This window comes from Oncorhynchus mykiss, chromosome 16 (assembly GCF_013265735.2).
Source record: "Oncorhynchus mykiss isolate Arlee chromosome 16, USDA_OmykA_1.1, whole genome shotgun sequence".
NCBI classification, from domain to species: Eukaryota; Metazoa; Chordata; class Actinopteri; order Salmoniformes; family Salmonidae; genus Oncorhynchus; species Oncorhynchus mykiss.
This window is the reverse complement of record NC_048580.1, coordinates 56,305,680-56,377,768: the sequence shown is the minus strand read 5'-3', so window position 1 is coordinate 56,377,768 and position 72,089 is coordinate 56,305,680. Positions and strand designations below refer to the sequence as shown.

Below are 72,089 nucleotides of genomic sequence, written 5' to 3'. Positions count from 1 at the left end.
GCCGCCAGTGCCGCCCGTCTGCCAGGGGCCGCCAGTGCCGCCAGTCAGCCAGGGGCCGCCAGTGCCGCCAGTCAGCCAGGGGCCGCCAGTGCCGCCAGTCAGCCAGGGGCCGCCAGTGCCGCCAGTCAGCCAGGGGCCGCCAGTGCCGTCAGTCAGCACAGCGCCAGCGCCGCCAGTCAACCAGGGGCCGCCAGAGCTGCCAGTCTGCAAGGAGCTACCAGTCTGCAAGGAGCCGCCAGAGCTGCCTGTCTGCAGGATGCCGCCAAAGCTGCTAGTCTGCAAGGAGCCGCCAGAGCTGCTAGTCTGCAAGGAGCCGCCAGAGCTGCCAGTTAGCATGGAGCAGCCAGGGCCGCCAGTCAGCATGGAGCAGCCAGGGCCGCCAGTCAGCATGGAGCAGCCAGGGCCGCCAGTCAGCATGGAGCAGCCAGTGCTGCCAGTCAGCATGGAGCAGCCAGATCTGCCAGTCGACCAGACTCTTCCAGATCTGCCAGTCGACCAGACTCTTCCAGATCTGCCAGTCGACCAGACTCTTCCAGATCTGCCAGTCGACCAGACTCTTCCAGATCTGCCAGTCGACCAGACTCTTCCAGATCTGCCAGTCGACCAGACTCTTCCAGATCTGCCAGTCGACCAGACTCTTCCAGATCTGCCAGTCGACCAGACTCTTCCAGATCTGCCAGTCGACCAGACTCTTCCAGATCTGCCAGTCGACCAGACTCTTCCAGATCTGCCAGTCGACCAGACTCTTCCAGATCTGCCAGTCGGCCAGGATCTGCCAGAACCGCCAGCCGGCCAGGATCTGCCGGATCTAACTACCTGCCTGAGCTTCCTCTCAGTGCTGTGCTACCCATCAGTCCCGAGCTACTTCTGTCCCGAGCTGCCCCTCTGTCTCGAGCTGACCCTCTGTCCCGAGCTGTCATTAAGAAGGGTCACCTATCTAGGGACGCTAAGGAGGTGGACTAAAACTGTTATGGAGTGGGGTCCACGTCCAGCGCCAGAGCCGCCACCGCGGACAGATGCCCACCCACACCCTCCCCCATAGGTTTAAGTTGTGCGTCCGGAGTCCGCACCTTGGAGGGGGGGTACTGTCACGTTCTGACCATCGTTCGTGTGTGTTTTCCTTGTTTTAGTGTTGGTCAGGACGTGAACTGGGTGGGCATTCTATGTTGGATGTCTTGTTTGTCTATTTCTATGTCCGGCCTGATATGGTTCTCAATCAGAGGCAGGTGTTAGTCATTGTCTCTGATTGGGAACCATATTTAGGTAGCCTGGGTTTCACTGTGTGTTTGTGGGTGATTGTCCTTAGTGTTAGTTTGCACCAGTTTAGGCTGTTTCGGTTTTCATTACGTTTATTATTTTGCACTGTTTGTATTTGGATTCATGTTGCTATAGTCACAATAAACATGGATCGCAATCTACACGCCGCATTTTGGTCCGACTCTCCTTCACACCTAGAAGACCGTTACACTCGTTATTGTTATGTACATTTCTTGTGTTACATTTTGATTGATTAGATTTTTTTTTTTTTACTATAGTTTATTTAGTAAATATTTTATTAACTGTATTTCTTGAACTGCAATGTTGGTTAAGGGCCTGTAAGTAAACATTTCACGGTTAGGTCTACATGGTTGGATTTGTCGCAAGTGACAAATCAAATTTGATTTGATTTACAGTGCCTTAGACCACCCTGGCACTCTGGAGGCTACTAGGTCCAGATTCATCAATTTTCTGATGTGTTTTCTTGCTTGATCATATGACATATAAAATGATCCTTGAAATAGAAGCCAGGTGTGTATGATGATGATTTATACTAATGATGGCCTGAGGCCGAAATGTTGGTGTTTGGTTTTCACCTTTCATTTATGAACTTTCTTAATTTTTTGGGCACCGTGATGTTTAAATAAACAAGCCTTAGTTTTATTATTATTATTTTTTTTTCAACAGTGTGCGGGTCTCCATGTCTTCCAGTACACAATGTTACCATACAATGTTGCACATGATATACAGTTCCATAGCACCCTTTCCATTGCTCCAGTCATTCAGACAGCTGCTCTCAGCCAGGATACAGAACAGAATAACAGTGACTATGGCTACGCAACAAGGATGAAAGTTGAAACAGTCTTAAGTCTCTATGTACATTCTAATTATAGTTACATTCAGTTCAAATTCAAATAACTTTAATTTCCTGGAAGGGAACTTCATGTGTTGTGATGAATGGTACATACAAGACACATAACAACATAGAACACAAAAACGTGTATGCTACAGTATAAAGGAATATAAGCATTCTATGCAATCCCATTGTATATACACATATATACAAATAAACATTTCATGAATGAATGAGTTTGATGGATGTTGGCACAAAACTAGAAGCTGAGCTCTATACCTGTGCCCGGAGGGTTGGGGTTACACTGGTCATTTAGTGTGTGTGTTTTGACAAAGGCTTTTTGTTCCTCCTTCTTTCTCACTCGATTTTTACAAATGTCAATGAGGGGTTCCTGGCTTGCTCCGATGACCTTCCCACCGATTATTATTATCCTGTTTAATGGGTTCTGACTTGTGCTCCCTAGAGCACCAAATCACCCCACAATATTAAAGACAGATGGATTATATAAAGCATGTATAAAATGCTTGGAGGATTGATTGGTGTACATCAAACTTCCTCATTTTCTTTAGAAAGAACAGGCGTTGATGACATTTTTGTTGACACAGCTTGTTGTAAATTATGGTTTCTAGGTATTTGTAGTCCTCCACTCACTCAATGATCTGTCCATTAATCTCCAGGCTGGGATGGTAGACTGGTCTCTTCTGAAGTCAATGACCAAGTCTGTGATTTTGGTTGCATTGAGGTCCAGGTAGTTCTGCCTATGCTACAGTGGAAACCGGTCAATTTCAGCCTGAGTTGCCTGCTGTGTCCATAATTACTGTGTCATCGGAATACTTAATGCACATCATCTCTGGGTCTGAGCTCCTACAGTCTTCTGTGTACAGGGTGAATAAAACAGGCGAGATGAAAGAGCCTTGTGGTGAGAGATGGTTCTGGACGAGCTGCAATGACCATTGAATCTGACTAAGTGTTCTCTATTTGTCAGGAAGGAGAGGACCCAGAGAATCAGATGTGGATTGAAATTCATGTTCTGGAGCTTTGACCCATTAAGTGAGACTTGACTGTATTAAAGGCACTAAAGAAATCCACAAATACCACCCTGACTTATTGTACAGTATATCTTGGGCTTCTCCGGGTGGGTATTGTATGTTTGCATGTAGTTCATACAGTTTGTTGCGCGGGGATTGGACATTGGCCAGCATGATAGAGGGTAAAGGCCGGCATGCCTGCTTACTGGCTAATCTCTTGAGCCTCTGCCTCACTCCTCCTCTCCTCCCTTGCTTCCTCCTAGGCTGTCCAAGCCAAACATGGTCACAGGACATACCATATAGACCACAATTTAAGGAGATGGGGAAGATGGGGAAGAGTACGGGGGTCTGATTGGTCCAGTAGAGATTCATAGTGATACAGGATCCCCAGACATATGTTACATCCTCAAGGCCACACTGTCCCATCTGGTCAATCAATCTATTTTTCTCTCTCTTCTCTTCCACTCATCCGCCCATCTCTCTCTCTTTCCCTCTTTTTCTCTCTCTACCCTCTCAGAACCAGAAGACACATTTTGGTTGTTCGCTGTAACATATGGACAATAAAGTTGTATTGAATTCTATTCTATTAGACCATACATTCATATAGCATCCTGTAACATCGCCTTTTCCTTTGTCCACATCCTTCTAAAGATGTCAGCATGCTTCAGCTCAGGTGGTGGCTAGATGAAGTTGGCTAGGCGAACCGAACGAGTGTGCTTGCTTAGTCCCTTAAAAGACCGCTTGAAAAACGAGAAAGAAGCGGCAATAGTACTGTGTCCATTTTTAGATGCTGTAGCCAGTATACACTTCCTAAAAATAGTCAGAATTAATCTAAGATAACTCAAGAAACGTTTTTGTCAAGATCTTAGTTGCACAATTTAACATCTAACTAAGATGTTCGGCGCAGTATTTCTCAATGAAAACATTTGCATGAAAATTAGTCATCTCTCGTTGAATGACAACAAAGGCTTTATTAAAGAATCCTTACAGTTGACCAATCATGAATAAAGGGGTGTAGACTTGGCTCCAAAAATTTTGTCTCGAACAGCCAAAAATACCCTACCGAAGCCCAATTCAAACAAAAACGTCACAAAATGTCATCATGATACATGCATAAACTCTTCCGAATTGTTTTAGATAGGAAATGTGATGGAAATGTTATGTTGGTGCTTTTCTATTTACCAATTTCTATGTCCTATGTTTGTGCTTTTCTAATAACCGTTTTCTGTGTTTATGTAAGTGACTGATTGAACGAACCCTCACTATCAGTATCTGCAATTTGGCAGTACGCCCAGACCCTTGTTTTGAGAATGATATCTCGGTTTCAAGGTAACAGCTTAGAGAGAAGAAGCCTTGTGAGGTATTGTTCTGTCACATGCGTGACCCAGTATTGGTCGGTCACATGAATGAAGCCAATGTTAATGATGAATGAATTATGAATAAGCCAAAGCATGCAAATATGACTTGTGTGCAGTACATAAGAGAACTAACGGGACTGCTGCGTTAGAGCTCCTGACAGACGTTCACTATGGTGCATCAAGTTTGTTGGAACCTCTCTAGCGTGCTGACAATAAACAATGATTCATTTAAGATTGACATTGAGTGTCCCTGTGTAAGAATTTCCACAACAATTTGATCTCACTGCAGAGTTACAGGTCAGGGAGTTAGAGGGATCAAATCAAATCAAAGTTTATTTGTCACGTGCGCTGAATACAACAGGAGTAGACCTTACAGTGAAATGCTTACTTACAGGCTCTAACCAATAGTGCAAAAAAGGTATTAGGTGAACAATAGGTAGGTAAAGAAATAAAACAACAGTAGAAAGACAGGCTATATACAGTAGCGAGGCTATAAAAGTAGCGAGGCTACATACAGACACCGGTTAGTCAGGCTGATTGAGGTAGTATGTACATGTAGATGTGGTTAAAGTGACTATGCATATATGATGAACAGAGAGTAGCAGTAGTGTGAAAGAGGGGTTGGCGGGTGGTGGGTGGGACACAATGCAGATGGCCCGGTTAGCCAATGTGCAGGAGCACTTGTTGGTCGGCCCAATTGAGGTAGTATGTACATGAATGTATAGTTAAAGTAACTATGCATATATGATAAACAGAGTAGCAGCAGCGTAAAAAGAGGGTTTGGAGGGGGGGAACAATGCAAATAGTCCAGGTAGCCATTTGATTAACTGTTCAGGAGTCTTATTGCTTGGGGCTAAAAACTGTTGAGAAGTCTTTTTGTCAAAAACAAAGGAAGATGATAGGGGAGTATAATTACAAATCTGTATGAAGAATCAGAAAGTAATAACAACCTTGTCACAACATCCAGTCGAAACTATCAACTGCCATTTCTTTCATGCTTTTTCTCTCAGAGTGCGACATGGGTCCACGTGGAGTGAGCATGGAGAGAGATCCCGTCCAAACTTGCTAACGTCATGATAATAAACTTGTTTTATTAATATCAACATGTTTGAAATGCTTTATCCATGAACTGTAGCATCAAAGGCAATAACTGAAAGCTAAACATTTCCTCTTTATGATTACATTTGTGTATGGAATTTTATTTAATCATTACCTAATTTGCATAATGCAACCCTCTCAACCACGTCTTGGTTTAATTATGCAAATTCCGTGACTGCAAGACATTGTCACGTCCTGACCATAGAAAGCCTTTATTTTCTATGGTAGAGTAGGTCAGGGTGTGACTAGGGGTTTAGTCTAGTTTATATTTTCTATGTCGGGGTTCTAGTTTGTTTTTTCTATGTTGGTGTTTTAGTATGATTCCCAATTAGAGGCAGCTGGCTATCCTTGTCTCTAATTGGGGATCGTACTTAAGTAGCATTTTTTCCACCTGTGTATTATTGTAACGGTTTTCCTGTTGTGAAGGAGAAGCGGACCAAAATGCGGCGTGGTGGTTACTCATGTTTAATGAAAAAAACAATAAACACGAACACTACAAAACAATAAACGTGGAAAACCAAAAAACAGTCCTATCTGGTGCAAACACAGAGACAGGAACAATCACACAGTGAAACCCAGGCTACCTAAGTATGATTCTCAATCAGAAACAACTAATGACACCTGCCTCTGATTGAGAACCATACAAGGCCGAAACATAGAAATACCCAATCATAGAAAAACAAACATAGACTGCCCACCCAACTCACACCCTGACTAAATAAATACAAAACAAAGGAAATAAAGGTCAGAACGTGACAGTACCCCCCCCCCCCCCAAAGGTGCGGACTCCGGCCGCAAAACCTTGACCTATAGAGGAGGGTCTGGGTGGGCGTCTGTCCGCGGTGGCGGCTCTGGCGCGGGACGCGGACCCCACTTCACTATTGTCTTAGTCCGCCTCATTGTCCGCCTCCGTGGCTCTCTAGCCCTGGCAACCCCTCTCCATGACCCCACTGGACAGAGGGGCAGCTGCTCGGGACAGAGGTGCAGATGCTCGGGACAGAGGGGACGGGTGACGGGTGGCTCAGGCGGCGCTGGGCAGACGGGATGCTCAGGCGACGCTGGGCAGATGGGTGGCTCAGGCGACGCTGGGCAGACGGGTGGCTCAGGCGACGCTGGAGAGGAAGGAGCACCTGTAGGGATGAGACGGAGAGACAGCCTGGTGCTCTGGAGCACCGAGCCTGCCCAACCTTACCTGGTTGAATGGTCCCGGTCGCCCTGCCAGTGCGGCGAGGTGGAATAGCCCGCACTGGGCTATGCAGGCGAACCGGGGACACCGTGCGCAAGGCTGGTGCCATGTAAGCCGGCCCAAGGAGACGCACTGGAGACCAGATGCGTAGAGCCGGCTTCATGGCACTTGGCTCGATGCCCACTCTAGCCCGGCCGATACGCGGAGCTGGAATGTACCGCACCGGGCTGTGCACCCGCACTGGGGACACCGTGCGCTCCACCGCATAACACGGTGCCTGCCCGGTCTCTCTCGCCCCCCGGTAAGCACAGGAAGTTGGCGCAGGTCTCCTACCTGGCTTCGCCACACTTCCTGTGTGCCCCCCCCCCAATACATTTTTGGGGCTGACTTTCGGGCCTCCATCCGCTCTGCCGTGCTAGCTCCTCATAATGCCGCCTCTCTGCTTTTGCTGCCTCCAGCTCGGCTTTGGGGCGGCAATATTCCCCTGGCTCTGCCCAGGGTCCTTTCCCGTCTAGAATCTCCTCCCAAGTCCATTTCTCCAAGTAGTGCAGCCTCTCCCACTGCTGCTGCTCCTGTTGCTGCTGCTCTGTTCCTTCTCCTGCTGCTGCTTTTGCCGTTGCCCGTTACCATGCCGCTTGGTCCTGTTGTGGTGGGTGATTCTGTAACGGTTTTCCTGTTGTGAAGGAGAAGCGGACCAAAATGCGGCGCGGTGGTTACTCATGTTTAATGAAAAAAATGATAAACACGAACACTACAAAACAATAAATGTGGAAAACCAAAAAACAGTCCTATCTGGTGCAAACACAGAGACAGGAACAATCACCCACAAACACACAGTGTATGATTCTCAATCAGAGACAACTAATGACACCTGCCTCTGATTGAGAACCATACTAGGCCGAAACATAGAAATACCCAAATCATAGAAAAACAAACATAGACTGCCCACCCAACTCACGCCCTGACCATACTAAATAAATACAAAACAAAGGAAATAAAGGTCAGAACGTGACAGTTATGGGATATTGTTTTGAGTTAGTGCACGTAGCATCTCTGTAGTCACGGTTCGTTGTTAGTTTATTGTTTATTAGTTTTTTTGTCTTTGCTAAGTTTCACTTTCTAATAAATAATATGGAACTCAACATCCGCTGCGCCTTGGTCCGACATTTATTCCAATGAACGTGACAGGCATGCTGGATGTGATTTATTCTGTTGCTTATTGGTCGTGCCCAGCCTAATGAGTGACTGATGGAATAGCATTTTCTTGTGATGCAGCATGTAGATACACAACCACAACTTTGTTTACCACTTTGGCGTCTTGATGCCCACAGTATACAACCCTTCATGGAAGATTACGCATACTATGTTACTTGTATATTAAATCTCTCTTAATGCACTGCCTGCTTTATTCCATACATGTTCGCTCCTTGAGTATACAAGTGTGGTTCACTTACTCTCTCTCTATCACACACACACACACACACACACACACACACACACACACACACACACACACACACACACACACACACACACACACACACACACACACACACACACACACACACACACACACATAGACAGTGGGGTCTGATAAGTAGGGTATCCCAGTGGGTGATCATGTCACTGCTGTGTATACAGACCCTTCACTTTCCACCAAAACTGATCAAACTATCATTGTGCAAACCTTACCGTAGAGGTGCAACCCACTATTACTACGTTATTAGAAGTATAGCACTACAGGCTGCAAAAAGGAATAGGCTATATCTAATCTGTTTAATTGGAAAAGAGGAAAGAAGAAATCAATAAAAAAAAACACTCCCAGGAGGAGGGATAGTGAAGATCTACGCCACATCACGCCTGAAACAAACTAGGTTATGCAACACATCATTATGAAACAAACACACAGAAATTACCAAGCCCATGAGGAGAGAGGGAAAGAGTGTATGCGTGACTATGCATGTGGGCACGTGTAAGCATTTGTGAGATAGAGTCAGGAAGGGGGGACAAAGAACAATGAGAGATGGAGAAAATGAAAAGCATTGGTGAGAGGGTAGTTTGAAAGAGGAGGAATAGACATGCAGAATAATGGCATGTTCCAGGTATTGCCAACCTAAATAGATTTTCTTGGCATCACCATTTACATATTGTGTGTTGTAAAGCCACTGACAGAAATAATTGGCGAGAAGATATAAAGTTTCACTAGTCAATGTGTCAGTGTGTATCCTTACTTTACCTAGTTACTTGTAACATTTCAAATTCTAAGGGGGTATTCCTTTCCCCCCTTCTCTCATCATCTCCTCCCCTCTCCCTCTCCCTCCCCCTTTAATCTTTATTTCTGTCTCCTAAAATGGTGGCAGTCTGCCTGAGCCCAACTGTAGGTTTGTATCCCAAGTGGAATGAGGTTTCTGGGATCAATAATTACCTCTGGGCCCTGGCGCCTTACCAGGGCGGAGAGTCACACATTCTGCCTGACACTGGTGACACTCGGCCAGGCTAAAACCAGCCTCACAGCAGCCTGGTTGTCCCACCTAGCGATCTAAAGAGGAATGCACTAACTGTAACTCACTCTGGATAAGAGTGTCTAATAAGTGACAAAAATGTGAATGTACAAATTTAACAACACCGTCCTGTACAGCCCACTGACACAGAGAGAGGTGTGAAGAGATGGAAGAAAGAGGTAAGGTTGACATTACAGTGTTACTGTACATGACATTACAGCTAGGTTTAAAGGAAACATTCAACATGATGAGAATGTATGAAGCAAAACAGAGACAATTTCAGAAAATTTGTTGTGATGTGTTATTCTAACACAGTCCACAGTTTCCTGATATTAAATTTAAAAAATTGTTTTTTAAAGGTGCTCTAAAGACCCTTCTTGCTGTGCTGTAAAGTGTCATGAGCATAAGAGCATCCTCGTTGCTATAGTGTGCTGATTTACAGTGCATTCGGAAATTATTCAGACCCTTTCACTTTTTCCACTATTTGTTACGTTACAGCCTTTTTCTAAAATGGATTACATCGTTTTTGTTACTTCATCAATCTCCACACAATACCCCATAATGACAAAGCAAAAACAGGTTTTTAGAAATGTTGCTAATTTATAAACAAATAAAATAATGAAATATTACATTCCCATAAGTATTCAGACCCTTTACTCAGTACTTTGTTGAAGCACCTTTGGCAGCGATTACAGCCTCAAGTCTTCTTGGGTATGACGCTACAAGCTTGGCACACCTGTATTTGGGGAGTTTCTTCCATTCTTCTCTGCAGATCCTCTCAAGCTCTGTCAGGTTGGATGGGGAGCGTCACTGCACAGCTATTTTCAGGTCTCTCCAAAGATGTTGGATCGGGTTCAAGTCCGGGCTCTGGCTGGGCCACTCAAGGACATTCAGAGACTTGTCCTGCATTGTGTTGGCTGTGTGCTTAGGATCGTTGTCCTGTTGGAAGGTGAACCTTCGCCCCAGTCTGAGGTCCTGAGCACTCTGGAGCAGGTTTTCATCAAAGATCTCTCTGTGCTTTGCTCCGTTCATCTTTCCCTCGATCCTGACTAGTCCCCCAGTCTCTGTAGCTGAAAAACATCCCCACAGCATGATGCTGCCACCCCCATGCTTCACTGTAGGAATGGTGCCATGTTTCCTCCAGATGTGACGCATGGCATTCAGGCCAAAGAGTTCAAGAGTTCAATCATCAGACCAGAGAATCTTGTTTCTCATGGTCTGAGATTCCTTTAGGTGCCTTTTTTGCAAACTCCAAGTGGGCTGTGATGTGCCTTTTACTGAGGAGTGGTTTCCGTCTGGCCACTCTACCGTAAAGGCCTGATTGATGGAGCGCTGCAGATATGGTTGTCCTTCTGGAAGGTTCTCCTATCTCCACAGACAAACCCTGAAGCTCTGTCAGAGTGACCATCGGGTTCTTGGTCATCTCCTTGACAAGGCCCTTCTCCCCAAATTGCTCAGTTTGGCCGGCCGCCAGCTCTAGGAAGAGTCTTGATGGTTCCAAACTTTATTTGTTTAAGAATGATGGATGCCACTGTGTTCATGGGGACCTTCAATGCCACTGACATTTTTTGGTAACCTTCCCCAGATCTGTGCCTCGACACAATCTGGTCTCTGAGTTCTACGGGCAATTCCTTCAACCTCATGGCTCAGTTTTTGCTCTGACATGCAGTGTCAACTTTGGGACCTTATATCAGTGGCGGATTTAGGAATGGTGACATTAGCGCGATCGGTTTTCTATCGCTCATTTACACGTCACGTCAATGATTTCATGTCACCTTGTGGGACTGTGGGTCAGTTAACCTTGTCGGAGTGGGAGCCCTGATTCTAGTTTGTGAGCTAGGCAGGCTACTGCCTGGGAATGTTTCCCACTCAGAAGTACAAGATGTGGAGGGGGGTCGGGGGTAGGTTGACCACAGGTCTCCCCATTGGAGGCCCGAGGTAGGGGGAGTGGATTAATTTATCAAATAGCGCACCTCTAACTTTGTACAGTACTAATGCAATTAGTAAAATCAGTCACACTACGAAATGCTACCAAATAAACCACAATTCATTCATAATATTGTGAATATATAGTTTCACAGACATATTGTTGCATTTTTTTCTGGTTTGTCCGAATTCGTTAAGAATAATATAAAACCAGTCTGCACACCACCAAGGTGAATTGGTTTAGTCTTGACTCTTGATTAACAGTGTTGGAGGATGGGTAATGAATTGATGCTCGAGTGCCAAATCAACACAAATGGATCAGAAAAGGTCTAAGCCATCAGGTGCCCAGTTTAGGAAAACAGTACTGCAGCGCCGGCTGTGCCATCAGAGTCCCTGGGTTCGCGCCCAGGCTCTGTCGTAACCGGCCGCGACCGGGAGGTCCGTGGGGCGACGCACAATTGGCCTAGCGTCGTCCGGGTTAGGGAGGGCTTGGTCGGTAGGGATGTCCTTGTCTCATCCCGCACCAGCAACTCCTGTGGCGGGCCGGGCGCAGGGCGCGCTAACCAAGGTTGCCAGGTGCACGTTGTAGCCTCCGACACATTGGTGCGGCTGGCTTCCGGGTTGGATGCGCGCTGTGTTAAGAAGCAGTGCGGCTGGTTGGGTTGTGTATCGGAGGACGCATGACATTCAACCTTCGTCTCTCCTGAGCCCGTACGGGAGTTGTAGCGATGAGACAAGATAGTAACTACTACAACAATTGGATACCACGAAATTGGGGAGAAAAAGGGGTAAAAAAATACTCTTTATGAGTATAATATTATGCATGTAATGAAATAGCCTCAAGGGCGACAATATTCTATTTTCTGTCCAACTAGCTTACATAACTTTGGATATAATGGGTGGTTGGGTGGGGGGGCGCTGACGGGGGGTTCTCCCAGGGAGCCATACAAGCTAGAAACGCCACTTCCTTATATGGACAGGTGTGTGCCTTTCCAAATCATGTCCAATCAATTTAATTTACCACAGGTGGACATCAAGTTGTAGAAATATCAAGGATGATCTATGGAAACTAGGTTGCACCTGAGCTCAATTTCGAGTCTCATAGCAAAGGGTCTGAATACTTATATAAACAAGGTATTTCTGTTTTTATATTTTTTTATAAATTTCCTACAATTTATAAATACCTGTTTTCGCTTTGTCATTATGTGGTATTGTGTGTAGGTTTATGAGGATTTGTTTTTATTTCATCCATTTTCGAAGAAGGCTGTAACGTAACAAAATGTGGAAAAAGTCAAGGGGTCTGAACACTTTCCGAATGCACTAGGACATTTAATGTCGTAACAGTATGTGGTTGTTTGTATGTCCATTCATGTTCTGTAAAACTCAGCATGCTCCACATCCTCCCAAAATGGCAGACATTCTTGAAGATTCTCTGGTGTTTCAGAGTGAGGAAGCCATATGTCTTCTGTTTGGGCTTGGCAGTCAGTGCTCTGGTTTTTGGTATATCTATGGGGTTTTGGTATGTCTAGGTATATGTAGGTCTATGGTGGCCTGAATTGGTTCCTAATCAGAGACAACTGTTTATCGTTGTCTCTGATTGGGGATCCTATTTAGGTTGCCATTTTCCATTTTGGTTTTGTGGGTTATCGTCTATGTGTTGAATATGAGCACTTGGTTTAGCATAGCTTCACGTTCGTTTTGTTAGTTTGTTTAAGTGTTCTTCGTTTATTAAAGAAGAATGTATTCTTGTCACGCTGCGCCTTGGTCTCATCATTACGACGAATGTGACAATTTTTTTCTGTGCATTTGCTAGGTTTCCTTCCAAATACATATGTAACTTGATGAGAGGACGTGTAATTCTTCTTAATTTTTGAATCCTGTTCTAGATTGGGTGAAATATTTAAGTAGAGTTAGATCCTTTTTACTCATACAGAGACCATTTAATCTGGTAATTTTTGTTCATGCCTGTGAAGCCATATGGGGAGGCAACAGTGTCAAAAGTTGAAAAAAAATTATCCAGAGAAAGATTGAGTGAAAGACCGAGAGAGTATCAATGAAAGCTAGAACTGAAGCAGGTCAAGTAACATTGTTCTTTTAGTGGGTCTGATCTTTACCTACCTGTACACCCACTGTGCATATTTGAAAAAGTACACCTTACTCTAGACTACAAGCCCTATAGGGCTAAGTATGTTTTCACTTTTACAATACCATTTGAATGAATCTAAATGTGCTGGGGGGAGGGTGTCATAAAATGCACCCTCCTCCCTAACATGAAAAATATTTTCACTTAATAATTTGAACACCCCCCCCCCCCCCCCCCCCCCCACTCATAGAATTATGTTTACAATCAAAAATAATAATAACTGTAGCGACCCTGTGTTTATAAACGTGGGTATTTTGCCACTTCAGCATGCTTTTGTGGCACAGTCGATGCCATGCAGGGCTACGGGCCAGAAGATTGAGGGTTCGCCGACCACCACACCACTTTCCCTGCCTGTTTCTTTGCACTAAAATCACAGCTGGCTGCAGACAATGATCAGCTAGGGGAAATCAGATTTTCAACATTTTTATGCCATATTTATACTTATATGAAATATATGTAACGAGTTTTCCACCAAAAGGTTTCCATGCCAAAACACCACACAACCAATAAACAAAGCATACCGACTTTGGGTACTTCAATATCATGGTTTGCATTTTTGTAGTGGTTTCTTTGCAGCAATTCGACCATGAAGGCCTGATTCATGCAGTCTCCAGTTGATGTTGAGATGTGTCTGTTACTTGAACTCTATGAACAAAGTGTACGGATTTCGGTGGAAGTCAGAAATACCCGTACACTTTGTTTTCCTGGAGCGAAGGTATTGGATTTATTGGAAATCATCCCCACCATCAAGAAACAGACTCCTGCTCTGAAAACAGTTGTGGTGCATATGGGGTCAAATGATATTATTTGTGTGAAATCTGTAAAGCTAAGAGAAAATTTCTCACAACTCTTGGAGAATGCTCAGAAATTAGCAGGACAAATATTTGTCTCGCCGTTTTTAACTGAGTGTTTTACCCATCTTTGGTCTCTTCACCAGTGGTTAATGCGTCTGACCAAGGACTTGGGCATGTCCGTCGACAATTTTGACTCCTTCAGGAACAGGCCTGGCTACTTTGTGGTAGACGGAATTCACCTGGGTGAAAATGGCTCCCGGCTGTTGTCATCAAACATTGGAAAGGTTATTGGTCAACTAAATTGATGTGAGGACAACACTAGCATTACATGTAAGACAGTTTTACCATCTCCTCTTTGGTCACTGTGAGAGTTCCACATGTTGTGTCGGAAAGTGGTGACATGCCAAATGGTGCTAACCGGAGAAATGTAACTAAGATTCCTACTTTGTTTTCTTTTATAATCCAATCTTTGAGTCTCCTGTTCCGAAATTTTAAAGTAATCTGACTTGTATTGAAACTCCGTATGACTTAAATGCAGAAAAGGTTTGACATTTGTACACCTTAATATTCATAGTTTATTACCTTAAATGGATCATGTCAAGATCTGGGTCTCTCAGGCAGACCCTGATATTTTTATTGTATCTGAGACCTGGTTAACTGATAAAACCCTGTATTCTGAGGTTGCTATGGATGGTTACAATGTGTTTAGGGCTCGATGCCACAGAGCAGCAGCAGTAGTAGCAGGGGTGTGAGAAGAAGGGGGAAAAGAGCTGCAGACTCATTCCTTGACACATCACTCGCAAAGGCATTGCAAATGATTAAAGACATATCTCTGGAGAACGTCATGCACCAAGTCACCGGCCTGTCACAGAGGTAAATCAAAATGATTTCAGACTTTATTCTCTAATCCCCTCCCTCTCTTCTGTTGTCCATTTTCCTCCTCTCCTCACCATACACACTGCTCTCCAGAGTCTCCTAATTTCATCCCTCTTCTCATCCTCTCCACAGGGTCCTGGAACCTAAAGCTGATTTCAGGATGAACTCTCACCAAAACTCGATTACCAACTCAATGAGTTTGTGCATGACTTCAAGAAGAGGACATGGACCAATTGACTGGGACCACAGTGAAATGAACAACTTGTTCTGTTATTGTGCAGACATTTCAGGAGTCAGACACTAGACACTTTCATTTTATTCCATAGACACTTTTGTTATCTACATGTCTGTTCATAACAGACACTGTTTTACTATTGTTCCAAAATATTTATATTCAGAAACATTTGTAACTACACTGACACATTTTAATCCATGGACGCTTGTTTACAAGTCTGTTCTCAGCAGTTGCTTTTGTCTTGTGGTTTACTTTCAGAATCAAGAATAAAGGTTTATTAATATGCTGAAAAAGCTCTGTTGGAATTTCTTTGAGGTGTTTCAATGCATTCTATATGACAATTAAGGGCTGACAATGTACAGAAGAGCTGTGTGATACATACTTACAGGTTTTTTTCTACTTGTGTTGTAGATCAATCTAATCTAAATGACTGCACACTGAGACGTCCCAGAATCAGGTTTCATTTTATTAACAAGATTAAAAGTCTACATTTTAGTACAAAATACTTGGTCCTATGTGTGCTCTGTGAAGCAGAGTCTGTGCGTCCAAGAATCCTCATCCTTGCAGCCATGATGCCGAATGCATTCTCTGACTCTCTGACAATGAGAGTGGTGGTAGTTCCAGGTAAGCCCAGGTTTGTTGACATGGACAGCTGTGAATGAGAGGTAACAAGAATATATGTCACATATATATTTGGGAAACAAAAAAAACACCATACCATTTTCCAGGAACCATATTTCAAAAGCGTTGATAAAATGGCACTTCTGATATAGAGGTGCACACATGTACAGTATGCAGTAACAAGGGAAATTAGAAACAGACAGAGTGAAATCGATTCCAACATTCTATTATCAACATACCTGCATAAGGGTGCATGAGGTTCTCATGTAGGGGGAAAGCTGCATTTCCCATAGTTGAGTAAAAGTAAAGATACCTTAAAAGAAAACGATTGAAGTAAAACTGAAAGTCACTCAGTAAAATATTACTTGAGAAAAAGTCTAAAAGTATTTGGTTTTAAATATACTTAAGTATCAAAAGTAAAAGTATAAATCATTTTAATTCCTTATATTAAGCAAACCAGATGACACAATTTTCTTGTTTTTTTTTTCATTTGCGGATAGCCAGGGGCTACATAACTTACAAACAAAGCATTTGTGTTTATTGAGTCTGCCAGATCACAGGCAGTAGGGATGACCAAGGATGTTCTCTTGATAAGTACACGAATTACACAATTTTTATGTCCTGCTAAGCATTCAAAATGTAACGAGTACTTTTGGGTGTCAAGGAAAATGTAAGGAGTAAAACGTACATTATAAATATAAATAGTAAAGTAAAGTATTGTCACGTTCTGACCTTAGTTCCTTTGTTTTGTCTTTGTTTTAGTATGGTCAGGGCGTGAGTTGGGGTGGGCAGTCTATGTTCCTTTTTCTGTAATTTGGGATTCTGTGTTTGGTGGTATGGTTTTCAATCAGAGGCAGCTGTCAATCGTTGTCCCTGATTGAGAACCATACTTAGGTAGCCTGGTTTCACTTTTGAGTTGTGGGTGATTGTTTCCTGTGTCTGTGTGTTCCACACGGAACTGTTTCACTTTGTTATTTTTGTTTTTTGTCGTGTTCAGTTTATTCTATTACATATGGACACTTACCACGCTGTGCATTGGTCCTCCTCTTCTCCTTCATACGACGACCGTTACAAGTACAGATACCCCCCAAAACGACTTAATTAGCACTTTCACTTAAGTACTTTACACCACTGCGTACTGAAGGAGGCTAATTCGTTTATTTTCGATCAGAATATTTTGTATAAAGTTAAGCATTATATTGTTTGATTATAGGAGTAACTCTGGTAGGCCTGAAACAGACTTCTCGCCTTAAGTTCAGCTGTCGGAGTCAGTTGGAGGGCCGGGATGCACTGTCTTCATGTCATAGGCCTGCAGTAGCTAAAGATTATTAATAGCCACACCATGCCAAACCTTCACAAACATTTCTAAACTTTATTAGGGTAATATCAAAAGTAAGTCAAGCCATTGTTTATAGTGAAACTAAGAGCAGAAGAGTGAAAATAAACCAGGGAAAAAACGCACTACCCTCCTCTGTGCCCAATAAAAAAAACACACAACCCTCCCCACTCACTGCTTCTCTGTCCAACAGGCGAAGAAAGAGAGAGACATTTGATTGATCTAGAAGGTATTGACTGACATTACTTTGATATTGGAAGGATTAATGCATTAAATGTAGCCATAAATATAATTCTAATAAATAATTATATAATTGCTGTTGTGATCATTCATTAGGCCTACTCCATGATGACAAACATTTAACAATATAACATTAAATAACCTGTAGCCATTTTCCCTCCTCTCTCTAATATCACACAAAGCGTATCATCCACTAGACATGGATAGACTATGTAGGTCATTTCGCCCTTTAGAACAGTTGACTACAAAAACCTTGTATATTTCGTCCGAAGCGCGTGCCGCGCAACCATTAGCAGAACGCTCATTGGCTGTCGCGACAATATAAAGTTCCGCAGTGTCATATCTCATCAATACCGCTGGCAGCAAGCTTCATCGCAGGAGGAGAGAATCACGGCACAAAGCACTGATAACTGACAGAGGATTTACAAAGGAGTTGTTTTGTTTCACATATACATTTATTGTATTCATCAACCAAATCTTTTTCACAATGAAGGAAAGGAGACTTACCCAGCCTATGGTGGCGAGATGTAAACTGGTGTTGGTTGGGGATGTTCAATGCGGGAAAACCGCAATGTTGCAAGTCCTGGCCAAGGATTCCTATCCTGAGGTATGCGATTTCTACCTGGCACATTTGATTGGATTACAGTCTAAACCTAAAGGTATAGGCCTACTGGAATAGTCAACATACATAGGCTATAAAGAGGTGATAATTATATGATAATAACAAAGAGAATTTGTCAAGTTTATATTTTCACTAATAACTGCATTGCTAGATTGTGTTAGATTTATGATAGAGTTTCAAGACATAGATTATGTATTGCTTAATTCTTATATGATACTTTATCCCAAGATAAGTATTAACTTCCTAACTGTATAATTGATAGGAAACAATTATTTCCTATTTCTTAAAATACTAAAATACCTCTTAAAATGATTTGTATTATTTTTCTGTTATCATGGAGTTGGCCTTCGTTTTGAAATGATCAGATGCCTTATTTGGTCAGACAGACAGTAGGCAGTGGCACAGTAGCCACAAACTGGGATGATCATTATATGTAAAACTAACACAATTTACACTGTATGTAAATGTAGGACTGAGGATTACAAAGGTCATCATTTCACAGGTTGACTGTATTCTAATTTCTAAATCCTACATTTACATAGTGTAATTGCCTTTAGTAGTACAAATGAACCCATTCCTTTCTGCATCCACAGACATATGTTCCAACAGTATTTGAGAACTACACAGCCTGTCTGGAGCTGGAGGACCAGCGCGTAGAGCTCAGTCTCTGGGACACGTCAGGTGAGCAATTACACTCTGCACTCTCCCTGCATACATCCAACATACCCTTACAGTAGCACTTTACTTAAAGCATTAAGGTATTTAGGCATGTATAAGCCTTTATAATGTATTATAAAAAGGGATATAATGTGTCATGTCTCTCTATACAAGGTGCTCTACCTGCAGATATAGTGGAGGGGGTTTATCATGCGTGAAATGTTCCTCCAACTTGTTCTCAGGCCGCTACCTTGAAACTCCTTTCTCTTGAACAGGAGAGAGTCCAAAAACATTCCATTTTAATGTGTCTTTATATTCAAGTTCTCAGAGGAATTGTACTGCAAAACCTGACTTACATTTCCTTGCCCACTTGCTCTGAAAACAATGCAATTTGTAAACAACAGTAGACTCATCCCCACCTTTACATTTTCACACCTCGTTTTAACCTCTCCCTAGCTCTTTCCACCTTTCTTTTTTCCACTGTTTCTATCATCATGCCATCAAAAGTGCCTCTATAGTCTAAACACTGAGATCTCTATCTGTCTCTCTGACATCCTGTGCCATATCATGGATTTCTCCGATTGTCCTATAACTAAAGTCTCAGCTCCAGGGTTCAGAGCCATCATCATCTCTGTTTCCCCAGCATTGCATCACCCTGGACACCTCTGACAATATGGTCATTGTCTCCTACTGGAAAAACAAGTCCAATCACTGCCATTCAGTTCCCTCATCTCTTGCCTTTACACACTATACAGTTATTCCTTGTAAACGTCAGACAATTGCCTCCCTCAAAGGAGAATGTTTGTCAGGCTTTTAATAATGGATTGGATCTGAAGAGAATGGCACACCTACAGTAGAAGGAGGGAATTCTATATCATGCAAATGCATTTAACACTACCCATAAAGGCATAAGTTAAATAAAGGTTAAATAAAAAAAAAACAAATAATAATAAGTAGGTTACACTGTACATCTGCATGATGAAGTTTTTCTTAGTTCATTATTTGCTGGTTTAGTTTGTGTTTAACACGTTTCTGGAGTAGGTTAAAAATGTAATCTGTTGTTGGTGTGGTGAGAGGATGGACATCCTGTCAGCGTCTGATTTTAGCACAGAGACCTTCCTGTACAACAGAGGGGACCACATATATCGCTGTAAGCACTAATGTAAGCACTAATTTCATGTAAACTTTAACATACGTTATACTTTGGTGTGTAGGCATGCATGCACACACATACGCACACCAGTGGAGGCTCCTCCTCAGAGAAAGGGGATTTTCAGAAAAATGTAAAGTGAAGCATAACAAAAGTTAGCCTTTTTAGATAAAACTGTATTAAATATATTCATGTCACCAAATATTTATTGTCACCATGTCAACAATGTCACCATGTCACCAATGTCACAATGTTACCGTGTCACCATGGTGACCAATATTTAATAACTATGAAGGTCTATAGTTGCTTCAACGGCACTCACTGGGGTAGCACCATGGTGTAGCCAGAGGACAACTAGTTTCCATCCTCCTCTGGGTACATTGACTAGGAGGCTCATGGTTCTCACCCCCTTCCATTGACTTTCACAATAATTAAAACAACTTCCGGAGAACATCCTCCAACCTATCAGAGCTCTTGCAGCATGAACTGACATGTTGTCCACCCAATAAAATGATCAGATAATTAATCTAGTACAGAAAGCATAAGCTACAGATGTGGTATAAAATGTGGTTGACTCAAAGAGAGAAAGACAATAGTTTAACAGTTTTGAACAAATTAATTTCCTTTAAATAATGAAGGAGAAGCAAGAGAGAGAGAACAAGCTATATTTTTTGTATTTTTTTCCCTTTCACTTACTTTGCTAACGAATGCAGCTAGCTAGTTTAACCTACTCAAACACCTGGCTCAAACAGAGAGGGATGCTACATTGGCTAGCTGGCTATGGCTATCCAATACGGGAACTATTACAATTCAATGTAAGCTTTTGGATTTATTAATTTATTGCCACCGGGGCCCGCCAGTGTAACTGCTAAACTGCTTGCTGTACACTGTACTACATGATTGTAGAGGGTTTACTAACGCGTTACTTCTAGTAGCTATGTTGACTATGACGTTAGCTAATATGGTGACAATGATGTAGGCTGTGTGTAGCGGTTAGCGGTTATGGTATGAATATTTGGCTTGGAAAGGTTTTTTCGCCTGGTCACAGACAGTTATTGTGTTGTGCAATGAATTCCACAAGTGAAGGGAAAAGGTGAGAGGAGGACAGAGTATATGCGAGGAGGAATTATACAACTAGCAAAGTGAGCATGCTGTCTGTATGTGGCTGCTATGAAAGTGAACTTCGTTTGCAGGTGATTAGGGGTGTGTTCATTCCTCCGATTTTGTTGAAAAAATATTCTTAAATGGAAGCAAACGGAACAAAACAAAGATAAACATACCTTAGATGGTCGAATAGAAACTCTCGTTTGCAACTGTTGGACTAATGAATACACCCTAGATCAGCTAGATGCAGGCAAGAGTGTGCAAGGCGCTATTGGATGTGCCATTGTCTGTCACCTTGATTACTAACATTTTTCTCTTGACCTGTGCACCTACGTTGTAAACTTTCATTCATAGGCTAGGTGGTAGCAACTTCATGATGGGTATAGGGAAATTTGAGTATCATGTAGTAGCCTTAACCTATCGATCTTACTGTAACGATGTGCGCTGAGAGTCGGGAAGCAAGTTCAGGGAGTGAGTGTTTTAATAAAGAAACGCAATATAATACAAAACAAGAACAACACACATACAGGAAACTGAAACAGAAACAATAACGCCTAGGGAAGGAACCAAAGGGAGTGACATACGGAAGGTAATCAGGGCAGTGATGTAGTCCAGGTGAGTCTGATGACGTGCAGGTGCGCATAACGAAGGTGACAGGTGTCCGCCTTAATGAGCAGCATGGTGACCTAGAGGCTGGAGAGGGAGCACACATGACAGTTACATTGAACTGGGTGAATGGAATATGAATGACAGTCATCCAATATGCTGTAATAGAAATAAGGCCATGCTGATAAAAAATGTTGCGTCCTCCCTCATTTTAAACGGCAGCAACTGTCACTGATGCACACACACATGCACACACAACCAGATTAAGGTTTTCTAAGCAATAGTCTTTCATTTATAACATGAGAAGCATTTACTTTTTAGTTTAGGTGTCATTGTTAACGACATTTTACATACAGTACAGTATGTGTTATGCATCACATAGAACCCACGCCCTAAACACATAAATCAATGATTCTCCCCTGATACAGAGATCTTTGTTACATCTCTCTGATTTAAAGTGGGATTTCTGCACAAAAAAAGAGTTCAGCATAAATTGTTTACGAAACACAGGGGTGTGACATGGATAGAGTTGTGTACTGTGCCTCTCTCTTACTCTTTCTGTATGTCTGTGTTTGTGTATGTTTGTCTGTTTGTGTGTTAATGGGAATTATTGGAGAAATATTCTACTAAGTGGGAAGGCCCATAAGTTTAGTGAAGTGATTTACTGTAGATCTGAGTGTGAGGGAGGAAGAACATTTGAGTGTACAGTGTACAGTGTGTGTGTGTAGGGGGGGGGGGGGGGGGGGTATAATAGAGTATTGGATTCAAGCATTGTTGACCAAGGCTTTTGCCGTAGTTACCAGGGGGAGTGAATGGTGTCCTGTGCTGCAACAAATCATTCTTAATGGAACTAATGGAGTTTCTTATTCACTTGGTACTACGCTCTCCATAGCCGAAGTGAGTAAGACCTTTAAACAGGTTAACATTTATAAGGCCGCATGACTAGTCGAATTACGAGGACGCTAAGTCAGATCATGCGCTGACCAGCTGGCAAGTTTCTTCACTGGCATTTTCAACCTCTCTCTGACCCAGTCTTTAATACCTACATGTTTCAAGCAGACCACCATACTTCCTGTGCCCAAGAATGCCAAGGTAGCCTGTCTAAATTACTATTGCTCCATAGCACTCACATCTGTAGCCATGAAATTATTTGGAAGACTGGTCATGGTTCACATCAACACCATCATCCCAGACACCCTGGACCCATTCCAATTTGCATACCACCCCAACCAATCCACAGACGATGCAATCTCTATTGCACTCCACACTGGCCTTTCCCACTTGGACAAAAGGAACACGTGAGAATGTTGTTCATTGACTACAGCTCAGAGTTCAACACCATAGTGCCCTCAAAGCTCATCACTAAGCTAAGGTCCCTGGGACTGAACACCTCCCTCTGCAACTGGATCCTGGACTTCATGACGGTCTACCCCAGGTGGTGAGGTAGGCAACAACACATCTGCCACGCTGACCTTCAACACTAAGTATCTATAATGGTCCAAACACACCAACACAGTCTTGAAGAGGGACAACATGGCCTCTTCCTCTCCAGGAGGCTGAAAAGATTTGGGCCCACAGATCCTCAAAAAGTTATACAGCTGCACCATCAAGAGCATCTTGACTGGCAGAATCATCGCTTGGTATGGCAACTGCTTGGAAAACCGACTGCAAGGTGCTACAGAGGGTAGTGCGTACGGCCCAGTGTTTCACTGGGGCCAAGCTCTTTGCCATCAAGGACTTGTATTATAGGCGGTGTCAAAGGAAGGCCCAAAACATTGTCAAAGACTCCAGCCATCCAAGCCACAGACTGTTCTCTCTGCTACCGCACGACAAGCGGTACCAATGCATCAAGTCTGGAACCAACAGGACCCTGAACAGCTTCTATCCCCAGGTCATAAGACTTTTTAACAAGACTCCTAAAAAGCTAATCAAATGGCTTCCTGGACTACCTCCATTGACCCTTTTTTTCCACTGACTATGCACCAACACTGGACTCTACCCAGACACTCATACATACTTGACACCCCAACACACACACTTTCACACTCACCACATACGCTGCTGCTGTCTATTAACTATCATGTTGCCTAGTCACTTTACCCCTACCTATAAGTACACTACATAGCTACACCAATTACTCTGTACCCCTGCACATCGACATCGGTACTGGTACTCCCTGTATATAGCCATGTTATTTTTACTTGTTAAATATATTTGTTTTTCACTGTGAATTTATTCATTGTGTCACTATTTCTATATTTGATTGAATATTTTATCTTATCTTTAACTCTGCATTGTTGGAAATGGACCCGTAATTAAGCATTTCACTGTTGTCTACGAAGCATGTGACAAATAAAATGTGATTAGATGTACTGTCCTATTGAAAGCCCTGTGACTGACCCCAGCCGATCTGTTTGACCCTATAGGCTCCCCGTACTATGATAACGTCCGACCCCTGTGCTACAGCGACTCAGACGCTGTGCTCCTCTGTTACGACATCAGCCGACCAGACTCAATTGATGGTGCACTGAAAAAGGCAAGGCCATTGTCATTGTGATCATCATCATTGTTGATGTCAATTTCTTCTTCCTCCTCATCTTAGCCATCATCACAATCATGCACTTTACATCTATGGTGATGATACATTATAACAACCTCATGACAGCCATATGTCCTTTTCGTTGCAGTGGAAGACAGAGATCCTGGATTTCTGCCCCAGCACACGCATCCTCCTGATAGGCTGTAAAACAGACCTGCGCACAGACGTGTGTACGCTCATGGAGCTGTCCAATCAGAAGCAGACACCCATCTCACATGAGCAGGTGAATCTTACATAATGCTCTCTCTCTCTCTCTCTCTCTCTCTCTCTCTCTCTCTCTCTCTCTCTTTCTCTTTCTCTTTCTCTCTCTCTCTCTCTCTCTCTCTCTCTCTCTCTCTCTCTCTCTCTCTCTCTCTCTCTCTTTCTCTTTCTCTCTCTTTCTCTCTCTCTTTCTTTCTCTCTCTCTTTCTCTCTCTCTTTCTTTCTCTTTCTCTCTTTCTCTCTCTCTCTCTCTTTCTCTCTCTTTGGTGTCTCGCTTCCTCCGTCTCACTCCTGTTCTTTCCCCTTCATGTTGCAGGGTTCCTCCATGGCCAAGCAGCTAGGTGCGGAGGCCTACTTGGAGTGTTCGGCCTTCACCTCAGAGAAGAGCATCCACAGTGTGTTCCGTACTTCAGCCCTGGCCTGCATCAGCAAGCTACAGCCCTCCACCAAGACCAGCCCTGCCCGACGCCTCTCCAAGAGACTCCTTTTCCTGCCCAGAAAGTCTGACCTCCTCTCCTCCACCTTCGGCAAGGACAAGGCTAAGGGCTGCTCCATCATGTGAGGGAGGGGGAAGAACCCAGACTGGGGTGGCCAGCGATTCACTCCATTGAACAGTCCAGCGGGCAAAAGGGGGTGCAAGGTGGTAGAGGGGCAAGGGAATCGGAAGTAAGGGGGAAGGAAGGTTTTTTTTTAGAACCCCTCTGGCCTCCCCCAACATCCTCCCCAGTCCCCACCCCCACTGACGCCCCACTTAAAAAAAACATGGTTTACTCTGTATAGGATATACTGGTCCTCTTCATGATCACCCCCCCACAAACAAACAAACAAACAAACAAACACACACACACACACACACACACACACACACACACACACACACACACACACACACACACACACACACACACACACACACACACACACACACACACACACACACACACACACACACACACACACACACACACACACACACACACACACACACACACGCACACACGTGGTAGGTAGCCCAGTGGTTAGAGCGTTGGGCCAGTAACCGAAAGGTTGCTGGATCGAATCCCTGAGCTGACAAGGTAAAAATCTGTAAAAATTCTGAGCAAGGCAGTTAACCCCTGTTCCTCGGGCGCTGAAAAAGTGAATGTCAATTATGGCAGCCCCCCACACCTCTCTGATTCAGAGACTGAAAAATAAGTCTCCTTCATGTTCCACAATTGATCACCTGGGATGACTCTCTGGAGTTGTCATTCTTGTAGTGTGGCTGGCCATTATTGATGAGAGTACAGGATCAAGGCCTTTACAAAGATGGGTCTCTCATTCATATTTAGTGGAGAGTGTAAGAAATTGGGTAAAGGGTCTGTGAGGGTTGGGCGTGGGTGGGATGGGTGAATTTGAGCCGAAACAACTAACGGGCTGGTCCTGTCCAAAGTAAGTTATTTTTCAGTTTGTTTTGCTTTGAAATCTTTTAAGTATAAGGTGATTTATATTTTTCAGTATTCTTCACATTTGTAATCTGCTTTCTGCCCAGTCCTTTTTAATTGTAGTTGCTTTTTTTGTCATTGTTGTTGTACTCACTGAAGTCATCTTGTATTAGGAGCTGTCTACGACCCGGCTAATAGAGGACTTCATGATTTGCACAGACAGGAGCTCTGAGTTGTTTGGACTTACAGAACACTGGAATTTAAGGGTTGCTTAGCAACTGTGTGAGCAGTGGCAGAAGTCAGCAGAATTGTGATGATGGGTGCAGTTTCTGGCTCTGAGAGAAAAGAAAGAGGGCTCCAACAGTTTTTTATTTATTTATTTCACCTTTATTTAACCAGGTGCGTTTCACCTTTCATTTGTAGCATGAGACCACTGCTAAGGTGACGGCTGGACATTTCAGTTAGTAGTGCACTGCTGAAAAACATCTGAAAAATATCTGAAAAACTAATTTGAAGCCTCCGAACTCAGTGGCAGCTCAGTGGCTTGTGTCAGAACAAAAAAAGCAATTTGAGTATCTTTTATAACCTCAGTTCCCAGCAGTGAGTGAATAAGATCCAGATCCAAATCTGCCTGGAGTGACTGAAACACTGTTCAGACTGAATATACAGCCGTCATACTGTTTCTGCTCCCACTCCTTTGCTAAGAACAGACCATGTCTGGTTGTACATATCCTGCTTTATATGCCATTTGTAAAGCTCCAAAAAGAATGCTGTTGGAACAAAACTCAGTGTTTGTGTTAAGTAAAATGGCTTCAACTTAATTTATTAATGAAATACTGTATTGCTCAATGTTGTCGTTTTATTTTTGACTGTAAATTTTGGGGTAGAATTCTTCATTTGAATGGACATAGATTTTTTTTTCCATCCATAAGTTTTCTCTTTGGTTCTGAATAAAGCTCGCCTTATATATATTCTCAGATGTCTGAGTTTTTGTGGAGTACAGGTTTGGTGGTCCATAAGGGGAAAAGTAACATCTATAAGTTGTGAATGTTTATGAGGCATTAACATATGAAGGTGACTTAAAGTGTAACATACAGTATGAAACTTAAACAGATGGCTTCACCCTAAATAGCACAACCACACTCCCTGTGATGAGGGACACTCTAGGGCCCTAGCAGCACTACCAACTCATCAAGCTCTTATCTAACTTCTGTAGAGGAGTCTTTGGGTTAAATATCGTCCTTTAACTAAGCATTATGATGAGTACTGTACATACTTGGTTGGTTGAAGTTATTGAAAATGTTGCAGTAAAACGTGAGCCATATAGAATAACTTGAGAGTTAAGAGCCATTCACAGATATAGATTACCTCTTACCTTGGGACAGACTGAGATATTGATAATGGGTGATACACACGTACTAGGACAAGACAGATCAGTCTAATGATAACAGAGCATAATTGATCAAATTGCTGAGGGATGTTGTAATTTAGTCAACATTAAATGCTCAATTTGAATCATTATAAGCTCAGAAAGACATAATTTGCCCATTAGAATGTTGACAGGGAGGGTTATTACATTACTGCAGCACATCCACCTGCAGTGAAATCTCTTCACTAAATGCTCTGCTATACTGTGATGGCAGACACATACTGTAGCTGCCCTAAGTATGATTGCATCTTAGTAACATGAGGTTTGGTAAATAGAAAAGTATATTGATGCGTTGTATTTCAACTTTACTTTGAGCTATGATGTAGGCTAAATTGCAGTTATTCATTGTGTGTCTTTAAATGATATCAAAGTGGTGTTGGATCAACAAAGCTTGCTTCAATGTTCTTACCGTGAAACAACGTAGAATCGATGATATACTGTAGCTCATTGTGAGGTTTGTCTTCGAAGAAGCCTGACATAGTTATTTTATCCCTGGTTCAAGGGTACAACATAATAATTTGCTTCTGTATGTTTGGCTGTTGAGTCTACTGCTATGATTCAACAGCAGAACATTATTTGAAAATTGAAATGGTGGAGACTAAACGTAAACAACATGTGTATAGCTGATATTTCTGTCAAAAACAGACTGGACACATGCAACTGAAGCGTAAATATAGCCTTGGGGACACCCCTCCCCCAAAACATACACACACAACCAACCTGGGTGATGCCTCTGGAGGAGGGGGTTGGGTATTTTAGTCATGTACCATACCCTGTATTAAGTATGAAGGTAAGCCCCAGATGCAGACAACGTCGAATTAACAATGGTTTAATAATCGAACAGGGGCAGGCAATAGACAGGTCAAGGCAGGCAGGGGTCAGTAAAGGTGGGGCAACGGTACCGGACGGCAGGCAGGCTCAGGCTAGGCAGAGGTCAATAATCCAGAGTTCAGGCAAAGATACAAGTCGGCAGGCAGGCTCAGGGGCAGGCAGGGTGGTCAGGCAGGCAGGCTCAGAGTTGGGACAGGCAAGGGTCAAAATCAGGAGGGCGAGGAAAAAGCTTGACTGGGAAAAGCAGGAGCTGAGAAAAACCCCTGGTTGACTTGACAAACAAGCCGAACTGGCAACAGACAAACAGAGAACACAGGTATAAATACACAGGGGATAATGGGGAAGACTGGCGACACCTGGAGGGGGGTGGTGACAATCACAAAGACAGGTGAAACAGATCAGGGTGTGACACCCTGTGCCCACAGAAGAAGTGACCTATTGGGCAGTGCCAGCACTAAAAACCATCCAAGCATCTCTGAACTGCCCTGACCAGCTCTCTCTCTCGCTCACTCATGCTCTCTCTCTCTCTCTTGCTCTCCTTTTCTCTCACTCAATTCAATTCAATTCAATTTAAGGGCTTTTTGGCATGGGAAACATATGTTGACATTGCCAAAGCAAGTGAAGTAGATAAGAAAAAAAAAGTGAAATAAACAATACAAATTAACAGTAAACATGACACTCACAGAAGTTCTGAAAGAATACAGACATTTCAAATGTCATATTATGTTTATATACAGTGTTGTAACAACGTGCAAAGAGTTAAAGTACAAAAGTGAAAATAAATAAACATAAATATGGGTTGTATTTACAATGGTGTTTGTTCTTCACTGGTTGGCCTTTTCTTGTGGCAACAGGTCACAAATATTGCTGCTGTGATGGCACACTGTGGTATTTCACCCAGTAGATACGGGAGTTTATCAACATTGAGTTTGTTTTCGAATTCTTTGTGGATCTGTGTAATCTGAGGGAAATATGTGTCTTTAATATGGCCATACATTTGGCAGGAGGTTAGGAAGTGCAGCTCAGTTTCCACCTGATTTTGTGGGCATTGTGCACTTGGCCTGTCTTCTCTTGAGAGCCAGGTCTGCCTATGGCGGCCTTTCTCAATAGCAAGGCTAAGGTTTACTGAGTCTGTACATAGTCAAAGCTTTCCTTAAGTTTGGGTCAGTCAAAGTGGTCAGGTATTCTGCCACTGTGTACTCTCTGTTTAGGGCCAAATAGCATTGTAGTATGTTATGTTTTGTTAATTCTTTCCAATGTGTCAAGTAATTATCTTTTGTTTTCTCATGATTTGGTTGGGTCTAATTGTGTTGCTGACCTGGGGCTCTGTGGGATCTGTTTGTGCTTGTGAACAGTGCCACAGGACCAGCTTTCTTCGGGGACTCTTCTGCAGGTTCATCTCTCTGTAGGTGATGGCTTTGTTATGGAAGGTTTGGGAATCACATCCTTTTAGGTGGTTGTAGAATTTCGGCCTAATTCTGCTCTGCATGCATTATTTGGTGTTTTACGTTGTACACAGAGGATATTTTTGCAGAATTCTGCATGCAGAGTCTCAATTTGGTATTTGTCCCATTTTGTGAATTCTTGGTTGGTGAGCGGACCCCAGACCTCACAACTATGAAGGGCAACAGGCTCTATAACTGATTCAAGTATTTTTAGCCAGATCCTAATTGGTATGTCAAATTTTATGTTCCTTTTGATAGCAAAGAAGGCCCTTCTTGCTTTGTCTCTCAGCTCGTTTACAGCTTTGTGGAAGTTACCTGTGGCGCTGATGTTTAGGCCGAGGTATGTATCGTTTTTTGTGTTCTCTAGGGCAACGGTGTCTAGATGGAATTTGTATTTGTGGTCCTGGTGACTGGACCTTTTTTGGAACACCATTATTTTTTGTTTTACTGAAATGTACTGTCAGGGCCCAGGTCTGACAGAATCTGTGCAGAATATCTATGTGCTGCTATAGGTCCTCCTTGGTTGGTGACAGAAGCACCAGATCATCAGCAAACAGTAGACATTTGACTTCAGATTCTAGTAGGGTGAGGCCGGGTGCTACAGACTGTTCTAGTCCCCTCGCTAATTTGTTGGTATATATGTTGAAGAGGTTGGGGCTTAAGCTGCATCCCTTTCTCACCCCACGGCCCTGTCTGTGGGAAGAAATGTGTGTGTTTGTGTACATGGATTTCATAATGTCGTATGTTTTTGTCGTAATTTGGTAAAAAGCCAATTTTATATTTGCTCAGTGCATTGTTTTCACTGAGGAAATGAACTAGTCTGCTGTTAATGCAGAGGATTTCCCCAAAGTTGCTGTTAATGCATATCCCATGGTAGTTATTGGGGTCAAATTTGGCTCCACTTTTGTGGATTGGGGTGATCTGTCCTTGGTTCCAAATATTGGGGAAGATGCCAGAGCTAAGGATGATGTTAAAGAGTTTAAGTAAAGCCAATTGGTATTTGTGGTCGGTATATTTTATAATTTCATTGAGGATACCATCAACACCACAGCACTTTTAGGGTCTCTCTCTCTTTCTCTCTCTCTCTCTCTCTCTCTCTCTCTCTCTCTCTCATAGATGTCCTCTCCCTCTTGCACTCTGTCCCCTCTTCTCCACCCCCTTCTGTATTTATATCATTCCTTCTCATGATCTTTGTCCGCCTCTGTATCTCTGTCTGTGTCATGCTGTCCCTCTCGGTGCCATGATGATACAGTATATTCACACAGGAGCAGCTGAGAGTTTCAGATTCCTGAGCTTATCAGAGACAGACAACGTAATCCTAAGTGACACACACACACACACACACACACACACACACACACACACACACACACACACACACACACACCGTAATAAAGGTGGGCAGAGACACATCTGTCCAGGCTCAGAGAGCATCTGAGCTGGGGTGGTGTCTGTGCCTGTGGGGTTGTCTGAGACACAGGGAAAGTCAGCAGAAAGAGGCCAAGGTGAGAAACACTTTCCTGTTGACAATCTATGACAGATCTCCTCTCCTGCCATATCCTGGCAATGATCCATGGATCAACTGCAAGTTTTGTATTTTTTACAGTACAAATGATCTACAATGCTAATGGGCAGAGTGGTGAAGATAAGGTGTTTGTGGTGATTCACCAAAGATTTGCTGTCTCTGTCTGTCTGTCTGTCTGTCTGTCTGCAGTACATAGGTTTACCACAAACACATGCACACTTGCACACATGCACACATGCACACAAGGTTGAAAATAAATTCCCAGCATGAGCCAGGAGTCCTGGCAAATTAAGCAAACATCTGGCCAGACACCGCAAGTTCATTTAGCCAATGAGCCACGACAGGTTGCTCCAGGGCGTGTGTGGCTATTGTGAATTGGTAAATGTTTTTTTGGCACAGCCCAGGCCAAGCTCTTTGGCTATAGACTGCAGCCGTTTAAGGAGGCCATTTTGTTTTCACAGTTGTTTTTGCTGTACAATATGTTTGGATCCAAATACAGTATCTTTAATTTGGTGTGGAAGAAGTTCCCAAAAGGATTTATTCGAGATTCATTAGTACAAAACCAAACATCAAAGATTACAAAAAATCCTAACATAAACACATCTGTTTCTTTGTAATTTTTTTATGGCACACTTCGGAAACCTGTCATTTGAAATACATTGGAGAAAGGCCCAGATGTCATTACCATAAATATGCAATTTATTATTTTCCCCTTGTGGATGGAAGAGAGGGGCCTGGGGTGGAGTGGGGCAATGAGAGGGTAGCCGAGGTTGGGGAATTAGGAGCCACAGAGAGGGTGATTTAGGGGGAGAGTTCAACCCCAGTGGTCTGAAATCCTCTTGGGACCCGATGGGGGTTCAACTATTAGCCTGGGAAAATGGCCGATCTGCAGTGTTGCTCTTTACCAAATAAGTACATCATCTATCAGACATTGCCTCCCACATACACACACACACACACACACACACACACACACACACACACACACACACACACACACACACACACACACACTCACACACACACACACCGCCTCTATCAGACATGGCACAGAGACGGCAGGAGAGTGAGAAAGGGGGCAAGGAAGGGGAGTCAGAGCTATGCTGCCTGATTACTGATGAGCTGTCTGCACCCAGTGAGACACACACACACACACACACACACACACACAAAGCCTCCCCCTGAGCGAGCGCTACTGCGGCCGCTGTGACAATGCCATAACTCCTGTCTCCTAAATGGGTCTCTATGACACAGGCTCAGTAGAGCGAGGAGGGGGAACTGACGTTTGTGTCTGTACCCTCTGAGCATCTGTCTCACCATGTTTCCATCCTAATGTGTATGTGTGTGTATGCGTGTGAATGTGTATGTGCATGCGTGCCTATTTCTCCCTGCTTCATCTATGTGTGTGTGTGTGTGTGTGTGTGTGTGTGTGTGTGTGTGTGTGTGTGTGTGTGTGTGTGTGTGTGTGTGTGTTTGTCTGCATGTGTCTATTTGTTTATTTCTACATCTGTATGTCTGTTGATTTGTATCTACATGTTTGCAGGTCTGGTTGTCTACACCAATTTAATATCCACAGCTAGTAAGATGGAGCGACACACAGAAGCGTAACAAGAAATAAAGAGGGGCGCTCACCTTCTAGAATCACATAGGACTTCATCTAAGTGAACCTCTGTCATGACATCCCATAGATATCTGTTTGATTTCTCTATCCAGAGCTATTTTGATGTAATGAGATCAGGCAGCCCTGTAGCATCAGTCTGTGCATGGCTGTGTGCTCTGGGCTGCCCAATGAAGCACATAGACTTCCCCTGACCACATACACCAAGGCTTTTCTGTAGGCCCCGCACCCGCAGGACAGAGACATTTAAATATGAACTATATTCAACGATATTAGCATACTTAATATTATCACAATCAAACCAAATTTGAACAGCATTTATGGTAAAATGTCATCCACTGACAGTACATCACCTCTATTATTGCCATGCTCTTATTATTCAACCATTCTTCTCTGTCTGGTTTATCTTGTATTGCTCATCGTTAGCTGTATTATGGTGATAGTAATTGGAGCAGTGGGATGAGAGTTAGCAATAGTGGTTATTAGAATGTGTGCTATGGCCTGAACACTGCATCATCGTCTCGTACCCATGTGTTTGTACGTTCAGTCCTACGGGGTTCCTTTAATCTGTTTGCATGTGTGTGTGCATCTCTGTCCTGTGTATACCACTAAGCAGTTTATGCTGTGTACTCCGCATATCTCCCATTCCCATGTGTAGCCGACATAGGTGAACAGCAGTGGCCCTGTTGGCTCACACATGCCTGCACTCTGTTCACGTCTGCTGGATTGATGTCCTCCTATGTGACCCCCAGGCAAACCCTCTCTCTCTGCCCTACTACAGAGACCCCATAAGTTTACCCATCCTGCCCCCGCATCACCTTTCCATCCTCCCCCATCCCCAGTTTGGCAAGCCCCGCAAGCATGTTCACAGTGAATGCACTTATTTAGCCGTTTAATTAGACAACCAAGCTTGGCATCGGAGTATAAGGGGTGGGGGTTGGAGCACTGGGCGTGTTGGGGGTGGGGGGTTTTGTACGTGGGAAAGGAATGAGGGCAGGAGGTTGATGTTGATGTTGGAGGTTTGAGGTGTATAGATAGATATATGGAGGTCAGGTCAAGTAACTGTGGCTCATCTTCTGATTGCAGGTTTTGTTTTGTCTAGTTTGCATCATAGTCCTAATTTCCCTTAAACAATAGCATGGCTTATCTTTCCTGCATGCCCTTGAATCAAGACGAAGGTGTGCATAGGTTTAAATGGATAGATCAGCAATCCACCATTTGTGTGCATTTCAAAGTACCAAAAAAATATGAAACTATTGAATGATTTTGGAAGGGCTTCTTCAAAATGTAACACTAATCAACACTACATCGCCCTATACAACCAATCATTGATGTCCTCTGGTTCAAAAGCCTATAGTATTGACGTGCACCGAACTAATGCACCGAACGATCCTGCAAAATGACCAATGATCCCACAAGGCAGACCCTGTACCATAACAGAGGTGAATTAAGCTTTCTGGATAAACAGAAGCTAATTAGGTCAGTTAGAATTCCCAATCGCATTCGAATATTCATGGAGAGTCACCTGTGTGCTATCCAGTTCATGCCAGTTCTTGTGTTGGCTACTCACTACAGCATACAACACATACTGTAGAACAGACAACTGCAGCTACCCTGTAGCTATTGGATGCCAACAGTGTACACTGCACAACAAATTGTCCACTTTGCTGTTTGATGATTATATGCCCTTGAAAAAGACAGAGCCCTCTGCCAAGATGTATGACCTCTGGACATTTCTCTGGGAATGAGGCATTCCTTCCTCACACAGGAGAAGCAGGAAGGAACATCCATCCAGTAAGAACACACGGTATCAGGTTGATGATATAGCTTGTAGGAGACTTTGTTTAATTTTCACTCCGTACTTATTATGATTTAGTCAGGAGCAAGCAAAGAACATGACATTTTCTCTCAAATCTCTCTTTGTCAGAGAATGTATTTTGTGGCAAGAACTAGGTAGTCATAGCAACAGTAGGATTGCATAAAATGTGTGTGTGTGTTTGTGAACTATCTGCTGAGGTTTTTCATACACCAAAACATGCACAATCATGTCGTTGACCTTGATGTGTCCATACACTCTTTTGTGAGGAAATCCTTCACCTTGAGATGTCTTTTGTCACTACCTACAGAGCCTATATCCCATTACACTTCAAATGTCGATACGTAGCGTTTGGTAGATGTACATAGCTTTGTTTTACAACAGTGACACTGAAGCTGTGTATGAATGTGGAGATACAGTATTAACCCTGTCTACACTTGTGCCTCATTTTCACCTTTTATTACTTCTCCTCTTTTGTCCACAGATGAGAAAAGACTAAACAAAATTCAAAGAGAGAAAGATTCTCATTAACCGCCTTACCCCATATTCATAACAGGATCCACCGTTACTATGCAACCTAGTGAACAACCATTGTATAATTCACCCTTTGTATTTGTCAGTTTCACCCCTGGTTAGCATCAACTTTGATCTGCCTCCATGCTGATATAGTTTCCCCACCGTAGCTGCTCCACACCTCTCTCTCAACCTCCCCTGGAGCCAAAGACAGGCCCAGAATAAGAATCAGCTCCTCTCTCATCTCAGTGCCTGGCGAGGCTGTCTCCAAACTCTGTGTTTCCCTTGCACAGACTATAGTACATTTTGAGAGGCCTGATAGGAAGAGTGTTACAGTACAGTGACATTGATACTCTGACAAACCCTGCAAAAGCCATCAACTTACTGTCACCTATACTAATTTTATGCCTTGCTGTTCCTGCCTGCTTGTGTGTGTGTCCTATGTGGGAGTGGCTGTGGGATTGTGGATCCAAATGGCAGATACAACAAATCATCCCTCAATTAGTTCATCCCGATAAAATTACACTCAATCACAGAGAGAGCCATTCTCTTTTTAAAATCTGCTGACTACAGTGCAGAGACAGTAGGCAGAGGGTGGGGGTGGAGGGAATGGGGCATGTGGCTTTTAGTGAGATAGGGAGAGGAGGTCCCATGATTCTAGTGGCAGTGAGGGTAAAGCGGGAACAATAACTCCAAGGACAAATGGGGGAGAGGTGAGCGGCAACCAAGCATGAATTGGTTCTGAGAGAAACCCCTGCCATTCACTGACTGGAACCATCTCTACAGGCTCTACACTAACAGAGGGCTGATTAAATCTCACTTGGCAAAATAGAGCTGGGCTGTCTCTATTTCCCTCACCCTCCATCTGTCTCTACCACCTACCTGTTTCCTGATATTGCACATGAATGGGGAGCTAGAAGCCCTTCCAATATTAGGCGATACACAGTTAGGTGGCGATTTCCTTTTCTTTCATTGTTACCAAAGGCAGAGAAATATAGAAGGGGAATGCCACAAATTCATTCCAACAAACGTAGGCCTAATTAATTGATATTCTATTGATAGAATGTTTCCGTTCTGTTCTCCAGAGCATTGTAATAAGACTACTCAAAGGGAGTGTTCTTCTCTCAAAGGAAGGGGAACACAGATTATCAAACTATTGAACACATATCACACCCATTACCTAAAAATAATGAAATCTTCAAGTTAGTTGTGTGAGTGAGGGGCTGTGTTTACATACCAATTTGCTGAAAATTGCTCAAGACCCAGATTCCATGTACTGTTTGTTCCATTTAGATGGCAGACCAGGGATTAACAAAGCAAACTAGGGGCCAAACAGGCTGCATCTCATAATATAATGATTATTCTCTTGGGGATCTTCAATTAATACATGTGTAAAACCCTTTATATCTGGCCTACTGTATCCATAGGCTATGTGAGGTTGTTTACATGGGCCACTACATCGTTTACTTGACTGTATATATCAGAGAGCAACAGACTAGAGCAGTTTCTGATGTCTGGTTGAAAACACATTTAAGCAAGTTTGCCACCTTGTGTTTCAAAAGTGCATAACAGCTCAATGATTTACCACGCAGGCCATGATCAAATCAAATCAATGTTTATTTGTCACGTGCGCCAAATACAACAGGTAGACCTTACAGTGAAATTATTACTTATCTTGTACCAGTGTTTCTGGGGAGGTGTAATGAAAATGGTTTTAACACAATGCTGAAACCACTGACCTGGCAGTGTAGTGCCGGAGGAAAAACCTCTCCCTCAACGTCAGCAAGACCAAGGAGCTGATCATGGACTACAGGAAACGGCACGCCAACCGTCCACATTAACGGGCGGCAGTGGAGCAGGTAGACAGCTTCAAGTTCCTTGGTGTCCAAATCACTAAAGACTTAAAATGGTCCAAACACACAAAGCAGTCGTGAAGAAGGCGCGACAGTACCTCTTTCCTCTCATGAGGTTGAAACAGTTTGGCATGGGCCCTCAAATCATGAAAAGGTTATACAGCTGTACCATTGAGAGCATATTGACTGACTGCATCACTGCTTGGTATGGCAATAGCACCGCCCTCGATATTCAGACGTTGTGGAAGAAAGACCCGGAAAAACTTCAAAGACCTAAACCACCCAAGCCAAATACTATTTTTTCTGTTGCCACATGGCAAGAGGTACCAGTGCATCAAGTATGACACCAACAGGCTTTTGAGCAGCTTTTATTCCCAAGCAATATGACTGAAAAATATTGAACAAAATAGCTACACGGACAGAGTTGACCTTGTATATTTATTGACCTTTTCTTTAAATACTTGCACTATATTTTTGTCCATTAAAATAACATCAAATTGATCAGAAATACAGTGTGGACATTGTTAATGTTGTAAATGACTATTGTAGATGGAAACGGCTGATTTTTTAATGGAATATCTACATAGACTTACAAAGGCCCATTATCAGCAACCATCACTCCTGTGTTCCAATGGTACGTTGTGTTAGCTAATCCAAGTTTATCATTTTAAAAGGCTAATTGATCATTAGAAAACCCTTTTGCAATTATGTTAGCACAGCTGAAAAGTGTTGTTCTGATTAAGGAAGCAATAAAACTGGCCCTCTTTAGACTAGTTGATTATCTGGAGCATCAGCATTTGTGGGTTCGATTACAGGCTCAAAATGGCCAGAAACAAATAACTTTCTTCTGAAACTCGTCAGTCTATTCTTGTTCTGAGAAATGAAGGCTATTCCATGTGAGAAATTGCCAAGAAACTGAATCTCGTACAACGCCTTCACAGAACAGCACAAACTGGCCCTAACCAGAATAGAAAGAGGAGTGGGAGGCCCCGGTGCACAACTGAGCCAGAGGACAAATACATTAGAGTGTCTAGTTTGAGAAACAGATGCCTCTCCAACTGGCAGCTTCATTAAATACTACCTGCAAAACATCAGTCTCAGCGTTAACAGTGAAGAGGCGACAAAACAAGCACATTTCTAAGTGACTCCAAACTTTTGAACGGTAGTGTATCTAACTCCATCACATCAGTATCCTTTCCCATGTAAATATGGTATTGGAACTGACTTTTTAAATATTTCCTGTAAATAGTATGCTTACCTACTTACTTTATTGTGTATTTGTTATTCTTATTTCTCATGTTTTTTTCTAGTAATATTGTTATTGATTGCATTGTTGCAAGAAAGGCATTTCACTGTACTTGTACTTGGGCATGCGACATTGAAATGTGAAACTACTGTATGAGGTATGGATGAACTCCACTGTTCAACGACCCCGGTTATTTTACACCTGTGCGCTAAACTCAGAAACTACAATTCCCAAACTCTGAATCCGCTGTTAATTTCCTGTGGCGTCGTATAAACTGTAACTCAGTAAAAATGTGTAAATTGTTGCATGTTGCGTTGACATGTTTGTTCAGTATAGTTATGGAGAGCCCAATATTGGACTAAAGGAGCCTCTCTAAAATGACTTTAGTCCAAGGACCTCAGCCACATGTTCTGTTTAAAGGGTCAATTAGCTCTGGAAGCTAATCGGTCCATCTAAACGTGAACCGATTCTCAATTGTTCTACGGTTCTAGAAACAAATCCATCTACTTTCATATCACAAAAATATTTTCACAAATGCAAAATACACACTTACTGTGTACACTGTTTTAAAACCGTTTTAGCCGACAGTCTTTTTCAGTCACAACGTGTTTGTGGCGTCTCTTCCGTTTACACACAGGTGTTCGTAGACGCGTATAGCTAATTAACACAGATAGTCCACACGGTCTTACGTCAGTTTTCCCTAAACAAGCGCTGCAATATGTAAATATGGCCGTGTGTGAACCCTAACCCTATAAAGCTGTGTATCAATTTAACCTTTTGTTTTTTTGGAAATAATTTCTAGCCGATATGAAGATATGCTTCCAAAACCATATCACAAGCGATGCGTGTTACTGTTCAGACCAAGCATCACGGCTTTAACATAACTCCCTACAGAAGACTCCTTTGTCCAATGCCTCGTATGTGTAATGTAATGGAACTGAGAGTCATGATCAAGGGCTAGTCGTGGAGTGTGATTTATTCCATCACTAAACACTTAACTAAAATTATCATTGTATTTGATGATTAGCTAGTTGATAGGATGATGGTAACACCATTAGGTGTCGGACATGAAATCGATTAAAGGAAGACAATAAGAAGTTCATGGGGGTTGGTGACCTAATACACTGAGACAATGGCAACATGGACTTGAGGACCTACAACTCAGAACTCCTTCTTTCCTCTCAGATGGCTGGTGAATCGACCGACAAGAAGAACCATGCAGCAGAGACCTCAGGAGTCAAGGATAAGGAGCGGAAATGCAAAGGCTCCCCATCCATGGACCGGAAACCACGCCAACGCTCTCGTGAACGCAACCGATCCAAATCAGCAGAAAGGTTTGAATGATGCATTGCTGGTAGTGGGTGCATGCGAACAAGTAGCCAGAATCCTCTCGACCTTTTGGTTGAAGTGAGTAGATGTTCACCACGATATGGCTTGAAAAACTGTCAACTATTCTGTCTAGCGAACAATGTCTGGTATCTGGTATCTTCCCACTGTATGTGAAAGGTGTTCAGTGGGTTTCTAAAAATGTGTATCACAAGTTGGTAATATTTCTATGTATCTGACCTTTCTTTCCCCTCCAGAGATCGCCGTCTGAAGGACAAGGAGAGCGAGAAGGAGCATGACCGGGACAAGGACAGAGAGAGGGGTCGCAAGGACATTCACCGCAGAGACAAAAACCACAGTAAGAAATCCAGGTGTGTAGGCTTGAGTCAGACTGCTGTTTAAGTCACAGGGTGACTATTGGGTGCAGGCCTGAGCAGATTACAAGATCACCCAGAGACGCTAACTTCTGTAGGCGTTATAAAGATCTGATATTCTCAGCAGAATGTGTGTATCTGGAACACTCACGCTTTGTGTCTTAAAACGTCCCTCACATAATATGCAGAGCCATTATCAGAGCTTTTTTCTTCACCTTTTCAACTTGAGTGGTTGCGTCTCCTTACAGAAGCGTCTCCCCCAAGTCCAAGGACAGGATAAAGAGGGAGAAGGATTTGAAAAAAGAGGAAGATGATGAGAAAAAGAAGAAAGGAAAGGTTAGACAAGGGAATAGTCTCTCCAAAGCCAAGCTAGCTACCACTTAGTTATGTATCTTGAGTTGTGATGGCGACTCTCTCTTAGGTACAGCCACTCTCTCTAGAAGAGCTTCTAGCTTCTAGCTTCTAGCTTCTTTTAAAACCTCTTTCCCTTTATTTCTCTCCCCCTCTTTCTTTTTTTCTCTCAGCCCAAGTTCCTGTCCAAGGCAGAGCGTGAGGCGGAGGCTCTGAAAAGGAGGCAGCAGCAGACTGAGGAGAGGAAGAACACTATCGATGAGGACAGGAAAAAGAGGAGGATTTTCCAGGACATCGGGAGGAAGATGATGGGTGAGTAGGAGGGGCTTGGGGTTAGTCAGGAGGAAGATGATGTGTGAGTAGGAGGGGCTTGGGGTTAGTCAGGAGGAAGGTGATGGGTGAGTAGGAGGGGCTTGGGGTTAGTCAGGAGGAAGGTGATGGGTGAGTAGGAGGGGCTTGGGGTTAGTCAGGAGGAAGGTGATGGGTGAGTAGGAGGGGCTTGGGGTTGGTCAGGAGGAAGGTGATGGGTGAGTAGGAGGGGCTTGGGGTTAGTCAGGAGGAAGGTGATGGGTGAGTAGGAGGGGCTTGGGGTTAGTCAGGAGGAAGGTGATGGGTGAGTAGGAGGGGCTTGGGGTTAGTCAGGAGGAAGGTGATGGGTGAGTAGGAGGGGCTTGGGTTGGTCAGGAGGAAGGTGATGGGTGAGTAGGAGGGGCTTGGGGTTAGTCAGGAGGAAGGTGATGGGTGAGTAGGAGGGGCTTGGGGTTAGTCAGGAGGAAGGTGATGGGTGAGTTGGAGGTGGAAAGTCAGGTTGCAACATTCTGAAAGTTGCTGACAGAAATGTATTCTAAAGAGCTTAAATGATTCCCTATTCTACATGACAGAGAAGCATGTCTATTCTACATCATGTATTTCTATCTGAACGTTCAGTAATGTTGCACCCCACTGAACACAGCATAGGTCTCTGGTATCATACTGTTTGACACTTATTGTGAGCCCAGAGGTTTGTCTGTCCGTTTCCCGGAGGACCCCCAGAAAAGGGACAGATGAGAACGGAGAGAGAGGATGGAGCGTGAGAACAACGGGGATCAAGCGGACGACGGAAGACAGAAGATCAGAGAGAGGAAAGATAAGGGCAAGGAGCTCCAGGCCATCAAGGTTAGTCTGGAGATTGAGGTTCTACCTTGGGCCGGCTTCAGGAACACAGGCTAAGTCCATTTATTGGTTGTATTCATTCGTGCACACTAGCAAAACATTTTGCAACAAAACATTAAAACAAAGTTTCTTATTGAACAATGTAATGTAGTCCCACCCTGTTTGTCTTTTTTCATGTGTTGGGTGCCTAGTGAATACGACCCTGGACTAAAAATCATTCTCAGTGGGGATTCTCTGATTTAGTTAAATCACAAGCTTTGATATGGTTGGTTGAACTAAGTGTTTGAGCAGGTGTACTGTGCCTTCTCACATCTGTCTGTCTCTGTCCAACCAGGAGCGGGACTAAGAAGCGCTGGCGGACACGCCACCTGAACGACAGAAAGTTTGTCTTTGAGGGGGACGCCTCTGAAGACACTTCTACCGACTACAACCCCATGTGATTCTGCATATAAACGCTGGGACGATAAAGTCACAGTTTCACAAACATGGTGTTATAGATATCCTTTTTTGGTTACGTCCATGGTGGGGTAACACCTGGTTACAACCTTTAATCACTTTGCTCCTTAAATAGATATTTGGCTTTCAACTGCTCTCTTCTCTCTCCCCAACTTCTCTCCCTCTCTGCCTCTGTCTCAGTTATAAGGAGAAGCACCAGGTCCAGCTGTATGGGCGCGGCTTCATAGCTGGTATTGACCTGAAGCAGCAGAAGAGAGATCCGTCACATTTCTACGTGAACATGATGGAGACGAGACGCACACTGGAGGAACAGGAGGAGTGAGTCACACACACAATAACACACCTGACAAACTACCATGCTCTCTAACACATCAAATATATATCTTTAATTTACAGAAACAGCTAAAAACCGATTCATTGTCGCCCTCTAATCTCTGCCCTCCCCTCCTGCTTATCAGGGTGCGGCTGAAGAAGGTGTGGAAGAAGGAGGCCAAGCAGTGGTGGGATGACAGACACTGGTCCCAGAAGAAGCTTGAGGAGATGGCGGACAGGGACGGGCGTATCTTCAGGGAGGATTACAGTATCCCCACAAAGGGTGGCAAGATCCCCCACCCCATCAGGAACTGGAAGGAGTACAACCTGCCCCCACACATCGTGGAGGTCATTGACAACTGTGGCTACAAGCTCAGCTGTGAAGACTTCAGATGCACACACACAGACACACACGTACCCAGTCCTGAACTAGTTACGGCCACTAGCCGGCTACCACCCGGTTACTCAACCCTGCACCTTAGACTGCTGCCCTAAGTACGTAGACATGGAACACTGGTCACTTTAATAATGTTCACATACTGTTTTACCCATTTCATACGTGTATATACTGTTTTCTAGTCAAGTCCATCCTATTCAACTATTGTTGTACAATACTATTATATCCATGTATTCTCCAGCAAAGTATATATTCTATCCATGTACTGCAATGTCTCTACATCCCATCATATACATATATGTATTTATATTCTGGACTCTGACATTGCTCGTCCTAATATTTCTATATTAATTCCATTATTTTACTTTTTAGATTTGTGTGAATTGTTAGATATTACAGCACTGTTGGAGCTAGGAACACAACATTTTGCTACACCCGCAATAACATCTGCTAAATATGTGTATGTGACCAATAAAACTTGGGTCTTTCCCTGATCAGCACTGAAGCCAGTACTTGCTGTATTAAAATGTTTCCCTTGTTACCCAGGATCCAACGCCTATCCAGAGACAAGCTATATCCATTGGCCTACAGAACCGTGACATCATCGGCGTGGCTGAGACTGGTAGCGGTAAAACAGCTGCTTTCCTCATCCCTCTATTGGTCTGGATCACTACCCTGCCCAAGGATGAAAGGTGAGGCCACCTCCCCAGCCAGAGTGTTATCCCTCACTACTCTGCCAAGAGTTGCATGTCCTTCTATCGAACCACATCTTCTCAACTCAGCTTTCCCCTGTTAATGTAGGATGGAGGACTCGGACCAGGGTCCGTATGCAGTGATCCTGGCCCCCACCCGTGAGCTGGCCCAGCAGATCGAGGAGGAGACCCTTAAGTTTGGTAAACCTCTGGGGATCTGCACCGTGGCCGTCATCGGAGGTATCTCCAGGGAGGACCAGGGCTTCCGCCTCCGGATGGGCTGCGAGGTCAGACACTAGAAAACACGGGCGCACACACACATGCACAATAATAATGCCAATATGAAGACGCATGCATGTGATGTCTGAGTAAATATGTTTTTGTTTGTGTGTTCCAGATAGTGATAGCCACCCCGGGTCATCTGATAGACGTAGTGGAGAACAGATACCTGGTCCTGGGCCACTGTACCTACGTGGTACTGGACAAGGCTGACCCCATGATAGACATAGGCTTCAAGCCTGACGTCCAGAATATCCTGGAGTACATCCCTGTGACCAATCAGAAACTAGACACGGACGAGGCAGAGGACCCAGAGAAAATGAAGATGAACTTCGAGATGGGAAAACACAAGTACAGACAGGTAACAGATTGTTCCACACATTCAGCCACAGTAGGTGATGTACAGTGCCTTGCGAAAGTATTCGGCCCCCTTGAACTTTGCGACCTTTTGCCACATTTCAGGCTTCAAACATAAAGATATAAAACTGTATTTTTTTGTGAAGAATCAACAACAAGTGGGACACAATCATGAAGTGGAACGACATTTATTGGATATTTCAAACTTTTTTAACAAATCAAAAACTGACAAATTGGGCGTGCAAAATTATTCAGCCCCTTTACTTTCAGTGCAGCAAACTCTCTCCAGAAGTTCAGTGAGGATCTCTGAATTATCCAATGTTGACCTAAATGACTAATGATGATAAATACAATCCACCTGTGTGTAATCAAGTCTCCGTATAAATGCACCTGCACTGTGATAGTCTCAGAGGTCCGTCAAAAGCGCAGAGAGCATCATGAAGAACAAGGAACACACCAGGCAGGACCGAGATATTGTTGTGAAGAAGTTTAAAGCTGGATTTGGATACAAAAATATTTCCCAAGCTTTAAACATCCCAAGGAGCACTGTGCAAGCGATAATATTGAAATGGAAGGAGTATCAGACCACTGCAAATCTACCAAGACCTGGCCGTCCCTCTAAACTTTCAGCTCATACAAGGAAAAGACTGATCAGAGATGCAGCCAAGAGGCCCATGATCACTCTGGATGAACTGCAGAGATCTACAGCTGAGGTGGGAGACTCTGTCCATAGGACAACAATCAGTCGTATATTGCACAAATCTGGCCTTTATGGAAGAGTGGCAAGAAGAAAGCCATTTCTTAAAGATATCCTATAAAAAGTGTTGTTTAAAGTTTGCGTAAAAGCAACACAGCTGAACACACCATCCCCACTGTCAAACATGGTGGTGGCAGCATCATGGTTTGGGCCTGCTTTTCTTCAGCAGGGACAGGGAAGATGGTTAAAATTGATGGGAAGATGGATGGAGCCAAATTGTTGATTCTTCACAAAAAAATACAGTTTTATATCTTTATGTTTGAAGCCTGAAATGTGGCAAAAGGTCGCAAAGTTCAAGGGGGCCGAATACTTTCGCAAGGCACTGTAGCTGTCTGCTTTAACTACAGGAGAATTGAGGGGTTCTGATGTCTGTCTGGGGAGGGAAGGTATGGATCATCATGTGAGCTCCAAGTCTACACATATTTCAAAGAGCCACAGTAACCAAACAAAAGCTGGCCCTAAACACCAACAGAGAAAAGTGATAGTGTGATGTCATTGTGTATTTAATTTTTATTTTATTCATTTGAGTTAACCGTGTTAAGCCAGTAAAGAAAATTGGCTAAAGAGACCAATACATTGAATACCTGGTAGATGTGATGTGTTCTTTCTTCAGTCAGCTGGGTATGATGAGTATATTGGAATGTGATGTTTGCTACATTGACATATATATGAAGTGAATAAAACCAACTTCGACACCTTAAAAAAAACTAACAGTTCATAACCCAACAAAGGTTCTGATATCAACATCATGGACAAGATCGGTGTCCTAACAACAATAACATTCAAGAAAGCACAGCAGCAGTACGTAAAAGTACATAAAATGTCATGTTTATCTCACTTAGTCGTATTTTACTTAGCATTTTTAAAAGGAATTCTTAAATGGAAAGCATGCTTTACAGCATCAGGCTGGAAATGTCTTGTTCACGCTAGCACACTGTGATAGATAATACATGGTTATATTTAGTGCAGCTATTGCATTACAAAGCAACCATCAACAAATCAATTAGTGCAATTTTTTTCTACTTACACACAGTGGAAGTCCAAATAGGCTAAGGCGTTTTATTGCATACAGAATGTAAGACAGAGGAAACTGTAACCCTTTAAAAAAAAATGTGCTTCATAAATAAACAGTTTATTTTGTATTTATTTTGATCAATTACTACATTGGTCTGCTTTGTAAATCATGTTCCGCCAAAGTACAGTGAAAGTAGCTTAGTGACCTAAGACATGCAAGTCATCACTCACACACACACACACACACGAGGTCAAGGAGGTAGTAGGAATAAATAAATAAGATCCAAACTGTGCTCAATGGAACACATTTGATTCTAAAGTAAAACCTTTTTTTGGAAATCAGTTTATCATTAAAAGAGAATTCTAGGGAAGGTACTGAACTGTTATTTCTTCCTTTTTCTTGGGAATGCAAAGTGTTGACACCTGTATCCACATTACTCATTCATTTCATGTTGAGTGAAAGATCAAATTCAATAGATTATTCTGTCAGGTTATTCCATATTTGAGATGCTTTCTGTTTTTTAAAAGGTTAATAGTGGTGTTTGATTTGTAACTTGGAAGAGTGACTCAATGCTTTTTACAAACAGAGAATTGTCCATAACGACAAGAATATTACTAAGAAAGAACAAGGAGAATCAGAATCGATGCATTAATAAAGTATAGAAAAACTGCAGAAAAACAAGTTTCATGCAACACTTGCATAGATTTTCTTTCAGATTTTTTCAATCATGCTGTAATTTTTAAAAACAAATACCGAACTCTAGATAAAGTTACCTATTAGACATGGAAGTAGTAGACCAGTTCGTCCCAGACATGGTCCGCATGGATCCCTGTTCATGCAGGTCTTTGTTCCACAATATCCCCAACTGATATGTTCATAGACTAACCATGCAGGTATATGACATCATTGCTGTGTTTACACAGGCAGCCCAATTCTGATATTTTTTCCAATCACATATCTTTTTCAGAGCTGATCTGATTGGTCAAAATACCAATTAGTGAAAAAAAGATCAGTATTGGGCTGCATGTGTAAACGCTTCCCATGTGACAGTTGCTACAGCTGTGAGTCCTTTTGAAATGAAAGAGAAATACGGAAGCCACAAGTTCCACACGTGATTAGCCAATAAATGAAGTGATCAGTTGAGCACGGACAAGTGATGGTTAGAACAAAATCCTGCCTGTACAGGGAGACTTGAGGATCTGCTTTGTGAATCACTGAGGTTGACAGTAAAACGGCAGTACACATACAGTATAGAGACAGTGAAAACAAAGGGGTGTGACAAACACTTCCAAACAGCCTGAATAGGTTATACTTGGTATGAGGTGCTGTATTCCTTGTCTTGTGTGGATGCTACAATCAAAAATGTGTTACAATCAACTGGAGGACAATCAGTGGAAGGAGAGAGATCAGCCCACAACTAGGGGGCTGAGAGCAGTGCAAAGGCATGCAATATTAAACTCTTTGATGCCTGTGTGTGTGTGTGTGTGCGCATGCCTGTGTGTATGCAGTAAGAGTAATATTGATTTGTCACATTCTCTTCATAACACATGGGGATATTCTATGTGTGATATCTGTAATGACAGAAACAAGACATGAATATACTGCGTCTTTATGATGCTGACACATATATTTATAAACATCCTTTTTTCAGGACCCTGTCTTTCAAAGATAATTCGTAAAAAACCAAATAACTTCACAGATCTTCATTGTAAAGGGTTTAAACACTGTTTCCCATGCTTGTTCAATGAACCATAAACAATTAATGAACATGCACCTGCGGAACGGTCGTTCCGAACGGTCAGTTGATGTTGAGATGTGTCTGTTACTTGAACTGTGTGAAGCATTTATTTGGCCTGCAATCTGAGGTGCAGTTAACTCAGTTAACTTATCTGTGATTTTGCAGAAATACTCATAATAAACATTGATAAAAGATACAACTGTTATTCACAGAATTAAAGAGTTAACTTATCCTCTGCAACAGAGGTAACTCTGGGTCTTCCTTTCCTGTGGCGGTCCTCATGAGAGCCAGTTTCATCATAGCGCTTGATGGTTTTTGCGACGGCACTTGAAGAAACTTTCAACTTTCTTGAATGTTCCAGATTGACTGACCTTCATGTCTTAAAGTAATGATGCACTGTCATTTCACTTTGCCTATTTGAGCTGTTCTTGACAAAATATGGAATTGGTCTTTTGCCAGGGCTATCTTCTGTTTACCACCCCTACCTTGTCACAACACAACTGATTGGCTCAAATGCATTAAGAAGGAAAGAAATTCCACAAATGTACTTTTAACAAGGCACACCTGTTAATTAAATTGCACTACCTCATGAAGCTGGTTGAGCGAATGCCAAGAGTGTGCAGAGCTGTCATCAAGGCAAAGGGTGACTACTTTGAAGAATCTCAAATATAGAATATATTTTGATTTGCAACTTGCAGACTTGTTTACGTGTTGCTGTGCGTTTTGTTGCTAACCTTACTTTGCTACCTGACAACTTTACGTTTTTTTTCTTTTTAATTACCGTTTATATTTTTCGTTTTTTCCTCGCTCAACTTTTTTTTCATTCAACTTTTTCACTCCGGACTCTTTATCTGGACATGGTTCATCAGGACTTCCAACAGCCGAAGCTAAGTAGTAACATTAACATGATGATAATTGCAGTAGCTGTACTCATAATATACAGGAGAACAATCGCCTTATGGCGAGGATAGCTGTGCTGCAAGCCCAGCTTCAGACGCAATCGTTAGGCAAGGGTAATTTAAGTGTAGGAAAGGATGAAACAGCGTCTGTGCCACCAGTAAGTACAGATAGTAACGTTAGTATAAATCCCCCCGCACGGTCCCCGCAGCCGGACAACTTTCTCATGGCTTCTGGAGGGAAATGCTGTAGGAATGCTCAACCGGTGTCAACCAGCCGACAGAAACTTTCAACCGGTTTTCCCCATTAAGCAGCTGTCACTTCCTGACCTTAGTTCCTTTTTTATGTCTCTATTTTAGTTTGGTCAAGGCGTGAGTTGGGGTGGGCATTCTATGTGTTGTGTTCTATGTTTTCTATTTCTATGTGTTTGGCCTGGTATGGTTCCCAATCAGAGGCAGCTGGCTATCGTTGTCTCTGATTGAGAACCATACTTAGGCAGCCTGTTCTCCCACTATGGGTTGTGGGTAGTTATTTTCTGTTTAGTATGTTTGTTGCACCTTACAGAACTGTTCGTCTGTCGGTTTGTTGTTTTTGTTCAGTATTCATCTTTATTAAAATTATTTTGAATACGTACCACGCTGCACTTTGGTCCTCTTCTCCTTCTCCCGACGACAATCGTTACAGCAGCGAGTCGGAGTCTGAGGCCGAGCCTTTACCTGTCTCTACTCCTCCCGTTACGGGGTCTGAAACACCGAAGCTTCCCACCATTAGCTCTGACAAATTGAAAACCCTAGTCATTGGCGACTCCATTACCCGCAGTATTAGACTTAAAACTAATCATCCAGCGATCATACACTGTTTACCAGGAGGCAGGGCTACCGACGTTAAGGCTAATCTGAAGATGATGCTGGCTAAAATAAATCTGGCGAGTGTAGAGAGTATAGAGATATTGTTATCCACGTCGGCACCAACGATGTTAGGATGAAACAGTCAGAGGTCACCAAGCGCAACATAGCTTCAGCGTGTAAATCAGCTAGAAAGATGTGTCGGCGGCCTCCCGGGTGGCGCAGTGGTTAAGGGCGCTGTACTGCAGCGCCAGCTGTGCCATCAGAGACTCTGGGTTCGCGCCCAGGCTCTGGCGTAACCGGCCGCGCCCGGGAGGTCCGTGGTGCGACGCACAATTGGCCTAGCTTCGCCCGGGTTATGGAGGGGTTGGCCGGTAGGGATGTCCTTGTCTCATCCGCACCAGCGACTCCTGTGGCGGGCCGGGCGCAGTGCGCGTTAAGCAAGGTTGCCAGGTGCATGGTGTTTCCTCCGACACATTGGTGCGGCTGGCTTCCAGGTTGGATGCGCGCTGTGTTAAGAAGCAGCTTGGTTGGGTTGTGTATCGGAGGACGCATGACTTTCAACCTTCGTCTCTCCTGAGCCCGTACGGGAGTTGTAGCGATGAGACAAGATAGTAGCTACTAAAACAATTGGATACCACGAAATTGGGGAGAAAAATGGGGTAAAATTCACAAAAAAAAGAAAAAAAAAGAAAAGAAAAAAGAAAGATGTGTCGGCATCGAGTAATTGTCTCAGGCCCCCTCCCAGTTAGGGGGAGTGATGAGCTCTACAGCAGAGTCTCACAACTCAATTGCTGGTTGAAAACTGTTTTCTGCCCCTCCTAAATTTGTAGATAATTGGCCCTCTTTCTGGGACTGCTGAGGAGTGACCGACTCCATCCTAGCTGGAGGGGTGCTCTCATCTTATCTACCAACATAGACAGGGCTCTAACTCCTCTAGCTCCACAAGGAAATAGGGCGCAGGCCAGGCAGCAGGCTGTTAGCCAGCCTGCCAGCTTAGTGGAGTCTGCCACTAGCACAGTCAGTGTAGTCAGCTCAGCTATCCCCAGTGAGACCGTGTCTGTGCCTCGACCTAGGTTGGACAAAACTAAACATGGCGGTGTACGCCTTAGCAATCTCACTAGGATAAAGACCTCCTCCATTCCTGACATTATTGAAAGAGACCGCGATACCTCACATCTCAAAATAGGGCTGCTTAATGTTAGATCCCTTACTTCAAAGGCAGTTATAGTCAATGAACTAATCACTGATCATAATCTTGATGTGATTGGCCTGACTGAAACATGGCTTGAGCCTGATGAATTTACTGTGTTAAATGAGGCCTCACCTCCTGGTTACACTAGTGACCATATCCCCCGTGCATCCCGCAAAGGCGGAGGTGTTGCTAACATTTACGATAGCAAATTTCAATTTACCCCAAAAAATATGGCGTTTTTGTCTTTTGAGCTTCTAGTCATGAAATCTATGCAGCCTACTCAATCACTTTTTATAGCTACTGTTTACAGGCCTCCTGGGCCATATACAGCGTTCCTCATTGAGTTCTCATGTCTCTGGACCTACTCACTGTCACAGTCATACTCTGGACCTAGTTTTGTCCCATGGAATAAATGTTGTGAATCTTAATGTTTTTCCTCATAATCCTGGACTATCGGACCACCATTTTATTACGTTTGCAAATGCAACAAATAGTCTGCTCAGACCCCAACCAAGGAGCATCAAAAGTCGTGCCATAAATTCCCAGACAACACAAAGATTCCTTGATGCCCTTCCAGACTCCCTCTGTCTACCCAAGGATGTCAGAGGACAAAAATCAGTTAACCACCTAACTGAGGAACTCAATTGAACCTTGCGCAATACCCTAGATGCAGTTGCACCCCTAAAAACTAAAAACATTTGTCATAAGAAACTAGCTCCCTGGTATACAGAAAATACCCGAGCTCTGAAGCAAGCTTCCAGAAAATTGGAACGGAAATGGCGCCACACCAAACTGGAAGTCTTCCGACTAGCTTGGAAAGACAGTACCGTGCAGTATCGAAGAGCCCTCACTGCTGCTCGATCATCCTATTTTTCCAATTTAATTTAGGAAAATGAGAACAATCCGAAATTTCTTTTTGATACTGTCGCAAAGCTAACTAAAAAGCAGCATTCCCCAAGTGAGGATGGCTTTCACTTCAGCAGTAATAAATTCATGAACTTATTTGAGGAAAAGATCATTATCATTAGAAAGCAAATTACGGACTCCTCTTTAAATCTGTGTATTCCTTCAAAGCTCAGTTGTCCTGAGTCTGCCAAACCTTGACCCAGAAAATATAAAAAAACTATCGGCCTATATCGAATCTTCCATTCCTCTCAAACATTTTTGAAAAAGCGGTTGCGCAGCAACTCACTGCCTTCCTGAAGACAAACAATGTATACGAAATGCTTCAGTCTGGTTTTAGACCCTATCGTAGCACTGAGACTGCACTTGTGAAGGTGGTAAATTACCTTTTAATGGCATCAGACTGAGGCTCTTCATCTGTCCTCGTGCTCTTAGACCTTAGTGCTGTTTTTGATACCATCGATCACCACATTCTTTTGGAGATTGGAAACCCAAATTGGTCTACACGGACAAGTTATGGCCTGGTTTAGATTTTTTCTGTCAGAAATATATCAGTTTGTCTCTGTGAATGGTTTGTCCTCTGACAAATCAACTGTACATTTCAGTGTTCCTCAAGGTTCCGTTTTAGGACCACTATTGTTTTCACTATATATTTTACCTCTTGGGGATGTCATTCGAAAACATAATGTTAACTTTCACTGTAATGCGGATGACACACAGCTGTACATTTCAATGAAACACGGTGAAGCCCCAAAATTGCCCTCGCTAGAAGCCTGTGTCTCAGACATAAGGAAGTGAATGGCTGCAAACTTTCCACTTTTAAACTCGGACAAAACAGAGATGCTTGTTCTAGGTCCCAAGAAACAAAGAGATCTTCTGTTGAATCTGACAATTAATCTTGATGGTTGTACAGTCGTCTCAAATAAAACTGTGAAGGACCTATGGACCTTGATCTCTCTTTTGACGAACATCTAAAGACTGTTTCAAGGACAGCTTTTTTCCATCTACGTAACACTGCAATAATCAGAAACTTTCTGTCCAAAAATGATGCAGAAAAATTAATCCATGCTTTTGTTACTTCTAGGTTAGACTACAGCAATGCTCTACTTTCCGGCCACCCGGATAAAGCACTAAATAAACTTCAGTTAGTGCTAAATACGGCTGCTAGAATCCTTACTAGAACCAAAACATTTGATCACATTACTCCAGTGCTAGCCTCCCTACACTGGCTTCCTGTTAAGGCAAGGGCTGATTTCAAGGTTTTACTGCTAATCTGCAAAGCATTAAATGGGCTTGCTCCTGCCTATCTTTCTGATTTGGTCCTGCCGTACATACCTACACGTACGCTACGGTCACAAGATGCAGGCCTCCTAATTTTCCCTAGAATTTCTAAGCAAGCAGCTGGAGGCAGGGCTTTCTCCTATAGAGCTCCATTTTTATGGAATGGTCTGCCTACCCATGGGAGAGACGCAGACTCGGTCTCAACCTTTAAGTCTTTTCTGAAGACTCATCTCTTCAGTGGGTCATATGATTGAGTGCAGTCTGGCCCAGGAGTGTGAAGGTAAACGGAAAGGCTCTGGAGCAACGAACCGCCCTTGCTGTCTCTGCCTGGCCGGTTCCCCTCTCTCCACTGGGATTCTCTGCCTCTAACCGTAATACAGGGGCTGAGTCACTGGCTTACTGGTGCTCTTTCATGCCGTCACTTGAGTGGGTTGAGTCACTGACGTGATCTTTCTGTCTGGGTTGGCGCCCCCCCTTGGGTTGTGTCGTGGCGGAGATCTTTGTGGGTTATACTCAGCCTTGTCTCAGGATGGTAGGTTGGTGGTTGAAGATATCCCTCTAGTGGTGTGGGGGCTGTACTTTGGCAAAGTGGGTGGGGTTATATCCTTCCTGTTTGGCCCTGTCTGGGGGTATCATCGGATGGGGCCACAGTGTCTCCTGACCCCTCCTGTCTCAGCCTCCAGTATTCATGCTGCAGTAGTTTATGTGTCAGGGGGCTAGGGTCAGTTTGTTATATCTGGAGTATTTCTCCTGTCTTATCCGGTGTCCTGTGTGAATTTAAGTATGCTCTCTCTAATTCTCTCTTTCTCTCTGAGGACCTGAGCCCTAGGACCATGCCTCAGGACTACCTGGCATGATGACTACTTGCTGCTACTTGCTGCTACTCTTAATGATCGCCTATGAAAATCCAACTGACATTTACTCCTGAGGTGCTGACTTGCTGCACCCTCGACTACTACTGTGATTATTATTATTTGACAATGCTGGTCATTTATGAACAGTTGAACATCTTGGCCATGTTCTGTTATAATCTTCACCCGGCACAGCCAGAAGAGGACTGGCCACCCCTCATAGCCTGGTTCCTCTCTAGGTTTCTTCCTAGGTTTTGGCCTTTCTAGGGAGTTTTTCCTAGCCACCGTGTTTCTACACCTGCATTGCTTGCTGTTTGGGGTTTTAGGCTGGGTTTCTATACAGCACTTTGAGATATCAGCTGACGTACGAAGGGCTATATAAATACATTTGATTTGATTTGTTTAACACTTTTTTGGTTACTACATGAATCCATATGTGTCATTTCATAGTTTTGATGTCTTCACTATTATTCTACAATGTAGAAAATAGCAAAAATAAAGAAAAACCCTTGAATGAGTAGGTGTGTCCAAACTTTTGACTGATACTTTATATATAACCATGTAGATGTCTGCATACCTGTGTCTCTCCAAAAAAACATATTCTCAGTAAAAACAGTCTGGACTAAAAACATTTTTCTGAAATGAAGAACAAGTCCACACACTGACAAATCTAAATAAACGAAATAAAATATCAATAATACTTATTATAACCACATGCCCCTTCAATATATACATTACATTACATTCCGATGCATTAATAATTCCCATTGCAGGTTACTAAGAAGTAGACATTCCTACTTTTGTTGATCCAGAAAGAGCCTATGGTTCCTGCTCTGACCATAATGTGCAAATAGTCCTAAAGTAATCATATGCATAAATGCAATAATAAAGACACAAATGTCTTAGGGATTGAAGGCCAGTAAATCTGTTGTCCTACAATAGAGAAACCTTGCGTGAAGCAGCTTAAGGTTTGACTTGACCTACAGCCAGTAGTTATAGCCTACTACTGGCTTTCCATTGTAGAGGTGAGTAGACCTGTTGACATATAGCCTTTTATCTGATTAACATGACCCCAGCTAATCAGAATGAGTGAAACCAGAATACTGTAAGTGTGTGATTGTAGAAGGTGGCAATGTGCATAGCAGTAATTGTTTTCAGTAGTTGGAGTGAGTGGTGAGTGGTGGGAGCCATGGAGCACATGTGGGTGTCTTGCGGCCAAAGTTGTGTATATTATTGTATCTTATATAGCCTTGTAGTTTGGGTAAGGCTAGTGTATTCTGGGCCAGGGGTACATTAGCTATGTCAGTAGTTGTCTCTGGGCCAGGGGTACATTAGAGATGTCAGTAGTTGCCTGGGACCAGGGGTACATTAGATATGTCAGTAGTTGTTTCTGGGCCAGGGACGGCTGCGTTGGCGATTGTTGCGCTGGTTGTGCCACTGTTGGGCATCACGCTGGAGCAGCCTGTCCTGTGACTCATGCCCGTTGGCGCTGTGGACGCCCCCGTGGTGCCCGCGGTTTGGGGGATACCTGTCCCTGTAAGTTTGGGCATGGCAGGGAGACTCTAACTCAGTCTTCTTCTCCTCATCTAGCTCCTCTTCTAATCCCTCCACCAGCTCTTCCTCCTCCTCGTCCTCCTTGCCCTCCCAGAGACGTGGGCCCCCCTTAGGCCGTGGGACAGGGAGTCACTCCCGTCTTCAGACAGCATCAGGCTGTCCTGCTCCAGGGGGGTGTGGGCCTCCTCCCTTATCTCCTCCTCCTCACTTAGAGGTGGCAGGTGGATAAGAGATGAGATGAGAGTCAACATACTGTAGGTATTAGGGACTTTTTTGTGTGGAGGGGAGTTTATTGTGTGAAAGGGAAATAAGACACATTGGTTGATCTTATTCCACCAAGTGTGGTTGGTGTAGGGTGGTGTGGTGGGGTGGTTAAGGGGGGCAGGGGTTATTTGGGTGGAGAAGTAATGCACATACAGAAACCCTCCAACTCACCCGTTTGGTCAGCGCTCATTCAATTAATTCCTGTGTTACAGAAAACTGCAAAAGCGTTAAGCAGGGATGAGTGAGAAGACGGGTGGACAGACAGACGTGAGAGAGGGAGGGGAGAGGGGGAATCTGGCATAGTACTGTAAGAGCTGCAACACAACAACCACATAAAAACCTCCCCTCCCATAATAAAGAAACCCTTCCCATAATCTGTCCTCTTTCCATTCTCCAACTATCTCTGTTCCTCTCCACCTTCCCTCCTCCATCCATATGAAAGCATCTCACCTGTAGGCTAGAGATGGCTGAAGGCGGGATCATGATGTTCTGCTCCAATAGCCCGTTGATACGGGTGGTGCCGGGAAAATGAGTGGCATGCCAGTAGACTTCTAAGTATTCAGCCAAGTGCTCACATGCATCCTCCAATTGGTTCTCATCCAGAATTACATCAAAAATATCCTATGAGGGAACAGTGGGAGGGTAATCAGACAGATGGTTGGGTTGTAATTGTGAATAGTACTGTATGGTGGGGAAGCAGATAGCCTAGCGGTTAAGAGTGTTGGGCCGGTAACCAAAAATTAAAAACCTGTCGATGTGCCCCTTGAGCAAGGCACTTAACCCTAATTGCGCTGGATATGAGCGTCTGATACAGTGCCTTGCGAAAGTATTCGGCCCCCTTGAACTTTGCGACCTTTTGCCACATTTCAGGCTTCAAACAAAGATATAAAACCTCACTGAGCTCGAGCTGTTTTGCAAGGAGGAATGGGAAAAAATGTCAGTCTCTCGATGTGGAAAACTGATAGAGACATACCCCAAGCGACTTACAGCTGTAATCGCAGCAAAAGGTGGCGCTACAAAGTATTAACTTAAGGGGGCTGAATAATTTTGCACGCCCAATTTTTCAGTTTTTGATTTGTTAAAAAAGTTTGAAATATCCAAATAAATGTCGTTCCACTTCATGATTGTGTCCCACTTGTTGTTGATTCTTCACAAAAAAATGCAGTTTTATATCTTTATGTTTGAAGCCTGAAATGTGGCAAAAGGTCGCAAAGTTCAAGGGGGCCGAATACTTTCGCAAGGCACTGTAATTGACTGAAATGTGAAATGTGTCCGCGTACAGGGGGGCATTGAGACAGCTTGTCCCCAGCCATCATCTGCACGTATTGCATGTATTAGGTGCCTGATTGTGTTTCACCTTCAGTGAGGAAACTTTGACGTAGACCAAGATGGGGGCCAGGGAAGTCTTGGCTAGCTGGGCCGGATGGTTGATGGTGTCTGCATCCAGGACCACCAACTGGAGGTTGCTCAAATATCCCCTCTATCTCACTCTGGACCTCGGCTGTAGGGGAGAGAGATACATTACTGTACCTGACCATGAGATCTATCCATGCACTCTGGATCTCGGCTGTAGGGGAGAGAGATACATTACTGTACCTGACCATGAGATCTATCCATGCACTCTGGACCTCGGCTGTAGGGGAGAGAGATACATTACTGTACCTGACCATGAGATCTATCCATGCACTCTGGACCTCGGCTGTAGGGTAGAGAGATACATTACTGTACCTGACCATGAGATCTATCCATGCACTCTGGCTGCTTAACACATTTCGTAATAGTGTCGACATGAGCAAATGTTTGTGAAAGTGAATGTGTGTGTGTGTGTGTGTGTGTGTGTATTTGTGAGAACTCACCCAGGTTAGAGCGAGTATTGGATCTCTCCATGATGGGACTCTTGTGGAGGACAGATTTCTTGGCTAGAGAAAGGTCTGCCGTGATGCGTGTACTGGAGATTCTGCAGGTGTCCAAAACAAAACATGATAAACACAATTACGCTGCAAATACACACTACAGATAGAATACCACAGTGGTGAATGTGATGGTGATTCAGAAAGGGACCAAACAGAGAGAAAGCAAACAAAAGAAAACTTGTGTCATAGATGTGCATACAATAGAGAAGTAAACAATTAACTACATGAATCTGCAACTGTAGGTTAATTATGATGCCCGTCTATACTAACCTTCCATCAAACCTGTGTTTCAGGAAGTCAAACAGAGCTTTCTGCATCATATCTGTCCCCTGAGAGAGGGTAGAGAAAGATCTTGGATGCACACATGTCATTATCAAAGAAACTAGCTAAGCATCAGGGTATAAAACATACAACTTTACTCCAGTATCTCTAAGTCTAAGCATCCAGCTTCACCATGCACCTTTGGCAAAATGTGTAGAGTATGTGAGAAATCCTCTTCCATAAAGAAGTATACTTTGAAATCCATTGAATTTGAACCCCAGATCAAATAAACATCAACAGTTGGAAGTTGGAAGTTTACATTCACTTAGGTTGGAGTCATTAAAACTCATTTTTCAACCACTCCACAAATTTCTTGTTAACAAACTATAGTTTTGGCAAGGTGGTTAGCACATCTACTTTGTGCATGACACAAGTAATTTTTCCAACAATTGTTTACACACAGATTATTTCACTTATAATTCACTGGATCACAATTCCAGTGGGTCAGAAGTTTACATACACTAAGTTGACGGTGCCTTTAAACAGCTTGGAAAATTCCAGAAAATTATGCCATGGCTTTAGAAGCTTCTGATAGGCTAATTGACATCATTTGAGTCAATTGGAGGTGTACCTGTGGATGTATTTCAAGGTCTACCTTCAAACTCAGTACCTCTTTGCTTGACATCATGGGAAAATCAAGAGAAATCAGCCAAGACCTCAGAAAGAAAATTGTGGTTCATCGGTGGGAGCAATTTCCAAATGCCTGAAGGTACCACGTTCATCTGTACAAACACTAGTACGCAAGTATAAACACCATGGGACCACGCAGCCGTCATACCGCTCAGGAAGGAGACGCATTCTGTCTCCTAGAGATTAACGTACTTTGGTGCGAAAAGTGTAAATCAATCCCAGAACAACAGCAAAGGACCTTGTGAAGATGCTGGAGGAAACAGGTACAAAAGTATCTATATCCACAGTAAAACAAGTCCTATATCGACATAACCTGAAAGGCCGCTCAGCAAGGAAGACGCCACTGCTCCAAAGCCGCCATAAAAAAGCCAGACTACGGTTTACAACTGCACATGGGGACAAAAATCATACTTTTTGGAGAAATGTCCTCTGGTCAGATGAAACAAAAATAGAACTGTTTGGCCATAATGACCATCGTTATGTTTGGAGGAAAAGGGGGATGCTTGCAAGCCAAAGAATACCATCTCAACTGTGAAGCACGGGGGTGGCAGCATCATGTTGTGGGAGTGCTTTGCTGCAGGAGGGACTGGTGCACTTCACAAAATAAATGGCATCATGGGGAAGTGAAATTATGTGGATATATTGAAGCAATATCTCAAGACATCAGTCAGGAAGTTAAAGCTTGGTCGCAAATGGGTCTTCCAAATGGACAATGTCCCCAAGCATACTTCCAAAGTTGCGGCAAAATGGCTTAAGGACAACAAAGTCAAGGTATTTGAGTGACCATCACAAAGCCCTGACCTCAATCCTATAGAACATTTGTGGGCAGAACTGCGAGCGAGCAAGGAGGCCTACAATCCTGACTCAGTTACACCAACTCTGTCAGGAGGAATGGGCCAAAATTCACCCAACTTATTGTGGGAAGCTTGTGGAAGGCTACCCAAAACGTTTGACCAAAGTTAAAACAATTTAAAGGCAATGCTACCAAATACTAATTGAGTGTATGAAAACTTCTGACCCACTGGGAATGTGATGAAAGAAATAAAAGCTGAAATAAATCATTCTCTCTACTATTATTCTGACATTTCACATTCTTAAAATAAAGTGGTGATCTTAACTGACCTTAAACAGGGAATTTTTACTAGGATTAAATGTCAGGAATTGTGAAAAACTGAGTTGAAATGTATTTGGCTAAGGTGTATGTAAACTTCCAACTTCAACTGTAGATCAATGAATTAGCCATACTTGGTGTTATTTCCACTGTCTGAATTGGATATTATTCAGCTGTGGAGCAGAGAGAGAAATGAGAATGTTAATCCGTGTCACTAGTTGGAGCAGACTAGAGGTTGCGCTTAACTGATTCTAGGAAAGTGTTTCTCAACCAACCGTTACCTCAGATGGTTAGCTTAACTTACACCCAGTTTGTCAAATCTCCGGTGTATTTCGGTCCCCCAAGGAAGAAGACACATAGCTTGCCTGAGAGAGTGTTAATCAAAGCTAGAAGTTCCTATTATTGGTGAAAAATTACACCCTGTAAAATAGGTTCATGCTTGTATCAGAGAAAACTACATTGTTAAAAACCTACCTGATTTTGCTTCTGTTTGTCTTTTGAAAACAAAAGAAGTACAATCAGTCACATTAGACATTATATCAGGGAGTGAGGAGAAAGATCAAGATTGAGGTGAAATACAGTATTTGATTCTTGAGGAAAAGGTCTGATGTTGTAATTCTTATACTTACCACCTGATGGCGACGCGGTCTTCCAGCTACCTGAGACCATGTCACCCAGGCTAGACAGAGAGTTACGCACTGTTTTCCTGCACAACAGCAGAGGAAGAGGTGAAGCGAGAGGTGTTATTTACTCTGCCCAAAATCTGTCCACGAATATAAGCCCACGAAGTAAGGCATTTTTGTATGGAGATCAATGAGAGTGAAAAATGGTCAACAAAAAATGTAATTGCTTATTTGATTTAATGGAAGTTTTGTAATGTTTACGTTGTAACGAACGCACTGATATAAGTAGACACTCGTGTCAAAATTGTCATTGGTTCTCTCTCACAAAATTGGTTCTCTCTGCTACCGCATGGCAAGCAGTAACGTTGCACCAAGTCTGGAACCAACAAGACCCTGAACAACTTCTACCCCCAAGCCATAAGACTGCTAAATAGTTAACCAAATACCTACCCGGACTATCTGCATTGACCCCCCTTTGCAGTCTTTTGACTCATTACATACGCTGCTGCTGCTTAATATCTATCATGTTGTCACAATACCCCTAACTATATGTCCATATCTACCTCAATTACCTCATACACCTGCACATTTTTTATTTTACCTTTATTTAAACAAGTAGGCTAGTTGAGAACAAGTTCTCATTTACAACTGCGACCTGGCCAAGAATAAAGCAAAGCAGTTCGACACATACAACAACACAGAGTTACACAAAGAACAAACAAACATAAAGCCAATAATACAGTAGAAAAAAAAGTCTATATACAGTTTGTGCAAATGAGGTAAGATAAGGGAGGTAAGGCAATAAATAGGCCATGGTGGCGAAGTAATTACAATTTAGCAATTAAACACTGGAGTGATAGATGTGCAGAAGATGAATGTGCAAGTAAAGATACTGGGGTGAGTAAGATGAATAAATAAATACAGTATGGGGATGAGGTAGTTGGATGGGCTATAATACAGATGGGCTATGTACAGGTGCAGTGATCTGTGAGCTGCTCTGACAGCTGGTGCTTAAAGCTAGTGAGGGAGACATGAGTCTCCAGCTTCAGTGATTTTTGCAGTTAGTTCCAGTCATTGACAGCAGAGAACTGGAAGGAAAGGCGGCCAAAGAGGAATTGGCTTTGGGGGTGACCAGGAGAAGGAGTTGGCTTTTGGGGTGACTAGTGAGATATACAGTACCTGCTGGAGTGCGGGTGTGTGCTGCTATGATGACCAGTGAGCTGAGAAGGCGGGGCTTTACCTAGCAGAGACTTGTAGATGACCTGGAGCCAGTGGGTTTGACGACGAGTAGGATGGTAATGATGGCACTGTGATAGACTGCATCCAATTTGTTGAGTAGAGTGTTGGAGGCTATTTTGTAAATGAAATCGCCGAAGTCGAGGATCAGTAGGATGGTCAGTTTTATGAGGATATGTTTGGCAACATGAGTGAAGGATGCTTTGTTGCGAAATAGGAATCCGATTCTAGATTTAATTTTGGATTGGAGATGCTTAATGTGAGTCTGGAAGGAGAGTTTACAGTTTAACCAGACACCTAGGTATTTGTAGTTGTCCACATATTCTAAGTCAGAACCGTCCAGAGTAGTGATGCTGGACGGCGAGCAGGTGCGGGCAGCTATCGGTGGAAGAGCATGCATTTAGTTTTACTTGCATTTAAGAGCAGTTGGAGGCAATGGAAGTAGAGTTGTGTGGCATTGAAGCACGTCTGGAGGTTAGTTAACAGTGTCCAAAGAAGGGCCAGAAGTATACAGAATGGTGTCGTCTGCGTAGAGGTGGATCAGAGAATCACCAGCAGCATGAGCGACATCATTGATGTATACAGAGAAGAGAGTCGGCCCGAGAATTGAACCCTGTGGCACCCCCATAGAGACTGCCAGAGGTCCAGATAACAGGCCCTCCGATTTGACACATTGAACTCTATCAGAGAAGTAGTTGGTGAACCAGGCAAGGCAGTCATTTGAGAAACCAAGGCTGTTTAGTCTGCCGATAAGAATGTGGTGATTGACAGAGTCAAAAGCCTTGGCCAGGTCGATGAATATGGCTGCACGGTAATGTCTCTTATCGATTGCGGTTTTGATATCGTTTAGGACCTTGAGTGTGGCTGAGGTGCACCCATGACCAGCTCTGAAACCAGATTGCATAGCGGAGAAGGTATGGTGGGATTCAAAATGGTCGGTGATCTGTTTGTTAACCTGGTTTTTGAAGACCTTAGAAAGGCAGGGTAGGATAGATATAGGTCTGTAGCAGTTTGGGTCTAGAGTGTCTCCTCCTTAAAAGAGGGGGATGATAAGGCAGCTTTCCAATCTTTGGGAATCTCAGACGATACGAAAGAGGGGCTGCAACAATATCGGCAGATAATTTTAGAAAGAGAGGGTCCAGATGATCTAGCCTGGCTGATTTGTAGGGGTCCAGATTTTGCAGCTCTTTCAGAACATCAGCTATCTGGATTTGGGTGAAGGAGAAATGGGGGAGGCTTTGGCGAGTTGCTGTGGGGGGTGCCGGGCAGTTGACCAGGGTAGGGGTAGCCAGGTGGAAAGCATGGCCAGCTGTAGAAAAATGCTTATTGAAATTCTCAATTTTATTCATCGGTGGTGATAGTGTTTCCTAGCCTCAGTGCAGTGGGCAGTTGGGAGGAGGTGCTCTTATTCTCCATGGACTTTACAGTGTCCCAGAACTTTTTTGAGTTTGTGCTACAGGATGCAAATTTCTGTTAATGAAAGCTAGCCTTAGCTTTCCTAACTGTCTATGTATATTGGTTCATAACTTCCCTGAAAAGTTGTATGTCGCGGGGGCTATTCGATGCTAATGCAGTACGCCACAGGATGTTTTTGTGCTGGTTAAGGGCAGTCAGGTCTAGAGTGAACCAAGGGCTATATCTGTTCCTGGTTCTTATTTTTTTTGCTTATTTAAGATGGTGAGGAAGGCACTTTTAAAGAATAACCAGGCATCCTCTACTGACGGAATGAGGTCAATATCATTCCAGGATACCCCAGCCAGGTCGATTAGAAAGGCCTACTCGCTGAAGTGTTTTAGGGTGCGTTTGACAGTGATGAGGGGTGGTTGTTTAACCACACACCCATAATCATATCAAATAAAATGTATTTATATAGCCCTTCGTACATCAGCTGATATCTCAAAGTGCTGTACAGACTTATGGATGCAGGCAATGAGGCAGTGATCACTGAGATCTTGGTTGAAAACAGCAGAGGTGTATTTGGAGGGCAGGTTGGTTAGGATGATATCTATGAGGGTGCCCGTGTTTACGGATTTGGGGTTGTACCTGGTAGGTTCATTGATAATTTGTGTAAGATTGAGGGCATCAAGCTTAGATTGTAGGATGGCCGGGGTGTTAAGCATGTCCCAGTTTAGGGACATAGACTCTGTACTGGTACCCTGTGTATATAGCCAAGTTATCATTACTCATTGTGTATTTATTCATGTTATTATCTTTCTATTATTAAAAAAAATGGCTCTCTGCACTGTTGGGAGGGGCCTATAAGCACTTCACTGTTATTCTACACCTGTTGTTTATGAAGCATGTGAAAAATACGATTTGATTTGAGTTGACCTGATCTCACCTCCTCCTGCCTGCCTTTCATCTTTGAGGACACGTATTTCCATAATTAGAGCAGTCACTTGACTACCTTGTCAATATAATAGACAATCTTTGACAACAGACAAATCAGAACAAAGGTCAGGGGTTACAGCCTGGGTCATAGTTGGGGTTTAAGGTTACTGTTATGGTTATGGTGTTAAGGCTTAAGTGTAAAGAAGGCCAGCTCAATGTTAGTGTGAGGACACAATACAATATTAAATTGTGCCCCCGATATTCCCTTGATGTCACAAATTCTTACAAACATCAGGACATCGTGTGAACACAAAATGTGTGGCAAATATTGTGTAAAATGTAACTTCAGTGTTAGTGTTGGTTCACCTTTGTTTCTGCATGTGTTTGTGTCTTATAGCTTCTAGGCGCAGAGGGCTGGGGATGAAGGTGATGTCTGCCCCCTCCTTCACCAAACGACCAATCCACCAGTCATTATTGTACTTCTGTTACAATACAATACATAATGCAACATTACACCATGAAACACCTGAAACCATGAAACGCCTGATCCACGTCATTATTGTAGCTACTGTATGGTTACTACTTCTGGAAATACAACAATATGAATATTTCCCTAACTAATCCAGCGCAAGTAGTTATAACCACGACATGGATGCTTTCTACAGCTGTGTTGTTCCCTTGGGGAAGAGGGGAGAGAGGAAGAGGAGTGAGAGGAAGAGGAGTGAGAGAAAGAGGAGTGAGAGGAAGAGGAGTGAGAGGAAGAAGGGAGAGAAGAAGAAGAGTGAGAGGAAGAGGGTAGAGAGGAAAAGGAGTGAGAGGAAGAGGATAGAGAGGAAAAGGAGTGAGAGGAAGAGGGTAGAGAGGAAAAGGAGTGAGAGGAAGAGGGTAGAGGAAAAGGAGTGAGAGGAAGAGGGTAGAGAGGAAGAGGAGTGAGAGGAGAAGGGAGAGAGGAAGAGGAGTGAGAGGAAGAAGGGAGAGAAGAAGAGGAGTGAGAGGAAGAAGGGAGAGAAGAATAGAAGTGAGAGGAAGAAGGGAGAGAAGAGGAGTGAGAGGAAGAAGGGAGAGAGGAAGAGGAGTGAGAGGAAGAAGGGAGAGAAGAGGAAGAAGGGAGAGAGGAAGAGGAGTGAGAGGAAGAAGGGAGAGAAGAAGAGGAGTGAGAGGACAAGGGGAGAGAGGAAGAGGAGTGAGAGGATGAGGGGAGGAGGGTTCTTCCATCTTGAGTGTTGTTCCTCACCTCCTTAATGTGCAGGAAGTCTTTGGCTTCGTAGTTGATTGCAGCTTCTTCAACAGGACAGTCGCCATCTAGAGCTCCACAGTAAGTCACATTGGTCTTCACTGCAAACGCTACAAGTTTAGACTGCAAGCACAGCAAACAACAATGTTTCAATTAGTGTTGCCAATAATGTATGTGTGTGGTCATGAATTAGTATTACAGTTTTTTTTGATTGCTTAAGCACGATTTACAAAACAGGGCCCGTGTTTTCAAAACACTACACACAATTAGCACAACCACACACCCAATTAGCAAAACACTACAGATCTTTTTCAAAATTAAACACTCTTTAAAAAACCACACTGTTACCATATGAAACACACACGTTTCACATTACTATACTCTGTTTGCATGAGTTACACTCTGCTGTGATAAACCTAAAACACTCTTAGCACTTCTACTTCCGTATGATTAGAGTAGGCTACTATCAACAAAGTACAAATATAATGTAAATTCACCAAACACTACACAAGACCAATGTTGCAGACTGAAGAAACTCATTTATTTCTCAACACACCCAAAATGTTGACATGGAGATTCATAATACTGTAACCAAAAGTCCCTTTACGTATTGTAAGTTCAAAATTTAAAATAAATAACTAGACATTGTCTCTTCGCCTAGCTGGATCTGGCCAGAGAATTTCATCAACATTGCAGGCAATGTTGTCATTAGCAAGACACCTTGGAAAGAAACGTCTTGAATGACGAATCCATCCTTGCATTGCTGCTACCTCCATCTGGTCACAGGCCTCCATTGTCAGGACCCGGTTACGAACCCGGGTCTCCGGAGTGGGAAACAGTCACTTAACCTACCCACGAATAGTCGGCAGAAGCCAGAAGATGAGGCAGACACAGCAGTACTTGAGACAGTGTATTTAATGAAGTAAAAAGAGAAGTCCTTCAGGAAAACATGTAACTCCACAACCTCAAAAGGAATTCCACAAGAACAAAGGTAATCCTCCAAGACAAAAAGGTAAATCCACAAGGTGGTAGGTATAGCATAAAAAACCTCAAAAGATACTCAAAAATAAATAAACAAAAACAGAATTCCACAAGCGAGTCCACCGGGATCAACAAGAGTTCACAGAATACTAGGGCTGGGTGCTAACATACAAACACAGAGCAAAGAACTGAGGAAAACTAAGGGTTTAAATACAATCAGGGGAAACGAGGCACGGGTGCAAATAATAATGGGGATCAAGGGAAAACAAAAGGTCAAAAAGCACAATGGGGGCATCTAGTGACCAAAAACCGGAACAACCCTGGCCAAATCCTGACATCCATGGCTTGGATGAGGGGTACCTCAGCCTGGAGACGGAGATCATATACCTTTCACCTCTATGCCGAGAAAAACTCTTCTATTGGGTTGAGGAATGGAGAGTATGGTGGAAGATATAGGACGGTGAAATGTGGATGTTGCTGAAACCAGTTCTGAACCAGAGCAGAGCGGTGGAAAGACACATTGTATTGCATATGATCGATTTGATTTGCTGCTGTTATGTTGTGCAATTGGTCCAAGAATGTAAGTACAGTATGAGTGCTGTGTTGTAAGGGCCCATATGGGCATGGCGGTGGAGGACCCCATTCTGTGTAATGGTTGCACAGTGTTATATTACCCCCACGTTGCCCTGGGACATTGACTATAGCCCTGTGGCCAATGATGTTTCTTCCCCTCCTTCGTGTTCTCGTCAGGTTGAACCCAGCCTCATCTACGTAAATGAACTCATGCTGGATCTCCTCTCCATCCATTCGTAAAACTCTCTGACAAACAGTGTCAGGCAAAATTGTGTAGTTCAGTGTAGATCTAGTATACATATTACAGTACAGTAACAGATTATGAGACAGAATGCAAGATCAAACTGCTAAAGTGAATACATACCTCTGCATAATCATGCCGCAGTCGTTTCACCCTTTCGGATTTGCGCTCGAAAGGCACTCGATAAATTTGCTTACAGTTTTTTTGGATTGCTTAAGCACGATTTTCAAAACAGGGCCCGTGTTTTCAAAACACTACACACAATTAGCACAACCACACACCCAACTAGCAAAACACTACAGATCCTTTGCAAAATTAAACACTCTTGTAAAAACTTTACACTTCTTTTTAAAAACCACACTTTGTTACCATATGAAACACACACGTTTCACATTACTATACTCTGTTTGCACGAGTTACACTCTGCTGTGATAAACCTAAAACACTTTTAGCACTTCTACTTCCCTATGACTAGAGTAGGCTACTATCAACAAAGTACAAATATAATGTAAATTCACCAAACACTACACAAGACCAATGTTGCAGACTGAAGAAACTCATTTATTTCTCAACACGCCCAAAATGTTGACATGGAGATTCATAATACTGTAACCAAACGTCACTTTACATATTGTAAGTTCAATTTTTTTTTTTAAAACAACAACTAGACATTGTCTCTTCGCCTAGCTGGATCTGGCCAGAGAATTTCATCAACATCACAGGCAATGTTGTCATTTCGCAAGACACCTTGGAAAGAAACGTCTTGAATGACGAATCCATTCTTGCATTGCTGCTACCGCCATCTGGTCACAGGCCTCCTCCATGGCTTGGATGAGGGGTACCTCAGCCTGGAGACGGAGATCATATACCGTCCACCGCCATGCCGAGAAAAACTCTTCTATAGGGTTGAGGAATGGAGAGTATGGTGGAAGATGTAGGACGGTGAAATGTGGATGTTGCTGAAACCAGTTCTGAACCAGAGCAGAGCGGTGGAAAGACACATTGTCCCAGACAACAATGTATTGCATATGATCGATTTGATTTGCTGCTGTTATGTTGTGCAATTGGTCCAAGAATGTAAGTATGAGTGCTGTGTTGTAAGGGCCCATATGGGCATGGCGGTGGAGGATCCCATTCTGTGTAATGGCTGCACAGTGTGTTATATTACCCCCACGTTGCCCTGGGACATTGACTATAGCCCTGTGGCCAATGATGTTTCTTCCCCTCCTTCGTGTTCTCGTCAGGTTGAACCCAGCCTCATCTACGTAAATGAACTCATGCTGGATCTCCTCTCCATCCATTCGTAAAACTCTGAAAAACAGTGTCAGGCAAAATTGTGTAGTTCAGTGTAGATCTAGTATACATATTACAGTACAGTAAAAGATTATGAGACAGTATGCAAGATCACACTGGTAAAGTGAATACATACCTCTGCATAATCATGCCGCAGTCGTTTCACCCTTTCGGAATTGCGCTCGAAAGGCACTCAATAAATTTGCTTCATTTGAATATGTTTTTTTTTTCGGATGCGTGCCAGTGTTGATGTTGAGACCTGATGGATATCATTGAAAATGGTGTGGTTATTGACAATGTTAGCTTGGAGCTGCTTGAGTGTTATAGCATTGTTGGTCAAAACCATGTTTACTATCTCCCTCTCTTGCTGTTCTGTGAACATAGGAGGCATTCCCCCTTGTCGTTCCTGACCCTCAATCCTACGTAGAAAAAAAACAGTATACAATAGTACAGTAATTTCACAGGAAAAGGTAACAGAAGTGCTGATAGTGCATAGAATACAGTACTGTAAGCAGTTACTGAAACCGTGCAGATGTTTTTGATATGATGATATTTTTACAATACCTATTTTCCAGTCTAAATGTTCTTATCACACTTGCCACTGTATATCGGCTTAGATTTGGCTGTACTGCGCGGATCTCATTTGTCAGATTCGGTCCTCTTTGAGCACCTTCTTGTCTTCCTCTTCCTCCCCTTCCTCCTCCTTGTTGTTGTTCTCCTCCTCCTCCTTGTTGTTGTTGTTGTTGTTGTTGTTGTTGTTGTTGTTGTTCTCCTCCTCCTCCTTGTTGTTGTTGTTGTTGTTGTTGTTGTTGTTGTTGTTCTCCTCCTCCTCCTTGTTGTTGTTGTTGTTGTTGTTGTTGTTGTTGTTGTTGTTCTCCTCGTCCTCCTTGTTGTTGTTGTTGTTGTTGTTGTTGTTGTTGTTGTTGTTGTTGTTGTTCTCCTCCTCCTCCTTGTTGTTGTTGTTGTTGTTGTTGTTGTTGTTGTTGTTGTTGTTCTCCTCGTCCTCCTTGTTGTTGTTGTTGTTGTTGTTGTTGTTGTTGTTGTTGTTCTCCTCGTCCTCCTTGTTGTTGTTGTTGTTGTTGTTGTTGTTGTTGTTGTTGTTCTCCTCCTCCTCCTCCTCCTCCCCCTCCTCCTCTTTCTCGGACTCTTTCCATTGTGCTTGAAGACCGATGAACTCACCTGCTGCTTTTTATAGTGCTTATACACCTGATTGGTGTGTCTACGATTAAGCAAACGAGTGTTTGCACACCTGATGACTGTGTTGAACCAATTGGTTGGACGGTGTGGTAATTTGACAGTCAGTGCTTTGGTATTGCAAGGACGTGACTTCATGATAGATTTTTGTGTGTAATGTATGTTAAGTGTGTTTAGTGTTTTGCAAATCACTGTGTGTATGGTTTTGCAACAAGTGTGAGGTTGACAATGTGCTTATAGTTGTGCAGATATGGGCTGATGTTTTGCTTCATGAGTGTAAGGTTTTGATAATAGTGTACTACTTTTAATTTTAGTGTGTAAGCAATCCAAAAAAACTGTAAGTTGAATATGTTTTTTTTAGGATGCGTGCCAGTGTTGATGTTGAGACCTGATGGATATCGTTGAAAATGGCGTGGTTATTGACAATGTTAGCTTGGAGCTGCTTGAGTGTTACAGCATTGTTGGCCAAAACCATGTTCACTATCTCCCTCTCTTGCTGTTCTGTGAACATAGGAGGCCTTCCCCCTTGTCGTCCCTGACCCTCAATCCTATGTAGAAAAAAACAGTATACAATAGTACAGTAATTTCACAGGAAAAGGTAACAGAAGTGCTGATAGTGCATAGAATACAGTACCGTAAGCAGTTACTGAAACCGTGCAGATGTTTTTGATATGATGATATTTTTACAACACCTATTTTCCAGTCTAAATGTTCTCATCACACTTGCCACTGTATATCAGCTTAGATTTGGCTGTACTCGCAGTCCAGCCTCCCTCAGCGTCAGGCCGTGGTTGACAACGTGGTCAACCAGTGTTGCGCGGATCTCATTTGTCAGATTCGGTCCTCTTTGAGCACCTTCTTGTCTTCCTCTTCCTCCCCTTCCTCCTCCTCGTTCTCCTCGTTCTCCTCGTCCTCCTCGTTCTCCTCGTCCTCCTCCTCATCCTCCTCGTCCTCCTCGTTCTCCTCGTCCTCCTCCTCATCCTCCTCGTTCTCCTCGTCCTCCTCATTCTCCTCGTCTTCCTCATTCTCCTCCTCCTCGTCGTCCTCCTCCTCCTCCTCGTACTCTTTCTCTGACTCTTTCCATTGTGCTTGAAGACCGATGAACTCACCTGCTGCTTTTTATAGTGCTTATATACCTGATTGGTGTGTCTACAATTAAGCAAACGAGTGTTTGCACACCTGATGACTGTGTTGAACCAATTGGTTGGACGGTGTGGTAATTTGACAGTCAGTGCTTTGGTATTGCAAGGACGTGACTTCATGATAGATTTTTGTGTGTAATGTATGTTAAGTGTGTTTAGTGTTTTGCAAATCACTGTGTGTAGAGTTTTGCAACAAGTGTGAGGTTGACAATGTGCTTATAGCTGTGACAATATGGGCTGATGTTTTGCTTCTTGAGTGTAAGGTTTTGCTAATAGTGTACTACTTTTAATTTTAGTGTGTAAGCAATCCAAAAAAACTGTAAGCCAAACATTACTGTTGTATACAGTAGCATACAACAAAACCATAAACATATGTAAACCAAAAGTATATTCTTTAGAATACTGTAAAGAACACAATTGTGTGTGTGGCGTCCCAAGGGGGCAGTAGGGGGGGGGGGGGGGGGGGGGGGGTGCTAAGCTACGCTTCATCTCTTCACCGGCCTGTGTCTGGCCACGATACTTCGTCCACATCACAAGATAGGTTTTCTCTTGCCAAACATCGAGGGAAGAATCTCCTAGCATGGCGTATCCAACCTTGGACAGAGGCAACCTCTATGTCCCCACATAGACTATATTTATAATTGCAGTCTCTTGTACATCTGTAAACAAGCATCCTCGTCCTCCATGATGTCTTTGTCTTTCCACTCTGTACAGAATTCAAACACAGTATGTGTTCAGCATAGGAACTGTAAACAATGTACAAAAAAATGTGGTACAGCATGATAACCAACCTTATTCATTCAATGCAGTGCAGTAAATGGATGGCTTAGAGTTACAAATGTTTATGCAATACTATGAAGTCATACGTATTTTACAGTACATTACTATAATGCTAAAATAGACATTATATAGTTGCATACCTGTTCTCATTTCTGAAGGTTCGAATTATGGGACGCCACTGTAAATCGACTCAAACTGGGCTGGACTCTCAGTCCAGCCTCTCTCATGGTCAAACCGTGGTTGATCACATGATCAACAAATTTTGCCCTAATCTCATTAGAGATGCCTCTCCTTCCTTCTCTTCTTTGCCCTCATCCTCTTCCTCTCCCTCCTACTCCTCTTGCTCTCTGTCCATTGTTGGCATCCATTGTTTAAAACAGGTAATCTGACCTTTGACCAATTTATAGGCCTATACTACAGTAAAGCAGTGATTGGTTAGTGATCAGTTAAGCTATTAGTGTTTGCACATGTGAGGACTGTGTGTGTGACCTGGTGAATAAGTGTAGCATTTTGATTGGTTGTGTTTGGAAGAGGAAAGCAAGTCACTTCCTGTTAGATTTTTGTGTTTTAGGTTGAGAATTGTGTGTAGTATTTTGAAAAAAGTGTTTTATGCAATTGACAACGAGTCAAAGGCTGAGAAATAGCTTATGGTTTTTCACATTTGGTGTGTAGTTTTGCACTTTGAGTAAGAAGTTTCAAAAATCGTGTGACATGAAAAGATTTTGTGTGTAAGCAGTTGGAAAAAACTGTAATAAACCAATTAGGCACAACAGATATACAATGGGTCATTGGATCACTCTAAAACTTTGCACATACACTGCTGCCACCTAGTGGCCCAAATCTAAATTGCACCTGTGCTGGAATAATGCATTATGGCCGTTCTGTTGCATTTCAAAAATATGCATGTTTTTTTCGTTGTATAATCTTTTACCAGATCTAATGTGTTATATTCTCCTACATTAATTTCACATTTCCACAAACTTCAAAGTGTTTCTTTTCAAATGTTATCAAGAATATGCATTTCCTTGCTTCAGATCCTGAGTTAGAGGCAGTTAGATTTGGGTCGGATCCTTAAGATTAAGACATGATGGTCAGTCAATCCTTCAAGTTCAGTCGCAAAAACTATTAAGCGCTATGATTAAACTGGCTCTCATGAAGACCGCCATAGGAAAGGAAGACCCAGAGTTACCTCTGCTGCAGAGGATAAGTTAACTGAGTTAACTGCACCTCAGATTGCAGCCCAAATAAATGTTTCATACAGTTCAAGTAACAGAAACATCTCAACATCACCTGTTCAGAGGAGACTGTGTGAATCAGGCCTTCATCATCAAATCAAATCAAATGTATTTATATAGCCCTTCTTACATCAGATGATATATCAAAGTGCTGTACAGAAACCCAG

At 43.1% G+C, this 72,089-nt stretch overlaps 1 protein-coding gene and 2 pseudogenes across 1 annotated transcript; 2 read left to right on the top strand and 1 right to left on the bottom strand.

The window, feature by feature from the left end:
* Positions 1-17,800: 17,800 nt before the first annotated feature.
* Positions 17,801-25,302, top strand: LOC110491119 (rho-related GTP-binding protein Rho6). The gene is made up of 5 exons (XM_036947350.1): positions 17,801-18,059; positions 18,668-18,755; positions 24,018-24,127; positions 24,279-24,413; positions 24,708-25,302. Exons 1-5 carry the CDS (start codon positions 17,940-17,942, stop codon positions 24,951-24,953), a joined length of 699 nt encoding a protein of 232 aa, XP_036803245.1. The 5' UTR covers positions 17,801-17,939; the 3' UTR covers positions 24,954-25,302.
* A 13,926-nt stretch (positions 25,303-39,228) lies between these two features.
* Positions 39,229-55,078, top strand: LOC110491118 (annotated as a pseudogene).
* Positions 55,079-55,270: 192 nt separating this feature from the next.
* Positions 55,271-67,160, bottom strand: LOC110491117 (annotated as a pseudogene).
* Between the last annotated feature and the right edge of the window lie 4,929 nt (positions 67,161-72,089).

Excerpts from the sequence above, each read along its gene's own strand:
- LOC110491119 (XM_036947350.1), top strand. The coding sequence starts at position 17,940 with ATGAAGGAAAGGAGACTTACCCAGCCTATGGTGGCGAGATGTAAACTG. Across the intron at positions 18,060-18,667 it reads CCAAGGATTCCTATCCTGAG|ACATATGTTCCAACAGTATT; the intron begins GTATGCGATTTC and ends CTGCATCCACAG. Across the intron at positions 24,414-24,707 it reads CACCCATCTCACATGAGCAG|GGTTCCTCCATGGCCAAGCA; the intron begins GTGAATCTTACA and ends TTCATGTTGCAG.